This window comes from Helianthus annuus, chromosome 12 (assembly GCF_002127325.2).
Source record: "Helianthus annuus cultivar XRQ/B chromosome 12, HanXRQr2.0-SUNRISE, whole genome shotgun sequence".
Classification (NCBI taxonomy): Eukaryota; Viridiplantae; Streptophyta; class Magnoliopsida; order Asterales; family Asteraceae; genus Helianthus; species Helianthus annuus.
Genome location: NC_035444.2, coordinates 163,502,873 through 163,574,961, shown reverse-complemented (window position 1 = coordinate 163,574,961; position 72,089 = coordinate 163,502,873). Strand labels below are relative to the sequence as shown.

The 72,089-nt window shown below is 40.4% G+C and overlaps 2 long non-coding RNA genes across 4 annotated transcripts; both read left to right on the top strand.

Moving 5' to 3' along the window:
* The first annotated feature begins 26,702 nt into the window (after positions 1-26,702).
* Positions 26,703-39,866, top strand: LOC110897189. Of its 2 annotated transcripts, none has more exons than XR_002568517.2 (3): positions 26,703-27,025; positions 28,210-28,293; positions 39,657-39,866. It is a non-coding gene; the product is annotated as an uncharacterized LOC110897189 (long non-coding RNA). The 2 variants fall into 2 exon arrangements; XR_004874937.1 differs by having other exon boundaries at positions 28,205-28,293.
* A 2,545-nt stretch (positions 39,867-42,411) lies between these two features.
* On the top strand, positions 42,412-45,887 carry LOC110897190. 2 transcript variants are annotated; one of them, XR_002568518.2, is made up of 3 exons: positions 42,412-42,801; positions 43,986-44,069; positions 45,678-45,887. It is a non-coding gene; the product is annotated as an uncharacterized LOC110897190 (long non-coding RNA). The 2 variants fall into 2 exon arrangements; XR_004874936.1 differs by having other exon boundaries at positions 43,981-44,069.
* The last annotated feature ends 26,202 nt before the right edge of the window (positions 45,888-72,089 follow it).

The window sequence follows — 72,089 nt, the reverse complement described above, 5'->3', positions numbered from 1 at the left end:
TATCAAATATATAACGAACGGTTGCCTAACTGTTTCCAATGATGTAAACTATGAAGCTAAGCACGGCCATCCGTCTAATAGAATTAGCACATGTAGGTCGTTGCACAGCACTTGGATATTGGATTGCTTGATTTTGTGACGCGCTCACTGTGAGTTCATGTCCCCCTTTTCTCTTAACTGTTTTCAGTTTTATAAACTGCGGGGGGTGAAAATACATGTTACGATGATTATGGATATGTTATACATGGTATGATTAGCATAAGGAGGGTTATTACTTAGATCATGTGAGTGGGTAGGCAGAAACTTGAGGCCATTAATCCTCGTTGAGGACCGAGGACAGGAGCGGTAGATCTATCTGGGTGTAGCGAGCCCAGCCTCAGGTCCAGCATAACGGACCTCGGGGTGACTTAGTGCCCGACGCATAAATCCGCTAGGTTTTGAGTCATCCCTACTTGCACTTCACACATATCAGTGGACTTGCAACCCATTGGTGATCTCTTTTGTTTCCTTATTTGCTACATACCAGGGTTTTTGATAAAGATAAAGGTTTATTTACTCATTTTCGCAATGAACTCGCTCAACATTATTGTTGATTTTTTCAACTTACATGTATTTCAGGGAATTAAGGATCTGGCACGGTTTAGCAGGATTTCCCGCTGCATTTAGATTCAGAGTCATCCGGGGTTCAAGGCTCATGGCTCTTTCCTGGACAAGCCATGGCCCCTGAACCATGATTATTTTGTTTGCATTATGGTAGTAGTTGTACTGTTTAAGACAAGTAATGGTTGTTGGGTGTTTACCCATTTAGACAATGTTTGACAATTTTATTTTCAATGGATGACTTTGCATGATTTTAAATTCATATAGCTTGTTATGGTTAAGCTATGGTATTAAGAAGTCACACCAAATTAACCACGCTTCCGCAAAGCCAGGGTGTGACAGCTTGGTATCAGAGCTCTGATCATAGCGAACTAGGGTTCATTTTGAGTCTAGACTATGATCACTAGGGCTCTCACGAAAATGTTTTTCTGCATACCACTTAAGTCCAGATCCAAAACTTTTTATAAACAAATGTTGAGCATATTTTATTATTTTAGGCTCAGTCTGGGAGGCTGAGGCTCGGTCTGGGAGGTCGAGGCTCGATCCAATCGATCGAGGTAGTTGTCTAGTGGGACTAGGGAGACAGTCTGGGAGGCTGGGAAATGTTTGTCTAGTGGGACTAGGGAGTCAGTCTGGGAGGCTGAGAAAAGTTGGCTAGTGGGACTAGGAAGAACAGTCTGGGAGGCTGGGAGGCTAGTGGGACTAGGAGGAATATGTGATTATTATGTGGTAACTTGTGTGATTACCTGATTTACTGATATTTGTACATACTTGTGATTGTATTACAGACTCATGGATACCTCAGATACAGGAGATTCGGACACTACTGGACCCCGACCCATGGAGTCAGACGAGAGTATGTCATCAGAGCACGAGGTGCACACCTCGGATTATACCAGTACAGACGACGACGACTTTCAGCCATTCGCACTACCTGACGGCGTCGATGAGCCCATCGTTGGTGGTCCTGCTGCGGATCTTCCTCTCGCTGTGATTCCCGCCCCGATTCCTCTTGCATCCTACCCAGCTTATGAGCTTATGCTTGATGCCGAGGCTGGTGATGATATTGATCTTTTCGATGACGAGCTATACGAGGACGAGGTTCCTGACCCAGCTCTTTTGCCCGCTGGCGGTCTTTTGATGATCGCCGGTGCTCCTGTCGGAGACTCGCCTGTTCATTCTCCAGCTCCAGACTCCTTTGAGTCTGTGGCATCTGCTCCATCACATGTGGCGAGCACGCAGCTTTTCGTTCATGACTCGGATCCTGACCAGGCGTCATCTGCCGCCCCTATGCCGAGCTTTGTTTTTGAGCATGACGATATCGAGGATTCTGACCCTGTATTTCCCCCTGGATTCGATCCAGACCGTGATATTGAGTTCGTTCACATGGACCAGCCTGTAGAGGACCCCGTTGACCCTGCCGACCCTTTTGATCCTATCGATCCGGACTTTGACTTCGATATGGCGTTTGACGATCCCGAGCCTGCAGTAGCTCCAGAGCAGGCCGCTGCTTTCGATCCCGCACATGAGCATGGTTTGGCGCATGCTGATGTTCCTGTTGATCCTATTTTGGCGGGTCAGCCACTTGGCGATGTTCCTGTTGATGATATTCCTTTGTTAGATGCTGACCATGTTGTTGATCCTCTTGTTGACCCTCTGATCGCTGACATTCCAGTTGACCCTCATGTCGATCATATTGATCCTGTTGTTGCTCACGTTGATCCTGTTTTAGCTCCTGTTGATCCCTTGCCTATTGAGCCCGAGCATGCTCTGTTTGCAGAGCACATGGATCCCCCTGACGAGGAGGCTCAGCACGGTTGGATACCGGCTGACGAGGATGTTCCGCCGCTTCCTCCTCACCGCACTGATGCTCACCATCCTGAGTTCTCGTTTCAGATTCCTTCTGTCATACCTCCAGCGGGGCCTGGAGAGGGCTCTTCCGCCCATCCATTTGGCCATGTACCGATGCCATTACCTGTCATGCCTCAGTTAGCATCCATCCCATCTTCTGTTGCACCTATCGATCTTACCAGCGCGCCATTACTTTGGTCCTCTTCCTCACCCATGCCACCCACAGATCCATACCACCCATTTCATTTGGGCCATACTATTGAGGATCTTTTGATGTCATTTGTACACCAGCATGATTCCCATTCTCAGCGTTTGCAGGAGCTCGAGAGAGCTCAGTTGTCTTTTGGTCCATATCTTGGTCCGTCATCCTCATCTGCTCAGCCTTTTCGATCTTTTCCTCCTGACATCGCTGCTCGACTTTCGATCCTAGAGCAGCAGATTGCATCCGTGATCCGCACCCAGCAGGCCTTGGAGGAGGATTGGCTTCTCTTTCGCCGCCTACATTATCCTCCACCACCACCACCATTCTAGAGATCATCGACGTTACCAGGGTAGACACCGGTGAGACAGCCGCGATTGTTATGCACAGCTTTTGAAGACCATTTGACCACACAGATTTTTGTTGATACATGTGATGTATTGTTTGTATGTAACACTGATATGATGTATTTTGTACAGGGGTGATGTAACCCCTATGTGATTGATGGATGTACTAACACACTTACTATGCTTATGGTCTTGATATATATGCAATCGCCGCATTCTCATCATATCTGATTTACTTGATTGATTATTTTTATATTTGGACATGGGATGTTGGACATGGGATGTTGTGTGTGATATATTGATAACATGAGATGTTATATGCTATTACTATTACTATATACGTATGATTTCTATGGCCTAATCGACGTACGCATCTTTAGAAAATGGCACCAAGACGTCAACCGCAGCCGATGCCCACGACTCAAGAAGAACTGCAAGGAATCATTGCTGCCGCGATTGCTCAGTATGCTGCATCGCAGGGAGGACCCAGCTGGAGTAGCTCCAACGGCAATGGCAACCAGAATCCCACTCATGGTAACCCTAAGTCTTTACGACGTACCATGGTCTAATCGGATTCCTGTAACAATTGCTAATACAGTTCCTATGTTGAAACGAATGTGCAGGGTGCACCTTCAAGCAGTTTCTGGACTGTAAGCCCACAAACTTCGACGGCACGGGCGGTGCTGTTGCCTTCGTTCGTTGGGCAGAGAAGACTGATTCCACCATTCGTATGAGCAAATGTGCGATCGACCAGCAGGTCACTTACATTTCAGGGCTGTTTCTAGATGGAGCCCTATCTTGGTGGAACCTTCAAGTGCAAACTCTAGGCGAAGCCGCCGCCTACGCCCTGTCTTGGGCCGAATTGAAAGAGCTTATGCGAAGGAAGTACTGCTCTCGCGCGCAGATTCAAAAGCTTGAAACTGAGTTTTGGCACTTAAAGATGGAAGGGTCGAAGATAGCGGAATATGTTCAGAGATTCCACGATCTGTCTCACGTGGTACCTTATATGGTAACACCCGAGTTTAAAAGAGTTGAGCGCTTCATCTGGGGATTGGCTCCTCAGATAATCAGTATGGTGACTTCTTCCAAACCCGCAACCATCACAGAAGCCATTGATCTCAGTGTGGCTCTTACTGAAGAAGCGATTCGGTTAAACAAGTTCGATGAGATTGAACCCAAGAAAAAGGAGACTCATGTGGAGTCATCTAGTGGTAATAAGCGGAAGTTTTCAAGTTTCAAACAAAGCACCGGGACGGTGGTCAAGAAGGGAGAAGCGAATGCACCAGCTCAAGATTCAGTTGGTGATAAAAAGAAGAGCAGGGGATACATGGGTGCACAGCCCAAGTGCAACTCATGTCAAAAACGTCATTCTGGTCGCTGCAGTCTAAGGGTTTGTGAGTCTTGTGGGAAGACTGGACATACGAGAGATTTCTGTTGGGCTAATGCTGGCCGGGGAGGCCAAGGAGGAAATGGGAATAGAAACAACCGTGGTGGTAATGGGAACCGCCCACAAGGAAATCAAGGAGGAAATGGAAACCGTGCTAACCAAGCAGGCACCGTGAACCGAAACCAGGGAAACCACCAAGCTGGAAACAATGGTGGAAACGGGCAGAGGCCCGGATGTTTTAACTGTGGAGATCAAGGGCACTTCAAGAGGAACTGCCCGGAATTGACCCAAGCTCGTGGAAGAGTTTTCAACATGGAGGCCAGGGAAGCGCGCCAGGATCCCAATGTCGTTACTGGTACGTTCCCTGTAAACCAACGCTATGCGTCTGTTTTGTTTGATACTGGTGCCGATTATAGCTTCGTATCGCTAGAATTTAAGAACACGCTTGGTTTAGCCGCTAGTAAGTTAGATATTCCTTATTCAATCGAGTTAGCTAATGGGAAGTTAGTAGAAGCCAATGAAGTGATTAGAGGTTGCGTAATCGAGTTAGGAGAGCGTGAGTTTGCTCTCGATCTACTACCAGTCCAGTTAGGAAGCTTCGACGTGGTAGTAGGGATGGATTGGTTAGCAAGTAACAAGGCGGAGATTGTTTGTCACGAGAAGATTATCCGTATTTCGACCGACGATGGTGAGACCATTGTTGTTCATGGAGAGAAGCGTGAGACGCCGTTGCGGATTATCAGCTGTCTGAAAGCAAGGAAGTGTCTGAAGAAAGGATGTGTTGCTTTCCTAGCACACATCGTGGATAAAAAGGCTGCTGAGCCGAAGATCGAAGACATCCCTGTCGTAAGGGAATATCCGGAAGTCTTTCCAGAAGACTTGCCTGGCTTGCCGCCTCAGAGGCAAGTGGAATTTCGCATCGACTTAGTTCCAGGCGCCGCGCCTGTGGCTAAGGCACCTTATAGACTTGCCCCGTCTGAGATGCAAGAGCTATCAACGCAACTTCAAGAGTTGTTGGATAAGGGTTTTATTCGACCAAGCTTCTCGCCTTGGGGAGCTCCAGTTTTGTTTGTCAAGAAGAAGGATGGTAGTTTCCGTATGTGCATTGACTACAGAGAATTGAACAAGCTGACGATCAAGAATAGGTATCCTTTGCCAAGGATTGATGATCTGTTCGACCAACTTCAAGGTTCAAGTTTCTACTCCAAGATCGATCTTCGATCTGGATACCATCAACTCCGGATACAGGAAGAAAGTATTCCGAAGACAGCCTTCAGAACTCGTTATGGGCACTACGAGTTCCTTGTCATGCCGTTTGGTTTAACAAACGCACCTGCAGTGTTCATGGATTTGATGAACCGAGTTTGTAAGCCGTACCTGGATAAGTTCGTGATTGTGTTCATCGACGACATCTTGATCTACTCAAAGACGAAGGCAGAACACGAGCAACACCTCAGAGCTATCTTAGAGCTACTGAAGAAGGAGCAGTTGTATGCCAAATTCTCTAAGTGTGAGTTTTGGCTGAGAGACGTGCAATTCCTTGGGCACGTGGTAAATGAAAGTGGAATTCATGTGGATCCAACCAAGATCGAGGCGATCAAGAATTGGGAAGCGCCAAAGACGCCAACCGAGATCCGGCAATTCTTGGGTTTGGCTGGTTATTATCGAAGATTTATTGAGGATTTTTCAAAGATCGCTCAGCCATTGACGCTCCTCACGCAAAAGGATAAAAAGTTTGATTGGGGAATCAAACAGGATGAAGCATTTCAGTTGTTGAAGGATAAGCTTTGCAACGCGCCAATCTTAGCTCTACCGGAAGGTACCGACGATTTTGTGGTATACTGCGACGCTTCGCGTCAAGGATTGGGTTGTGTGTTGATGCAACGTCAAAAGGTTATCGCCTACGCATCACGCCAGCTGAAAGTGCACGAAAAGAACTATACCACGCACGATTTGGAGCTAGGCGCAGTGATTTTTGCTTTGAAGATTTGGAGACACTACCTTTACGGTACGAAGTGTACGATCTTTACAGATCACAAAAGCCTCCAGCATATATTCAACCAGAAGGAGTTGAATATGAGGCAAAGGCGATGGGTTGAGTTGCTGAACGATTACGACTGCGAGATCAAGTATCATCCAGGGAAGGCGAATGTGGTCGCCGATGCCCTAAGTCGCAAGGAGAGAATCAAGCCCATAAGGGTTAGGGCTATGGAAATGATTATCCAAACCGATCTTTCCTCACGCATTCGAGCAGCGCAAAAAGAAGCTCTCAAGGAGGAGAACCTTGAGAAAGAATATCTCCGTGGGATGGAGAAGATATTGGTTCCAAACAGGGAAGGAACGTTATGTTTTGAGAAAAGGATTTGGGTTCCTTTGTTTGGTGATTTAAGAGAAGTTATTTTTGATGAAGCTCACAAGTCACGGTACTCTATCCACCCGGGAGCGGATAAGATGTACCAAGATCTTAAGGATTATTATTGGTGGCCTAGGATGAAAGGCGATGTTGCTATTTATGTGAGCCAATGTTTGACTTGCGCTAAGGTTAAGGCAGAATACCAGAAGCCTTCGGGACTTCTGCAGCAACCGAAAATTCCCCAGTGGAAGTGGGAAGATATATCCATGGATTTTGTTACAAAGTTGCCAAGAACGCCTAAGGGCCATGACACTATCTGGGTGATAGTGGATCGCTTGACGAAATCAGCACATTTCTTGCCTATCCGTGAAAAGGATCATACAAGCAAATTGGCGGAAATTTACATGAGAGAAATTGTCACTCGCCATGGAGTACCTCTCTCGATTATTTCTGATAGAGATGGAAGGTTCGTATCAAGGATATGGCAATCCTTCCAGGAAGCTTTTGGCTCGAAGCTGAATATGAGCACCGCTTTTCACCCGCAGACCGACGGCCAAAGTGAGCGGACGATTCAGACATTGGAAGACATGCTGAGAGCATGTGTGATGGATTTAGGCGGTAGCTGGGATAAGCATTTACCCCTGGTTGAGTTTTCATACAACAACAGCTACCACACCAGTATTGGTGCCGCGCCATTCGAAGCGTTATATGGGCGCAAGTGCAGGTCGCCGCTCTGTTGGTCTGACGCAGGTGATAGACAATTGGTAGGTCCCGATGTAGTTCAGGAAACTACAGATAAGATCGCGCAAATCCGAGATCGCATTAGCGCGGCTCGTGATCGCCAGAAGACCTATGCAGATCTGAAAAGGAAACCTCAAGAGTTTGAGGTTGGGGATATGGTTTTGTTGAAGGTATCACCCTGGAAGGGTGTAGCACGCTTTGGGAAGCGTGGGAAGTTAAATCCACGCTACATTGGTCCTTTTAAGATTTTGGAGAAGATTGGAACAGTAGCATACAAGTTGGATCTACCTGCCGAGCTGAATAACGTTCACGATACATTTCATGTATCCAATCTAAAGAGGAGTCCAACTCAAGTTAACGTTGCCATTCCTACCGAAGAGATTCATATTGATGACACGCTCCACTTCGTTGAAGAACCTGTTGAGGTCACAGATTGGAAGGTTAACAAGACCCGCCGGAGCAGTGTCAAGCTCGTCAAAGTTCGCTGGAATGCTAGACATGGTCCTGAATTCACCTGGGAGCGTGAAGACCGAATGAAAGAGAAATACCCCCACCTGTTTCCTAAGAACCCTGCTTCTTCAAGCAGAACCTAAATTTCGGGACGAAATTTATTTAACGGGGGGAGAATGTGACAACCCTCTCAAAACCAGGTATCCGTACGACTTAATTAATTATTAATTGTTGCCTAATTACTGTGCTTTACTGAGTTTGCTGATAAACTGCTACTTGATTGTTGGTACTTGTACATATCTGCATCATACTTTGATATTCCTGTCACTACACTACTTATTTACTGAACCTTAGTGACAAACATGATGCACAAAAGCACAGTAGCACTAAACGGATACACAGTGAACATGCTGATATAGCCAGCATCAGGCAAACACTGCCTCTAAAGGCCTGAATGAGCCAAAATATTTTTACTACACCCAGAGTGTGTGTAGGAATACAAGGGTTGTATGATTACGTCTCTAGGGATAAGATACAGAGATTTGGATGTGCCTAAAACATACTTTTAGCACGAAACACAGCACTTTTATCAACACACTAGCTTCTAGCTAATTAATAAAGTGCCAAAATATGAGGAATTATTCCCGACACTTTGCAGAATAAATTGTGTCGCTAAAAATATTATTTATGACGCTTAACGGATATCTTAAGCACTTTAACGGATTACTATCCGACCGAACAACCGGACAATACCCGGAACATAAAAATATTGCCAAAATTAATATTGGTACTTTTCTGAGCCAGTTAGGGTCCCTGATTACCCTAACACCCGCTTTTAATGCACTAAAACAACTAACGAGGTTAGTACCTTAAAGTAACGCACTTAACCAAACTAAACCGTAACTGAACGATTGGAAACGAACCGAGCACCTTTACTTCTCAATGGAATCGGCCAACTAGTGGGCCCCGGGGGAGTACACCTTTATTATTTTATATTGGATTGCACGAGGATCGAGACGACTTTCTCTATAAATACCTCACTACCTCTCACACACACAAACACACACTTCACCTCACCACCACTCCCTCTCCCTCTCCCTCCTCTCGGCCGAGATCACCACCACCCCCACATCCGTTTTTCGGTTCAAGTCTTGACATTCCAAGGGTATACAAGTGTCGGTGGTTACGTACAACGGAGCTCGGAACAAACGGAACGCGGAGGACCTCTACCGTTTGCTATTATCCACGCAGTTTTCGACTAGTTTCTTCCCTAGCCCCGAGCTAGAGGTATAACGTTTAAAACTCATTTTTGGTCATGTCTAAAGTGGTTAAAAAGATATTTGTCGGTTGAATGTCGGTAACCCGCTTGATGGAACTTTAAAGTTTGCTAAAACGTGGATATCGTTGGTTAAAAGCTCAAAACGCGTGTAAATGTCGTAGTACTTGAATATGTTGATTAATATGGCCTGATCTACGATGTGGTGGCTCTCATCATCGTTTAACCCGACTTTGTTCGGATCGCGTATCTTGACATACACTTGTTTCTTGTGTACAAGGGTTAAAAGGTGAAACTCCACCACACGGGAAACATGAACTTGTGTAAAAATGTTTTAACATGAAAAATAGTATTTAAAACAAGCCGATCTACGTATGTACAAGTGGTATATTCGTAGGACCGGGTGTCGAGAAAATCATGTTTTAATAAAAATGGATAAAGTGTTAACAAATACGATTTCTATAAACTACAAGTATAGAAACACTTGTAGAATAAAAGATCCGACAAAATAACAATGTTTACAAAAATTGTCGGGAAGTTGTAAGAAGTAAGTTGTTCTAAAAACGAGGTTTTTGCAAGACTAAGTTATGCTATATATAGATCCACTAAAAATAACGAGATCTACACCGTAGTTTTTGTAAAAACTACAAGTTCATGAAACAACGCGGTTTTACATTCTAGTCTTCTATTTGATGTGTTGAAAATTGATTTGGTTGATTTGATAAATTGTTAAGATGATTTGTAAAAGAAAATGATACGCTTGAAAGCGTGGCCACCTCCAGTTACAGGGGAAACTCTGGCGAAATTTTCTAAAAATCTAACACTTAGAATTATTTAACAAGTGTTAGACTACTTTGACATGTTTTCAAAAATATATTTTCGCCACAACTTTATTTATAAATAATCGGAGGTGGGATTTTCACAAAACTAAAAGTGATAAATATTTATTCGGTAAATATATTTTGTCACCTCACTGTTTATGATTATTTTGTGAAAATGTATAAATATTATTTTTAGAGTAAAAATAATATTTACTAACCTTGTCAAGCCCGAAATAATACAAACGCCTTCACGGCAAACATATAAGTTACAACGGTAATTTCTATTACCACCTAATCACCAAAACGTAACTTACGCTTTATTCGGAAGTGTTCATAAGCACGTATATTGTCAATATATTATTTTGGGAAAATGTTATGAGAAAAAGGAAATATATTATTTTTGAGAAAAATAAATATATTTTGGAATAAGAAATAAAATATATTAAGTGGGACTTAATAAAATGATATAAATACACATGTATTTAAATCCCCCATCCTTGGGAAGGAGAATGCGTATCAAATATATACACGGAACGGTTGCCTAACTGTTTCCAATGATGTAAACTATGAAGCTAAAGCACGGCCATCCGTCTAATAGAATTAGCACATGTAGGTCGTTGCACAGCACTTGGATATTGGATTGCTTGATTTTGTGACGCGCTCACTGTGAGTTCATGTCCCCCTTTTCTCTTAACTGTTTTCAGTTTTATAAACTGCGGGGGTGAAATACATGTTACGATGATTATGGATATGTTATACATGGTATGATTAGCATAAGGAGGGTTATTACTTAGATCATGTGAGTGGGTAGGCAGAAACTTGAGGCCATTAATCCTCGTTGAGGACCGAGGGACAGGAGCGGTAGATCTATCTGGGTGTAGCGAGCCCAGCCTCAGGTCCAGCATAACGGACCTCGGGGTGACTTAGTGCCCGACGCATAAATCCGCTAGGTTTGAGTCATCCCTACTTGCACTTCACACATATCAGTGGACTTGCAACCCATTGGTGATCTCTTTTGTTTCCTTATTTGCTACATACCAGGGTTTTTGATAAAGATAAAGGTTTATTTACTCATTTTCGCATGAACTCGCTCAACATTATTGTTGATTTTTCAACTTACATGTATTTCAGGGAATTAAGGATCTGGCACGGTTTAGCAGGATTTCCCGCTGCATTTAGATTCAGAGTCATCCGGGGTTCAAGGCTCATGGCTCTTTCCTGGACAAGCCATGGCCCCTGAACCATGATTATTTTGTTTGCATTATGGTAGTAGTTGTACTGTTTAAGACAAGTAATGGTTGTTGGGTGTTTACCCATTTAGACAATGTTTGACAATTTTATTTTCAATGGATGACTTTGCATGATTTTAAATTCATATAGCTTGTTATGGTTAAGCTATGGTATTAAGAAGTCACACCAAATTAACCACGCTTCCGCAAAGCCAGGGTGTGACACGTTACCCTCAGTGACAACAAGAGGAAATGGGAGGGGGATTCAAGCAAAGCATCAGTTTCAGTTCAGTCCCAGAATCAGCAGCGAAAGACTGACAACTATCAAAGCCCTAACCAGCAGTCGTCAGGTAGCCACAGGCAGGGTGGATATCGCGGAAATCTTCCAAAGTGCAACAACTGCAACAGGCACCACAAAGGCCAGTGTACCAAGGGTCGTTGTCAAAGATGCCTCAAGATGGGTCACGAGGCCAAAGACTGTAGAAGCCTTCGTCCTGCGAACCAAAATCAGCAGCAGCCTCACGCTCAGCCTAACCAACAACAGGGCAATAAGGGATGCTACAATTGTGGTGCTGAAGGCCACATCAAGAGACACTGCCCACAGCTCAACAGGAACCAGAACAACAACAACAACAACAACAACCAGGGCAACGGCAACAACAACAACGGAGGAAATAACAACGGCAATGAAGCTCGGGGTCGCGCTTTTGTGCTAGGTCGAGGTGACACAGTGAACGATCCCAACGTTGTTATGGGTAAGTTTCTCCTCGACAATATTTACGTTACTGTCTTATTTTGATTCGGGTGCGGATACAAGCTATATGTCTGTGAAAATGTGTCAACTGCTAAAACGTGCACCAACACTTTTACCCACCAAGCACGTAGTAGAGTTAGCAAACGGTAAAAGTCTAGAAGCCACGCACGTAGTTCAGGGTTGTAATCTTATCCTAGCTGGTCAAGCTTTCTCTATTGATCTCATTCCCATAGTTTTGGGAAGTTTCGACGTCGTGATTGGGATGGATTGGTTATCCCAACACCAGGCATAAATCTTATGCAGTGAGAAGATCATTCGAATTCCACGTTCTGGTCAAGAACCTCTCGAAGTCCAAGGCGACAAGAGTGGTGCTGTGGTTGGCATCATCTCATTCTTAAAGGCTCAGAAGTGTTTACGTAAAGGTCACACAGCCATTTTGGCCCTTGTTTCAGATGCATCGGCGAAAGAAAAGAAATTGGAGGATATTCCAATTGTACGTGACTTTCCTCAGGTGTTTCCTGAAGACTTACCTGGCTTACCGCCTCATCGTCAGGTTGAATTTCAGATCGAGCTCGCTCCAGGAGCAGCACCCATAGCTCGCGCACCATATCGTCTAGCTCCATCAGAATTGGAAGAATTGTCAAAGCAGCTACAAGAGCTCTTGGAAAAGGGCTTCATTCGTCCAAGCTCTTCGCCTTGGGGAGCTCCAGTGCTTTTCGTGAAAAAGAAAGACGGTACGTTCAGGATGTGCATCGACTACCGTGAACTCAACAAGGTGACGGTGAAGAACCGTTATCCTCTTCCACGCATAGACGACTTATTCGACCAGTTGCAAGGGTCGTGTTACTATTCCAAGATCGACCTACGGTCAGGATATCATCAACTGAGAGTCCGCGAGGAGGACGTCTCCAAGACAACATTCAGAACTCGCTATGGTCACTATGAGTTCTTAGTTATGCCGTTCGGACTTACGAACGCACCTGCTGTATTCATGGATCTTATGAACAGGGTGTGCAAACCCTATCTCGACAAGTTCGTCATTGTTTTCATCGACGACATCCTGATTTACTCCAAGAGTCAGGCGGAGCACGAGCAGCATCTTCGTCTTATTTTGGAACTCCTTCGAAAGGAACAGTTGTACGCCAAGCTTTCAAAATGCGACTTCTGGCTTCGTGAAGTCCACTTCTTAGGCCACGTGGTAAACAAGGATGGGATTCACGTCGATCCATCCAAGGTAGATTCGATCAGGAACTGGCCTGCACCGCGTACACCGACAGAAATACGCCAATTCTTGGGTTTGGCAGGCTACTACAGACGGTTTATTAAAGACTTTTCAAAGATCGCGCAACCACTTACACTACTGACACAGAAGGGTGTCACCTACCGTTGGGGCAACACGCAGGAAACTGCTTTTCAGTATCTAAAGGATAGGCTTTGCAGCGCACCTATTCTTTCATTGCCAGAGGGCACAGAAGACTTCGTAGTATATTGTGATGCATCCATCCAGGGTCTTGGATGTGTGTTGATGCAACGTGATAAAGTGATAGCCTACGCCTCTCGTCAACTCAAGGTTCACGAACGAAACTACACGACGCACGATCTAGAGCTGGGAGCTGTTGTTTTCGCGCTTAAGATATGGCGACACTATCTGTACGGTACCAGGTGCACGATTTACACCGATCACAGGAGTCTCGAGCATATCCTTAAGCAGAAGGATTTGAACATGCGTCAACGACGATGGGTCGAGTTACTTAACGACTACGAATGCGCCATCAAGTACCATCCAGGCAAAGCCAATGTTGTGGCTGACGCTCTAAGTCGAAAGGACACCTTACCGAAGCGCGTGCGAGCGCTACAGCTTACGATTCAGTCTAACCTTCCAGCACAGATACGAAATGCTCAGGTAGAAGCATTGAAGCCCCAAAACGTCAAGGCTGAAGCCTTACGCGGCTCACGACAACAAATGGAACAAAAGGAAGACGGCGCCTACTATGTAACGGGCCGGATTTGGGTCCCTCTCTATGGCGGTTTACGCGAACTTGTGATGGATGAAGCTCACAAGTCTCGCTACTCGGTACATCCAGGGTCAGATAAAATGTACCACGACATCAGCACTACTTATTGGTGGCCTAGCATGAAGGCCCACATCGCTACGTACGTTGGAAAATGTTTGACCTGTGCGAGAGTCAAGGTTGAATATCAGAAGCCAGCTGGTCTACTTCAACAGCCTAAGATACCTCAATGGAAATGGGAAGAAATTTCCATGGATTTTGTTACATGCTTACCTAGATCTCAGCGTGGGAACGATACAATATGGGTCATAGTTGATCGACTCACCAAGTCTGCACACTTCCTGCCGATTAAGGAAACAGACAAGTTCTCCACTCTCGCAGACGTCTATCTTAAAGAAGTTGTTTCGAGGCACGGAGTGCCCACCTCCATTATTTCGGATCGCGATGCACGATTCACGTCAGAGCTATGGCAAGCAATGCATAAATCTTTCGGCTCACGATTAGACATGAGCACAGCATATCATCCTCAGACGGATGGGCAGTCTGAACGAACGATTCAAACACTTGAAGACATGCTTAGGGCATGCGTTATCGATTTCGGCAACGGCTGGGAAAAACACCTCCCATTGGTGGAGTTTTCATACAATAACAGTTACCATACCAGCATTCAAGCCGCTCCATTCGAGGCATTATACGGACGTAAATGCCGGTCACCTCTCTGTTGGGCAGAGGTGGGGGATAGTCAGATTACGGGTCCAGAGATTGTAGTGGACGCCACAGAAAAGATAGCACAGATACGACAACGCATGGCGGCAGCACGCGACCGTCAGAAAGCCTACGCGGACAAGCGTAGAAAGCCTTTGGAATTTCAGGTCGGAGACCGGGTTTTACTAAAAGTTTCACCCTGGAAGGGTGTGGTGCGTTTTGGCAAACGGGGCAAACTGAATCCGCGATACGTCGGACCATTCGAAATCTTAGAAAATATTGGCAAGGTAGCCTACAAGTTGAACCTACCAGCTGAACTCGGAGCAGTTCACAATGTCTTTCATGTGTCGAACCTAAAGAAGTGCTTATCAGATGAAACCCTCATCATTCCTTTTAAGGAACTCACTATCGACGAGCGGTTGCAGTTCGTCGAGGAACCAGTAGAAATCACGGACCGGGATGTGAAGGTCCTCAAAAGCAAGAGAATCCCTCTTGTTCGAGTTCGTTGGAACTCCAAACGTGGCCCAGAGTACACCTGGGAACGCGAAGACAGGATGACAGAAAAGTACCCCCAGTTATTCGAAACCAATGCTACCACTACTGAGGCTGAAGCTACTACTTCGGAATTTCGGGACGAAATTCCAGATCAACGGGGGGAGGATGTGACACCCCAGGAAAACCAGTGAACGCTATAACTTACCTAGCTTCCTCAGTGAGTGCATACCAAATTTCGGGACGAAATTTCCAATTAGTTGGGGATAATGTGACAACTCGTACTTTACCGTCTCGTACATTACGTGTAACCATTGAACTAGTGTGATTACGTGATTATATTGATTTATTGAATGTTACATGTTACGTGATTTATTGGGATTGCATATGTTACTACTTGGGCCGATTAGTAAATCACTACAAAAACAACCCACTCGGTCAACATGGTGGACTCGAGACCCATGTGGGGTTTCGGCCCACACCTACTCTACGTATATATACACATACACATCTTAGGGTTTTAGTTTTTACAATCTTTGCAACCACAAAGCAACACACACACAAGCTCTCTTGTTTTCTCTCGTTTTACTTGGAACCCGACGGCACAAGACCATCCGATCCTCCTCTTGTTCGGATCACCCTTCTTCACTCGTAATCGGTTAGTATGTTTGCTTGGTTGATGTATGATTCATGTGAAATTTCTCATGTCCATCGGCTTGTTTTTGATGATTGTATACCGATTGATACTAGTCGATTTGTTTGGTTATTATGATTGAATGATGTATGTTTTGCATGATCGTATGATGTGATACTAATTGATAGTACTCATGATAGCCGGCCATGTGTGTTGACTTAATCGGATCATAGTCGGTTCATGTGCTAAGTAAATCGGATTAATTGATGATCTCGGCTATATGATTATATGAATTGTTATGGTTTTGCTCATATGTTAGAATGTATTCATGAATGCTTCGGTTAGGGTTCTTGATAAGAACATGTGAATCATGCTTGTTTGATCGGATATTGAATAAGATAGAAACTGTTAATTGATATGGTCAAACTTGGAAACTGATAATGTTAATTGATTTGCATCAATGCGTGTAACCGAAACTGATTGCATGAAACATGGAAACCAGTTACACACACACGGTTGCGACTCGGTATCACCAGTTGCGAGTCGAAACCTCACACCATCAAGCAGCACAAGCCGAGACCATGGTTGCGAGTCCCGTTACGACTCGTAACCGGACCATGATGAACCGAAATCACCATTACGACTCGCAACCTCCTGTTGCGACTCGTAATCAGCTGTTGTGACTCGTAATCCCGGTTGCGACTCGAGATCGCCGGTTGCGACTCGAGACTAGCTGCACGTACACTGTTTTGGGCCTACACTGTCACGGGCCCAATCTTATGACTGTTATGTTATTGGACTGCTTAACTGTTTGGGCCTACACTGTCACGGGCCCAATCTATTGGGCCAGATGAATGAACTTATGACTGTTACGTGATTGGACTTATGTACTGGACTGCTATTCGAACTGTATACGTGATTCTTGCCATGATTATATGTGTATGCATACGTGTAGCTTATACGTGTAATAGTTGAGTACGAACCTAACGTGCATAAGTAACCATGATAGGACGTGGTTGATCTCTTACTGTATACTTGAGCATTTTATTGTCTGCCGAGCAAACCCAAGTGAGTTCACACTCCTACTAAGGCATGGGATTCCCGGGTCGTGGGAATGGGATAAAGGTTACCATTGACTAAGAACGTACATATGCTTTTCCTAGACTATCACCTACCATGATCCTCGGATGTCAGGACGGTTCCGTAGGTTAGGATAACACCTACGTGGTCATATGCCAATTACTGCCTCGGATGTCAGGCACGCACGTAAAACCTACGTGTACGCATTACTTACTTCTATCCTCGGTACAAAGGATACGTACGTGAAACCCACGTACACCCCCGCGTCTCCTATCCTCGGTTGTGAAGGATACGTGCGTAAAACCTACGTACACCCCATACGCGCTACTGTTCTCGGAAGAAGAACATGGATGATACGAGTAGATGATACGAATAGTCTAGTGGTCACATAACATGGGAAGCCCCCACCTATACAACTTACTATCGGCCCAGTAGAGCCACCCGTTATTTACTGTTACGCACTTACTTACTGTGAACTCGCTCAACTAGTTTGTTGATCATTCTGTTACATGCCTTGCAGATCGTTAGGTACATGGAGCTTGCACAAAGAGGAGCCAGTCGTTGTGGACAAGGATCGTATTACTATGTTAGACACTTATGACATTTCAGTATTTTTAGCTTGGGTTTACAACAATGCTTCCGCTACTCAAACAATGCTTGGTTTTGAAACATCGATCATGTCATGATGAACTATTTTAATGACTTTTATTATTATTAAATGCTATGTTTGATATGATTGATGGCTTGATCCTGGTCATGTCACGCTCCCAAGCGGTGGTACTCCGCGTGTGGATTTTGGGGGTGTGACAGCCCCTCTTTTGAAGGCGACGTTACCCTCAACTCAGTAGTTTGAGTCAGCAAGGATACAATCCTAAAGGGTCGGATTATTGAAAGATAATTAATTAAGTTATTAATGCAAATTATGGTAGGCCCCTCTTTTGGAGGTGACATTACCCTCGACTAAGTAGTCTGAGTCAGCAGGGATACAGTCCTAAATAGCCGGGTTATAGTACTAATAGTAGTTAACTTATGAGGGGATCAAAGAGTTTGGACCCCCGCCATCCAATACCTTTGGGTATTGAAGGAGGTCCTATTAAATTTGACCCAGGTCCCTTGCAAGACCTCTAAACGCTGAACAAGGGCAAGACTCTTACCAAACCGTTCCCTTAACCCTCGACCAGGTAGCCAACATACCTCCATATAGACCGTGGAGATATGAATGGTGAAAATATTTTATTTTATATAGACAGTAAAATAATGCCAAGACACCACGGACAAACGATAAGGAAGAATCACCTTCAACATAAGCAACTAGTTATTAAAGTCATTAATACAAAACCAATTAAGAAGTGCAAAAGATTAAAAATAAAAAGTATTATACTAAACACTTGTCTTCACCAAGTGATGTAAGAGACTTAGGCAAACATGGCTTTGATTGTCAAGAAATCTTACGATTAATCTTGGATCCCGAGACGACTCACACACACTATGATGGACAATGGATGATGGTGGTGGATGATGGTGTTGTGATGGTGGTGGGTGGTGGATGAAGTGTGAGAGAGGTGGTGTGCCAAGGGATGAGTTGAAATGGCTCCAAGCACTCCTATTAATAGGCTGAACAGAAGCCTGGGCACGGCCCCGTGCCCGCTGGGCACGGCCCTGGGTCCACCTAACACACTCTCTCTTCATTAATTGTAATTCGCAATTACAATAAATGCGCCTGCAGCAACCTGACCACGGCCCCGTGTCCGCTGGGCACGGCCCGTGGTGGGCAATAGAAGCTTCTACCACTTTGTCTTTTGTGCCAGGGCTGACCATCCTGGACACGGCCCCGTGTTGAGCTGGACACGCCCCGTGTTGAGCTGGACACACCCCGTGTTCAGCTGGGCACAGCCCCATGCTCAGCTTTCTTCTGGTTTTTGCTTTGGGAGATGCTGTCGAGGAGTCGGGCATGCCACGTTTCTTCCTTTTCTTTGTATTTATGTTGGATTTGGCTGCGTTTTTGCTTCTTTTGTTCATTTAAGCTCTTTTAACCCTGAAAATACAAAAGGAAGACAAAAGCACACTTTTTCCAACATTAGTACTTAAAAGGGTTAGTTTTATGCCTCATTTGATGTAATTTATATGTTGCATTTTACACACATCAAATATCCCCACACTTGAATCTTTGCTTGTCCTCAAGCAAAACTCTTTAATATGTGGTTTACACTCCCAAATGGAATGGGTAGAAGAGAAGGTTTTGGGCATGTCTTGAGTGTCGGGAATCCAAGATCTTTATTGGGTTTTATTTTTATACTATTTACAATCCTATTCGTTATGATTTATTTAGAACGTTTCATAGGATAAATTACTTATTAGGGCATAACATGCCTTTTTTAAAATTCCATTTATATACAAGTTCACATACCTCACGGGGGATCACTCAACACTCGGCCGAAGGTGTATTTTTAGTGAATCACTCGAGAGCAGCATGGAACTTACTCCTACCATAGGCTTGCCAAGCAATCAATCCTCCTCCTTTTTAACTATATACCTTTGTAAATATCAAGAGGACTTTTTGAGTGAAGGGTTAGGCTTGGGCTAAAGGTGGGTGGTTGGGTTAGTGGTTAGTAAATGGGCGAAAAGTGTAAAAAGCGTCGGTTTTCGTAAGACCTTTTTTTTTTTGACTTTTTATTTTAATGAATCAATTTTTCAAACAAAGTTCTTTTTGATAACCTTGTTTGTTTATTTCTATTGGCTTCATTATTATCATCATTTTTCTCTTTTTTTTATAAGGAAGTCATAAGAAAAAAATTGCGCTTTGTTACTAAAATAAAGGGTTTAAAATGAAAAAGGGGTTTTGGTTGGAAAAAGGGTGTTTGTTTTGGGTTAAGAAATGAAAAGGTTTAGGCTCAAAGGGGTTAACTAGGGAGATTTTGGGTAGGTGGTAAAAAAAAGAAAAATAACGGTATAGAAATAAAAAGGGGTTAGTCCTAATGCCTCCATCATTTACTTACTCAAGTTTAAGTTGGTAAGGACCAGGAATGTATCGTCATGGCAAGTTCTAGAGTCGTAAGAAACCAAGCGGCTATTCACACAAGAAACAAAAAATGAGCATTTAGTTTAAAGATATGTATTTGTATGCTCAATAAAGGCTCAAAACTCACTTTTTGTGGGAATGGATTTTTATGTGATCAAGTATATATAATCAAATTTTAACTAGATTTGTCATGCCATTTCATAATTTTCTTATGTTGGTTCATTTTATCACGACGCTATCGGTTGTAAATTTGTAAAAATATAACCTTTTTAGAACTTGTTATTCCCAAATTAAACCAAGACAAGTAATAAAAAAATGAAAAGTTTTTGAAAAAAATTGGGGTGTTTAGCGGTTCCAATCGAGTTTTGTGTAAGGCTTGTAATTAGGACTTGCAAAATTCAAGGTTTTAGCATCCCCCCACACTTAAATTACACATTGTCCTCAATGTGTACCAAAAATAAGTTTTTTGGTTGATTAAAATGTGTAAAAGTGGGTTAAAAACAAGATTTTATGGTACTGGGTAGCTGAACACGGGGTGGTGTTGGCTGAGCACGGCCCCATGTCCAGACTGCCAGTACCAAAAGTAAACAGAAGGCTGGGCACGGGGGCGTGTTCAGTGAGCACAGCCCCGTGTCCAGTTACCTAGTTACCTGAACTGGCATTTCTCCAAATTTTCGGGCACGGGGGCGTGTTGGGTTGAGCACGGCCCCGTACTGAACTTGCTGTAATGAATAAAAATTGTCGAGAGGCTCTGTTTTTGTGCATGGGGTGTTGGTTCAAGCTTCCCTTAATATCCTTCACCATCCCGAGTGTGTTTTATTTCTGAAAATTAAAACTAGACTAAAAAACATAAAAGTTAATCTAAATTAAAACTAAGGTTAGTTCCACGGAATGCCTCCGTGGTGCGCCACGTTTATAAGGGTCTTTGGATAGACCCTCCTTATCGGATGGTTCTGGCTCATCTTCAATTAGGGGTCATTATTGCCAAAAGGATATTTCATTGAGCGCTCAAGATCTATGCTCCTTTTGAATGCCCCTAGTTGAAGAGGTAGATTGTTGAACTTCCGGTTTTTCATAGCTTCATGAGTTTTTTCAAAAGGTCGTCCCAACACTAGAGGAGCGTCATCAAGGATGACAAAGTCGGTTGTGATTACCATTTGATTTGTTTGAACCAAGACATCCTCAACTACACCGATTGATTTTATCACTTTCTGATTAGATAGAAAAATGGGTATTTGAAGTGGAGAAAAATCACTAATACTTAATTTTTCGGAAATGTAATTAGGCATTATGTTAACACAAAGATCTTTATCAATGGTGACATTACAATGAATTTTGAAAAAAACATGGAACCGGTGTAATGTTAATTTAAAAAGGATCTTCTTTTATTAGTGAAGTTTGATCATTAGTTAACTTAACACTTACCATTTCTTCAATTTTAGTGTTAGTGTTTAACTCTTTTAAAAACTTAGCATGAGTGGTTACTAAACAATGATTTTCAAAAGAAGGTGACAAGAGATTAATTTCTTCAAAATTAGACTCTTCTTGAATTTTAACGTTATCTGCCTCACCTTTTTCGTTGTTTAGCTCATGTGTCGGTTTTTCACTTATTTGTTCTTCCACTTTTAATTCCTCAATTATCGTTTCTTTATTTAATTCTTCTCTTGTGCGGGACTCCTCTTCCCTTGCGCGAGATTCTTTTATGCATCTTTCAATAAATTTGAGTTTTTCTATTATCCTATCGGCTATTTCGGTGATAGAGTAGGGATCGGGATCCTCAAAGCTTGAATCCGGTTGTTCAATCCTTGGTTCCTCATAGTACCCATATGAAGTAGATGGTTCACACCATTGTTCTTCATGGTAAGTATATGATGGATAAGGGTCGAAATTTTGTTCTTCATAACACTCATATGAGGTGGACTGTTCACACCATGGTTCCTCATAATAAGTATATGAAGGTGGTGGCTCATATTTTGACTCTTCAATGTATGAGTATGAAGGTTCATACCTTGGTTCATCAAAATATGAGTATGAGGGGATAGGTTCATACCTTTGGTCTTCATAGGATGTGTATGAAGTTGATGGATCGTACCTGGGCTCCTCATAATAGTTGTATGAATTGGATGGTTGAAATAAGTTACAATATTGTACCGAGTGCGGGTTACCACAATTAGTGCAATAGTCTCTCATATAATCATCCTCCTCATAGGTGTAGTTGTAGCCTCCTGAGTATTGATCCATAAGAATCACTCAACAGACCACAACTGAGTCTCGGGACCAGAAAACAAAAACAAAGACGGAAACAGAAGCTGGACACGGCCCCGTGTTCAGTGGACACGGCCCCGTGTTCAGGGTCTGTATCTGGGCGTTTTAATTAAAGTTACTGGCCTCGTTGAGCACGGGGGCGTGTTCGGTGAGCACGGCCCTGTGTTCAGACTCTGTATAGGGTATCTAACTAAAAAATGTGCAGCACGGGGGCGTGTTCGGTGAGCACGGCCCCGTGTTCAGGCTACTGTAAATGCAAACTAAACTAAAATGCAGAAAAATGTGCATGCGTTTTAAAAAGGTTTTGAAAAACTGATTAGGCCGTCGATTTAAACTTTCTTAAATTCCTTGTGTCCCCGGCAACGGCGCCAAAAACTTGATGCGTGTGTAGTGTAATATATTTTAGATATATATTTTAAGCCCTTTTTACACTTTTTAGCCAAGTTTTAAATTTATAAAACACGATATTTACTAACACTAAACACACATATGGGCAAGTGCACCCATCGTGGACGTAGTATAGTGTTGGTAAGATACCGAGGTCGTCCAAGGACACAAGAGCTTTTAGTACCGGTTTATCCTCAACGTCTAATCAAATCAAAATGTTAGAAAAAGATTTTTAAACTAAGAAAATAAAACTAACTAAATGCTGAAAAATAAAATAAAAACAGATAGACAAGATGAATCAATTGGATCCGACTCGTGTGTTAGTATAACCTTTGATTATTTTCGCACTTTTGCACTTGTTTAAGAGATTATCTTAGTTATTGTAGTAGGCCCCTCTTTTGAAGGCGACGTTACCCTTAACTCAGTAGTTTGAGTCAGCAAGGATACAATCCTAAAGGGTCGGATTATTAAAAGATAATTAATTAAGTTATTAATGCAAATTATGGTAGGCCCCTCTTTTGGAGGTGACATTACCCTCGACTAAGTAGTCTGAGTCAGCAGGGATACAGTCCTAAATAGCCGGGTTATAGTATTAATAGTAGTTAACTTATGAGGGGATCAAAGAGTTTGGACCCCCGCCATCCAATACCTTTGGGTATTGAAGGAGGTCCTATTAAATTTGACCCAGGTCCCTTGCAAGACCTCTAAACGCTGAACAAGGGCAAGACTCTTACCAAACCGTTCCCTTAACCCTCGACCAGGTAGCCAACATACCTCCATATAGACCGTGGAGATATGAATGGTGAAAATCTTTTATTTTATATAGACAGTAAAATAATGCCAAGACACCATGGACAAACGATAAGGAAGAATCACCTTCAACATAAGCAACTAGTTATTAAAGTCATTAATACAAAACCAATTAAGAAGTGCAAAAGATTAAAAATAAAAAGTATTATACTAAACACTTGTCTTCACCAAGTGATGTAAGAGACTTAGGCAAACATGGCCTTGATTGTCAAGAACTCTTACGATCAATCTTGGATCCCGAGACGACTCACACACTCTATGATGGACAATGGATGATGGTGGTGGATGATGGTGTTGTGATGGTGGTGGGTGGTGGATGAAGTATGAGAGAGGTGGTGTGCCAAGGGATGAGTTGAAATGGCTCCAAGCACTCCTATTTATAGGTTGAACAGAAGCCTGGGCACGGCCCCGTGTCCATCTGACACTCTCTCTCTTCATTAATTGTAATTCGCAATTACAATAATGCGCCTGCAGCAACCTGACCACGGCCCCGTGTCCGCTGGGCACGGCCCCGTGGTGGGCAATAGAAGCTTCTTCCACTTTGTCTTTTGTGCCAGGGCTGACCATCCTGGACATGGCCCCGTGTTGAGCTGGACACACCTCGTGTTCTGCTGGGCACAGCCCCATGCTCAGCTGGGCACAGCCTCATGCTGAGCTTTCTTCTTGTTTTTGCTTTGGGAGATGCTGTCGAGGAGTCGGGCATGCCACGTTTCTTCCTTTTCTTTGTATTTATGTTGGATTTGGCTGCATTTTTGCTTCTTTTGTTCATTTAAGCTCTTTTAACCCTGAAAATACAAAAGGAAGACAAAAGCACACTTTTTCCAACATTAGTACTTAAAAGGGTTAGTTTTATGCCTCATTTGATGTAATTTATATGTTGCATTTTACACAAATCAAATACCCCCACACTTGAATCTTTGCTTGTCCTCAAGCAAAACTCTTTAATATGTGGTTTACATTCTTAAATGGAATGGGTAGAAGAGAAGGTTTTGGGCTTGTCTTGAGTGTCGGGAATCCAAGATCTTTATTGGGTTTTATTTTTATACTATTTACAATCCTATTCGTTATGATTTATTTAGAACGTTTCATAGGATAATTTACTTATTAGGACATAACATGCCTTTTTTAAAATTCCATTTATATACAAGTTCACATACTTCCTCACGGGGGATCACTCAACACTCGGCCGAAGGTGTATTTTTAGTGAATCACTCGAGAGCAGCATGGAACTTACTCCTACCATAGGCTTGCCAAGCAATCAATCCTCCTCCTTTTTAACTATATACCTTTGTAAATATCAAGAGGACTTTTTGAGTGAAGGGTTAGGCTTGGGCTAAAGGTGGGTGGTTGGGTTAGTGGTTAGTAAATGGGCGAAAAGCGTAAAAAGCGTCGGTTTTTGTAAGACCTTTTTTTTTACTTTTTTTGACTTTTTATTTTAATGAAGCAATTTTTCAAACAAAGTTCTTTTTGATAACCTTGTTTGTTTATTTCTTTTGGCTTCATTATTATCATCATTTTTCTCTTTTTTTTATAAGGAAGTCATAAGAAAAACCGCGCTTTGTTACTAAAATAAAGGGTTTAAAATGAAAAAGGGGTTTTGGTTGGAAAAAGGGTGTTTGTTTTGGGTTAAGAAATGAAAAGGTTTAGGCTCAAAGGAGTTAACTAGGGGGATTTTGGGTAGGTGGTAAAAAAAAGAAAAATAATGGTGTAGAAATAAAAAGGGGTTAGTCCTAATGCCTCCATCATTTACTTACTCGGGTTTAAGTTGGTAAGGACCGGGAATGTATCGTCATGGCAAGTTCTAGAGTCGTAAGAAACCAAGCGGCTATTCACACAAGAAACGAAAAAATGAGCATTTAGTTTAAAGATATGTATTTGTATGCTCAATAAAGGCTCAAAACTCACTTTTTGTGGGAATGGATTTTTATGTGATCAAGTATATATAATTATATTTTAACTAGATTTGTCATGCCGTTTCATAATTTTCTTATGTTGGTTCTTTTTATCACGACGCTATCGGTTGTAAATTTGTAAAAATATAACTGTTTTGGTCAAAAATTATCGAAGCAATTAAGTGATCAAATTAGTTAAGTGAGGTAGTGTGCTAAAAAGTGTGTTGAAAACATGCTAGTTAAGTTGTTTGGAAAAACAGTATTCAGGATACGGCTCAGGATATTGAGTTGTATCTACGATCAAACAATGAGCAAAAAGTAAAGGGGGTGACACGAGTTGTACGAGGAAAGCCCTTGATCAATCTAGATCGCCGGCATAAAACCTTAGGAGCTGACAATCGCAGCTGCCTTGTTCTTCTTATTGCTTTCAACTTCAGGATACAGTGCAGGATATTGACCAGATCGCTAAGTGTTACAATGCTTTTATGTGAAAGTAGAAGTTGCGAGAGAACAAAGTGTAGTGAGTGTTGTTGTGATGTCCTATTCGATCTGGTATACCCATCTATTTATAGTAACGAAATGTAAACTAAAATTCCTATAATCATGGGATGCTCCGAATATTCCAAAGTGAACGTTATAGGCCGAGTAATGCGGCTTCAACGGCTTCTTGTGAACGACTTGGACTGAGTCTTAAGTAGAAAAGGTCTTCATGAACGTTGCTAGCTTCTAATCCACGTACCTGCACATAATCCGTTAGTGATCCTGAGGATACCATTCAGGATGTTACCAATATCCTGAATCAGCATCTCGGATGTGAACAAATATCATATAACCAAGATATAATTCAAGATAATTCTCAGGATATAGGATATGGGCTCAGAATTTCACCCATAACAATTGTCCCCAAAAAATGTTACCGTTAAGTATCCTGGTACTAACAGTTATATTTTTTCCGGAGAACGAGGCAATTAAGTGATAAGACCCATGATGTGATCGCTTGTAATCGTTCAGTCTATATTTACTCATTGCTCCCTATATCTTCTCATGCTTATCTTCTTTTAACCATCACTGAAGAGAAAAAAGGTAAATATTTCCTCTCTCAACTCCATCTTCCTTTTTCATCCTCCTCAATATTCCGGCAACAATATGACAAGGCAAACGAGATCCAGCTCCGGCGATTCCGCACCCACATTTATCCACCAGAATATTCTCCAAGATCCGGAGAAAGAAATATGCACATTTGATAGTGCACACTTGTCAGCCCTAAAAACCTCCGATATCTTCCCAAAAGGGACTGTGTTCCGGCCATTTGATCGGGAAATCCGATCGGATATGGTTTCCGACGAGTGGTTGTGTAACACCCCAAAACCCGAATGTTTATATTCGTTAAATGTTATGATCGGGTACATCAAGAAATAAATAACTAGGTTATTCGTCCTAGTTAAAAGTATGGTAGAAACAAATAAGGAATGAAAGTTGTGTCAATTCTAATTAGTGAGAAAACTTGAGGGACCAAAACGGTTAGGATGGAAAGATGGGTTTTATTTATGAAAATCAACACACACAAACACACACATTCGTGTGTTCTAGAAAGGAGCAGGAGCTCTCATGAGAGCTCAAGAAACCCTAAACGTGAAGAATCATCAAATCGAAGGGCAAATCAAGGTCTAAATTCATGAATGAACACGGATTAATGATCACCTTCACAAGGGGATTGTAAGGTATGTCTTAAAAGTTAGATTGGTGATCTTTCACGAAGTGGGTTATGATGTAAATTGCGAATTTGTATGAAATTGTGAATGGGTGTGTGTTAGAATCATCATATTGAACATGGGTTATGCATGATTTAGGTTAATTTGATGTTTAGAGGTGAAACCCATTTGTTTTGGTAAGGATGATGACTTGAATGATCACCCAAGTCCAATCCTTGTTCACATCTTGTTGTGTTATGGTGTATGTAATGCGTTCTTGTTAGGTAGATTGAATGTGATATGAATTTGTTGATGTTTTTGTGTTAATTGATGAATGAAAGCATGAAGTAGGAAGTAAAGCATGAAACACTTGTACATTATGCATAAATTGTGGCATGCACACCAAGTGTTTGATGAAATGCCTAGGTGGGATTAATAGATGAAATGGTATGCAAGTAATGGATGAAATCGTATAATATGGGGATATGATGTATTTGATGATAAATAAACATGAGAAATCTATTTTTATATGGAATTCATGTAGGATTTGGTTGGCCATGTTATTTAGTAAAAGTATGCATTAGAATATTGTACTCTATGTTGGAGTGGTATGATGTTTACTACATGTTTGAATAATTGCTTAATCAAAATTGATAAGTAAAAGTACACTAAATGTGAAGCATATGAGATCATTAGAATAGGATGAAGTTAGAATGATGTTGGGTTGTTAAGCATAGGTCATGGTGTTAGTTGTAGAATTATGTTACTAGAATGAACGGAATTAAATATGTTTGGTATGTGCATATAACTAGATGATCATGTGGTTGTATGCTTATTGCATCGTGAGTATGAAATGTATATAGTGTCATTAGTATAGTCTACTATAATGACATGGATGTATGAGGTTAAGTCGAAAGTTCATATGATAAATTGTTGACTTTTTGAAAGTCAACTGTGCATAAGTAGCAATGTTGGACTTTTGTCACAATTGTGATATTATAGAAAGTCATATGATGCGTGTTATATCCATACGTGTTATATGTGATGACACGATGAATTGTATGAGTTTGAAAGATTAACTTGTGGAAATATGCCTTATGCTTGTTAGAATTGACTAATGAAAGTCAAATGTGAAACATGAATTTGATATGATTGTTAATATGTACAATCATGTATGCTAACAAGAATGTGAATGCGATGACATGAAAGTATAGGGATCATGTCAAGATGGATGGAAGCATGGAAGGTTAACGGGTCAAAAAGAGGCGAGGAAACGGATGCGAATACGAACACTAAAGGTAAGTGATTTCCGTAATCACTTCGTAGTACAAGTAAGTAATAAAGTGTTGTAATGAATTAAATATGATGTTTGAGGTCAAATATGTGTTAAGGTCTTTCGTCGTAAATGATGGGTTTAAGGTTGACCAAAATGCCCATGATGGGTATTTTGGGGTAAACGAACTTAAAAGTGGTTTAGAAGCAAGTTATTCGATTAGAGTAATGTTTTGGGCAGGTATGGAAGTGGGGATTGTCACACCCCGACCACGTGGAACAACAAAACGTGGCGGAAACGTCGGGGAGTGTTGGGACAGAATCATTGTTTCATAACACATGGAAATTTAAATATTGTTTTATTGATTAAATGAACTCGTTGTTCTATTACAATCACATAAGTACAACTATGATCTTCCAAGTTTTAAAGTTGCTAAGGCACGAGTCCATCCTAAATGTAGCATGCATCAACAATCATCTCAAGACAGCACCTGAAACATGTGTAAAAATAGGTACGTCAGCATAAAAATGCCTGTGAGATACATAGGTTTTGTGAAAACGGAGTTCATGACTTGAGTTTGAGAAAATGTTTAGTCATGAACCTCGTATTTTTGCTTTGTCTTGTAAATCATTTGAAAAACGATAGGATCAGATGATATGTATAAATAAAAGAATAATGTATGGTTAACTGAATAACCATGTAAAATGAGTTTGTATAAGTTAAGTTTGTTTAAAAAAACAATGTTTTAATAAAACGTTTATGGTATATATAAAATATACCTTGGTTTTAAGAAAGTTGAATAAGTAATATATTAAAATATATTTCAGTTCCAATATTGTTAACCCAAGTGTACTAAATAACGCCACGGTATGTAATGCAATGAAAACACTTATATATAAGAAGTACCAGCGGCGTATCTACCATGTTTTCATCACATTACACTCGTTCTGTTATCTAAACACTAACCAAAACCAAATCGTTTGATAGATAGTATATTAAATATACTTTAGTTGTTCAAAATAATAGTTTTCAGTAGTATACTACAGGTATACCTTGGATTTATAAATAACACATTAAACTATGCTTTAGTTTTGTAAGTAACATATCAGAATATGCTTTGGATGTGATAAATAACATATTAAACTATGTCTTGGTTTGTAAATAACATATCAAAATATGCTTTGGATGATTACAAAATATATGTTGGTTCTGTACAATACCACACATGTGAGTATATCAAACTATACTTTTTGGGAGTATATCAAAATATACTTTAAAGGTGCGATTTAAGAATTCATTCAGACCTGGTGCATCAAACTACACCTTTGAGACTATAAGGATACCACAAAGGAAATCCCTATTTGGATGGAGAAACAAATTGGTTTCAGACATTCCATGACAACAGGAATGGGGTGTCTAGTCCTATAGCGCTATATCATACTACCAATCGGTCTGGTGAACAAAATAAGTACTATTCAAACAATTACTTTTGTATCTTTGAGAAATCAGTGTTTAAACCATAGATAGTCATTTTGTTTGTCAAAAGATAAATACTAATATGCATAATCAATTATACTTTGAAATCATGAAAATAACAGATAGGTACACATGCTTCACCCCAAAACAGTTGAAACAGTAAAAGAGGGGAACTATGTACTCACCTGAGATTGCTTTGGATTCCTTGTATAATAACCGGATAATGCTAAAGATCACGGAATATCAACGGCACCTAATAGGTAGCTTATGTTAATATACCGGACCAAATCGGAAGGATCGGACAGTACGCGGGTTCGTAAACCAAACGAGTATGGAGACTCGTGTAATATGGCTTAGCAAAGCCTACATACTAAAATGAAACCTAATCTAAGTGCTTACGGTCCATTACGACCCGTTTAGGTAGCTTATGCTACCCTAACGCGTCGTTCGCGTAGAACGCGTTCGGAACGCCTAACATTGCGACCACACGGTATAACCTCGGAAGGTTATAGCTATGGTCACCTAATGTGTTTGGTCGGGTCCTAATGACCGACCAAATGGGTCGGGTTCGAAAGTATAAGCGATGGTTTAAATCGCTTACCTTACGACCCTATATAAGCACTAAACTAAAAGTGACGAGCTAAGCATGTTAGAACATGCTTAACTAAGTTTAGAAACAGGTTTGGCATCAAAACAAACGGCTTTGATGCCCACGAGTAGTTTGGTTACAAAATACGCAAGAATGCGCATTTTGGCCGAAACTACGACTCGTCACTGAGCCTAGATAACGGGGTAATCAGTAGGTATGGTCACTACGGACCATAACCATCGTGATCACGCTCACGTTATGAAGTTCCATGAACTTCACATTGACCAAAAGTTGGTCAATGCAGAAAGTCAACAAAACGTTGACTTTCGGACTCGAAAAGCGAATAAAAGAATGAAAGAAGACTTACGGAGGGTCCCCGAGTGCTAATCAAGATCAAATAGCTCAGGTATGAAACAATGGTTTCAACTTAGAGCTCAAAGATCTGATTTTGTGGGTTTTTACACAAAAGGGGGGGGGGTATTTATAGGAAAAGTGGAACCGTTAGGATCATTTTATCGAATATCGTGCCGCGATCTCGTGCGTACACGTGTCCCATGCTAGATTCAGTGAATTTGCCCCTTGGCCTTTCATTTGGGTGAAAAGGCCTTCGACCCTTTCGCGATCCGAAGAGCCAACTGCATTAAATGCATACATTGAATCTGTCTGATAGTCCCACGCGCCCCGTGTAAGGATTTGGACAATCCTTACGCGCCCCGCCTAAGGTCCACAGATCAGAAATTTCATTTTTGGTCCCTGCACTTAAGAAACACGTAATTTGGCCCATTTTTGGCACGTTTAAGCCCCGTTAACCTCATTTCAAGGCTCTAGGATGAAGTTAAAGTGTAGGGGACTTGAAATATGCTCAAAAATATTCCGGATGTCGGTTCGTTTGGTCGTACGATCGCGATGTTCGCTTAATTACGACGGAATGCGCATAAGCGCGAAAGACGATCCAAATGACGCGACGAATGGATTTTTCTCATGCCAAACACTAAGGCATAATATTAGGATGCTTACATAAATTTTTGGATGTCCGGATGTATTCAGAACGTGAGTTATGCGCGAAAGTGCAAACTTATGCACTTTTTGACACTTTCAGTCCCTGAATGATCCAAAAGTTTGTTTTAGCATACCAAAACCCCTCAAAGCCTATTTCTAAGCTATGTAAAGGATATTTATGGTATGTTTAACTTATGGACATGTTCCGGAATGTTCGTTACAGTTCAAATTGGCATACTTTCGCAGTTTGTCAAGTTTAGTCCCTGTAAGCGAATTAACTTGTTTTTGCCATACCAAAGCCTTCAAAACTTATTTCTAAGTTATGTAAAGGTTATTTAAGGTATGTTAAGTGTATGATGGTCTCCCGGAGTATTTGTCTCATTAAACTGAGTACGTTTATGCACCCGTTTGCGTATAATTCTCCAGAAAGCGTTGTAGAGTATGAAATTGAACAAGAATTGATATGTGCAAAGCATACACATATTTATACAAATCCCAAGTATGAAATACAATATTTCCTTGGTTTGGCATTTGTTTGATGGTTGGAGTGACACAGGTATCACAGTCTCCCCTACTTTAGGAAATTTCGTCCCGAAATTTAATTCTAGAGGAAACTCGTGAGGACAGCTGTGAAGGTTTCGCCTTATAATAGATCCATTGAACCCTTAGGTAAAACCCTGGGCCATGTTAGGATTCTTAGCGAATTTGTTAACCCTCAGAGTGAATTCCTTGAAATAGTAAAACATGAAATTTTGAACTACTGATTGACGAATGTTTCTTATGAAGGCTTATCATAGGAAAACTTGGTGTGTGATTGAGATCAGAATTGGGGGAGTGTGAGAATAAATGACATTGGTCGAGGTCCGAGACTTCTCCCGTATCATTATTCTTGTCACTAGGTCTTAACACATGATGAAACTTCCTGTGGTTCCTGTGCACTGAATTCCATAATTATGTAGGCCTCCATAATTACGTAATTCCTTGCACAGTCCGCACAGTCCATTTCATAGTCCGTAGGAAAAATTTCTTGAATAAATATGAAGCGATTTGACTAGACCACCAAAGGATCCTTTTAATTCGATCAACGAACGATCTTTTTAACTAGATCAACACATGATCTTCTTAACTAGACCGTCGTACGATCTCTTTAAATAGACCGCTTAAGGGATCATTTTTATATCATCACATGATATTTCTAATCAGATTTTCAAAATCAATCTGTTTAAGCAGACCTTTCAAGAGGTCCAATTATAGAACAATACTTTATAACCCGAGTGACTTAACTACACTGTTGAAATCCATTGAGGGTTTAAGATAGTATCTTTGGATATCCCATTATGAATCTCTCGTATGAAGATATGAAAGATTCTATGAGGATTTGGATGGATCACATACAACCTCAAAACATGTAAGAAAATACATAAGCACAAATTTAGTTAACTTGATTCTTTATTTTGTTATCCTTAGGTATGGATATTAAGGCACACTAGGAATCCAACCTATGGATTTCATTTGGCACTTTAACGATTTATGAAGATCTATCTATAAAGATAGAGGGATTCTCAATAAGTGTTTGACTTTGTTTCTTAAAAGAAACGAGAGTTTAAGGTTCTTGGGGAGATCACAAGTGATCATAATATGACAGAACCATACGAGTAGTTTGTTTTTGGGTTGACATCATAAAGTTGCATCAAGCATTCACACAAACGCATAAATTTTGCATAAATAAAAACAACAAATCTTTATTTATGTAGCAACGGATTTGTCTTGAAGTGTCAAAAGATAGCAACTAAGGAAATACAAAACACTAATTGTTCACTGCTGCCTCATTGTTCATGTTTGCCTCATTGATGTTGAACACTCGTCCACGCGCTGGAGGTATGTTAACAAGCCTTGGGCAATTGTTTCTGTAGTGGGTAAGGTCACCACAGTTATAACATGACCCTGGAGGGAACCGTGCTTGAACAGCAGCAGGGTTTGCAGCACTTTGATTTGCATAACGACAAACATTGATCAAATGTCCCAACCGCCCACAGTGGGTACATTTGTGACACTGCTCTTGCTCTAGATGATGACGGTTGCATTTGTTGCACAACGGTGCAGTACCAACATAGTTTTGTCTTTTACGAGGTTGTGTTGGCTGGTTTGGTGCAACTTGTTTGTCTTGAGCAGTTACAGCGTAGCTTTGAGAGGCTTTGCGCTTTTCCTTCTTGGACACCTCAGCACTTTCTTCCTTTGGTTCCACATGAGCAGTCTTGTCAGATGGTCTTAAGTCGCCCTTCCGAAACAGCTTGCGCTTCCTGATTTGGGATTCAGTCAGAGTGGCAGCCAATTCAATGGCTTGTCTGACAGTAGTAGGGTTGCTGCCAGTAACGATGTCCTGAACCACGTCAGGAAGCCCATCAATGTATTTCTCAATCGCCTTATCCAGAGGCGTAACCATAGTAGGGCATAACAAGCTCAATTCCTCATAGCGATCAGTATAGGCTCGATGTTCCCCACTGTCTTGCTTTAAATCGTCAAATTCCCTTTCTAGAGCCCTAAGCTCATGACGAGGACAGAACTCCTTCATCATAAGAGCCCTAAGCTCGGCCCAAGTCTGTGCTAATGCAACCTCTGCACCGCGGTCTCTCATAACCCCATTCCACCATGTAAGAGCCCTCTTCTGAAACACACTCGAAGAAAACTCGACCTTGCGATTTTCAGGACACTGAACGTGACGGAAAGTGTTCTCAATGCTCTCGAACCATTGAAGAAGACCAGTTGCTCCCTCAGAACCATTGAACTTGAGCGGTTTAGCTGAGTTAAAAATCTTGAAATTGCATGGAGCATTGTTGTTGTTGATGGCTTGAGTTATTTGAGCATAAAGAATTGGGAAGGCAGCAGCCATTTGTTGCGCGATGATTTCCGCCAGTTCGGCATTCGCCATCTGATTGTCGCGTCGAGGAGGCATTCTAAAAGAGGAAACATGAGAGGAAACGAGTGAGAGAATTAGACGAAAAGAATGAGATGGAACAAATCTGATGAAAGCAAGGATAGTGGCCGTCTGTCTGTTACTACAAAGCAACACACGACCTGGTGATTAATCAAAGCAAATAGGTCAAAAATAATGTATCGCGAAGACATGCTCGCCTATAAGTGGACACTCACCCCAAGAGTTCCCAGGTAAGAGTGACTGGTCCGATTATGTGGATTTGTACGAACACTCTAGCCTTAGACAGAAAACTCAGGGTACAGGCACCCACCCTTCCAGTTTGCATGTGTTCACAATATTTAGACCAACTTTGACGAGAGTTTTGAAAATTCAAAGGGGTTCAAAACCTTATAACAGAGGGTTCAAAACCTAGTAATCAAACATCCTAGAACGGATGATTAGTTTTCAAAGCGGTTTTGAAATTTATGTTCTTGTTGCGGTCGTCGCCTAAGGATAGGTGACGGTGTTGTTTTATGACTAAACGCAAGTAAACTCGCGTTAGGGTCCTAGGAAGGTTATAGACTAGGTCAAAGCATTACTAATAACCTAATTCCCTATAACCATGAGCTCTGATACCAACTTTTCTGTCACACCCCGACCACGTGGAACAACAAAACGTGGCGGAAACGTCGGGGAGTGTTGGGACAGAATCATTGTTTCATAACACATGGAAATTTAAATATTGTTTTATTGATTAAATGAACTCGTTGTTCTATTACAATCACATAAGTACAACTATGATCTTCCAAGTTTTAAAGTTGCTAAGGCACGAGTCCATCCTAAATGTAGCATGCATCAACAATCATCTCAAGACAGCACCTGAAACATGTGTAAAAATAGGTACGTCAGCATAAAAATGCCTGTGAGATACATAGGTTTTGTGAAAACGGAGTTCATGACTTGAGTTTGAGAAAATGTTTAGTCATGAACCTCGTATTTTTGCTTTGTCTTGTAAATCATTTGAAAAACGATAGGATCAGATGATATGTATAAATAAAAGAATAATGTATGGTTAACTGAATAACCATGTAAAATGAGTTTGTATAAGTTAAGTTTGTTTAAAAAAACAATGTTTTAATAAAACGTTTATGGTATATATAAAATATACCTTGGTTTTAAGAAAGTTGAATAAGTAATATATTAAAATATATTTCAGTTCCAATATTGTTAACCCAAGTGTACTAAATAACGCCACGGTATGTAATGCAATGAAAACACTTATATATAAGAAGTACCAGCGGCGTATCTACCATGTTTTCATCACATTACACTCGTTCTGTTATCTAAACACTAACCAAAACCAAATCGTTTGATAGATAGTATATTAAATATACTTTAGTTGTTCAAAATAATAGTTTTCAGTAGTATACTACAGGTATACCTTGGATTTATAAATAACACATTAAACTATGCTTTAGTTTTGTAAGTAACATATCAGAATATGCTTTGGATGTGATAAATAACATATTAAACTATGTCTTGGTTTGTAAATAACATATCAAAATATGCTTTGGATGATTACAAAATATATGTTGGTTCTGTACAATACCACACATGTGAGTATATCAAACTATACTTTTTGGGAGTATATCAAAATATACTTTAAAGGTGCGATTTAAGAATTCATTCAGACCTGGTGCATCAAACTACACCTTTGAGACTATAAGGATACCACAAAGGAAATCCCTATTTGGATGGAGAAACAAATTGGTTTCAGACATTCCATGACAACAGGAATGGGGTGTCTAGTCCTATAGCGCTATATCATACTACCAATCGGTCTGGTGAACAAAATAAGTACTATTCAAACAATTACTTTTGTATCTTTGAGAAATCAGTGTTTAAACCATAGATAGTCATTTTGTTTGTCAAAAGATAAATACTAATATGCATAATCAATTATACTTTGAAATCATGAAAATAACAGATAGGTACACATGCTTCACCCCAAAACAGTTGAAACAGTAAAAGAGGGGAACTATGTACTCACCTGAGATTGCTTTGGATTCCTTGTATAATAACCGGATAATGCTAAAGATCACGGAATATCAACGGCACCTAATAGGTAGCTTATGTTAATATACCGGACCAAATCGGAAGGATCGGACAGTACGCGGGTTCGTAAACCAAACGAGTATGGAGACTCGTGTAATATGGCTTAGCAAAGCCTACATACTAAAATGAAACCTAATCTAAGTGCTTACGGTCCATTACGACCCGTTTAGGTAGCTTATGCTACCCTAACGCGTCGTTCGCGTAGAACGCGTTCGGAACGCCTAACATTGCGACCACACGGTATAACCTCGGAAGGTTATAGCTATGGTCACCTAATGTGTTTGGTCGGGTCCTAATGACCGACCAAATGGGTCGGGTTCGAAAGTATAAGCGATGGTTTAAATCGCTTACCTTACGACCCTATATAAGCACTAAACTAAAAGTGACGAGCTAAGCATGTTAGAACATGCTTAACTAAGTTTAGAAACAGGTTTGGCATCAAAACAAACGGCTTTGATGCCCACGAGTAGTTTGGTTAGAAAATACGCAAGAATGCGCATTTTGGCCGAAACTACGACTCGTCACTGAGCCTAGATAACGGGGTAATCAGTAGGTATGGTCACTACGGACCATAACCATCGTGATCACGCTCACGTTATGAAGTTCCATGAACTTCACATTGACCAAAAGTTGGTCAATGCAGAAAGTCAACAAAACGTTGACTTTCGGACTCGAAAAGCGAATAAAAGAATGAAAGAAGACTTACGGAGGGTCCCCGAGTGCTAATCAAGATCAAATAGCTCAGGTATGAAACAATGGTTTCAACTTAGAGCTCAAAGATCTGATTTTGTGGGTTTTTACACAAAAGGGGGGGGGTATTTATAGGAAAAGTGGAACCGTTAGGATCATTTTATCGAATATCGTGCCGCGATCTCGTGCGTACACGTGTCCCATGCTAGATTCAGTGAATTTGCCCCTTGGCCTTTCATTTGGGTGAAAAGGCCTTCGACCCTTTCGCGATCCGAAGAGCCAACTGCATTAAATGCATACATTGAATCTGTCTGATAGTCCCACGCGCCCCGCGTAAGGATTTGGACAATCCTTACGCGCCCCGCCTAAGGTCCACAGATCAGAAATTTCATTTTTGGTCCCTGCACTTAAGAAACACGTAATTTGGCCCATTTTTGGCACGTTTAAGCCCCGTTAACCTCATTTCAAGGCTCTAGGATGAAGTTAAAGTGTAGGGGACTTGAAATATGCTCAAAAATATTCCGGATGTCGGTTCGTTTGGTCGTACGATCGCGATGTTCGCTTAATTACGACGGAATGCGCATAAGCGCGAAAGACGATCCAAATGACGCGACGAATGGATTTTTCTCATGCCAAACACTAAGGCATAATATTAGGATGCTTACATAAATTTTTGGATGTCCGGATGTATTCAGAACGTGAGTTATGCGCGAAAGTGCAAACTTATGCACTTTTTGACACTTTCAGTCCCTGAATGATCCAAAAGTTTGTTTTAGCATACCAAAACCCCTCAAAGCCTATTTCTAAGCTATGTAAAGGATATTTATGGTATGTTTAACTTATGGACATGTTCCGGAATGTTCGTTACAGTTCAAATTGGCATACTTTCGCAGTTTGTCAAGTTTAGTCCCTGTAAGCGAATTAACTTGTTTTTGCCATACCAAAGCCTTCAAAACTTATTTCTAAGTTATGTAAAGGTTATTTAAGGTATGTTAAGTGTATGATGGTCTCCCGGAGTATTTGTCTCATTAAACTGAGTACGTTTATGCACCCGTTTGCGTATAATTCTCCAGAAAGCGTTGTAGAGTATGAAATTGAACAAGAATTGATATGTGCAAAGCATACACATATTTATACAAATCCCAAGTATGAAATACAATATTTCCTTGGTTTGGCATTTGTTTGATGGTTGGAGTGACACAGGTATCACAGGGATGATGGTTTGGTCAGTCATAGACCAATTAATGCGCGAATACCCTTAACGGGTCAAATAGTTAGAAAATAGTTAAGTCGAATGTATGTAAGTTAAGGATTTCCGTAATCCGGAGGTAAGATTTTATGTTCATATGATAGAATGTGAATTTACAAGCATGTAGGAAGAAACGGGAGGTCAAACGGGTAAACGGTTCAAAAGTTACGTGCGTTTTAGTGCGTACGGACGACGAAACGAACCTGCAGAAAACTGCAAAAAAACTAGAGGGCGTCGCCGACGGGTAGGGGTACCCAAAGGTGGGATCCTAAAGAATATGTAGTAATATGGTACCCAAAGGTGGGATCCTAAAGAATATGTAGTAATATGGTACCCAAAGGTGGGATCCTAAAGAATAAGTAGTAATATGGTACCCAAAGGTGGGATCCTAAAGAATATGTAGTAATATGGTACCCAAAGGTGGGATCCTAAAGAATAAGTAGTAATATGGTACCCAAAGGTGGGATCCTAAAGAATATGTAGTAATATGGTACCCAAAGGTGGGATCCTAAAGAATAAGTAGTAATATGGTACCCAAAGGTGGGATCCTAAAGAATATGTAGTAATATGGTACCCAAAGGTGGGATCCTAAAGAATATGTAGTAATATGGTACCCAAAGGTGGGATCCTAAAGAATATGTAGTAATATGGTACCCAAAGGTGGGATCCTAAAGAATAAGTAGTAATATGGTACCCAAAGGTGGGATCCTAAAGAATATGTAGTAATATGGTACCCAAAGGTGGGATCCTAAAGAATAAGTAGTAATATGGTACCCAAAGGTGGGATCCTAAAGAATATGTAGTAATATGGTACCTAATTGTGGGATTCTAAGTTAAGAATTTCCTTTACGTATATAGATGTGTATGTATGTATAAAGGTATGTATGAGTGTATGCATGTATGTAAAGATGTAAGAAAGGTATGTACGTATGTAGATGTGAACGTACGTATGTATAAAGATATGTATGAGTGTATGCATGAATGTAGAGATGTAGGAAAGGTATGTATGTATGTATGTATGTATGTATGTAATTGTGTATGTATGTATGTGTAAAGACATGTATGAGTGTATGCATGTATGTAAAGTTGGAGGAAAGATATGTATGTATGTAGATGTGAATGTATGTTTGTATGTAAGTATGTATATAAGCATGATTTAGACACGTTGAGTGTTAACGTTTTAATGGTGTACCTTGAGAATGAAAGGTAATGCAGGTACATTACTGAAGCCTCACCAGGGAATGGATACGCAGATGTAATGCTTAAAGTTTGAAAAATGACGAACAGTGAAGTGTTTGTGAATGAATCTTGTTTATATAATGTGTGCTAATGTATGAATGAATGTGGTGAGTGCAGGTTGTACGAGTCACGAGGATCTTCAAGGATTAGAGATCGAGGATCGAGTCACAAGACAGATTGTACGGAAACGTTGGTGTTGAAATTTAGAAAACCCATGTCATGCATTTAATTGTAAATGAGTCAATTGATGACTTCATGTGAAAAGGTTGTATTAAAATGAAGTTTTAAGTAAGTCAAGGTAATTATAAGGAAAGAAAGTTTATGGCTTGAACTTCCGCTGCGACTTTTAGTCAAATACGCATTAGGGTCTTTCAAGTTGGTATCAGAGCCCTGGTTTGAGGGAATCAAGTACGAGAAGGTAAGTACTTGAACTCAAACTTGTGTGCTCTTGAGATAAGAAATCCGTACAATCCAAGACTCGATCAAGATCCAAAGGTAAAGGGTTGATGAAAGTATGCATTTATGTATACGTATAACAAAACTGACGGTTTTGTATGTGCAAGGTAAGCATAAGTGTTGGAAGAGGATGATCCGTGAATGCAGCCTAGAATGAATACTAAGGTAGGCAAAGAGGTAATGAGACAAGTAGGCAAATGAGCCCAGGTATGTGAATTTAATGTAAGGATGTAAGCAATGGTAAAGTCCATTAAAGGAAGGAAAAGTTTTAAATGAAAGACAAGGATTGTATGTAATGAGGTACTGAAAGTGATACACGCGCCGAAACCTAAGTCTACGGACATAAGGTGACAATTACATGAAGGCACGAAACTACTATGTGGATTGTGTACCTGGCCAGTACACGAGAAACGTATGACGTTCGTGAGATTATGATAATTGTTACAGGTATGTCCGGTAGAGTTGAGTAGCAGGCGGGCGTGTGGGGGGAAATGGGAATTAAGACTCTCGGGAAGTTGAGAGTACTATGTAGGAATGAAAAGTATGAGTGATAAAAAAAAATGAAGAATGTTGAATCCGTAAGAAGGTACGGATCAACAAGATATGAATGATATGTATGAATGAAATGTTTGAATCCACGAGATGGATTCAAGGAATGCAATGTATGAATGAAATGATTTGAATCCATGAGACGGATTCAAGGAAAGAAAGATATGAATAATATGTCTGAATCCGGGAGATGGATTCAGGGAATGAAAGTTATGAATGCAATGTTTGAATCCGTGAGACGGATTCAAGGATGAAAGGCATGAATGATATGTTTGAATCCGTGAGACGGATTCAAGGTATGAAATGCATGAAGAGAATGTTCGAAACCGCTAGACGGATTCAAAACATAGAAATAATGAAAGGTATGGATGCTATGATTGCGTCCGAAGGACGGATTTAAAATATAAAAAGGGATGAAATTAATCCACATCACAATGTGTCGACAGTTTGACCATGGTTGTGTCAAACGAGTCATACGGATAAATGTAAAGTAATAAACAAAAGAATGATCGTAATGGGCATGCAAACCTAAATTTTAAAGCGAAAGAAAGAAGTTCGAACAAGTTATGTGTTAAATATGTTAGTAATGGACTCTTAGGAGTCATAATGAATGACGGGCTACGACCCGGACAATAATTTAAGTATGAATGAGAAGGGTGAGTTTTGTTAAGAATACCAAAATGATGTAATGGATGTCCTTGTAGGTAAACATGAAGGGAAAGACGTACGAATGTGTACCTCTTTACATCTACGGTAAGTAAGAAATGTCAGTTTGACCTTGAAACGTCAAACTGCAAAGGTCGACAAAATAAGTAACCAAAATAAAGAATTGCATGTAAGGAATGAAGTGTGGAAAATGTTATAGCATGTGCGTAGGAAATTGTAAAGAATTATAGGTGAGTAATCACCTAGTTTAATGAATGCTTGAATGAAATGTGCTAACCGCTAAAATTGTAGATGATAATGTTAGAAACTCTTGATGTGATGAAACCAACCGAATTGGTGGAAGGATGTGCACGGGCGAAAGCGCATTACGCGGATGAATGAAATCTAGCCTGGTATGGCTAGTACTCGTGAAGAATGCGGATCGATCTGGGTTACGGATCGTCGATTGATGATATGAGATGAGGTCAGTAAAAAGTTTAACTTATGTTAGATAAGTATGAATTGGTTAATTGGGTACGACCTACGAAATGAATGATGGAATGGGTATGGTATAGTATGGGAAGTTTGATTTTTTTTTCAGTTGACATAAGAAGAAAACTATGTCATCAAGAAGCGAATCTCAAAGGTTTTGAGTGAAAAGTTCGAGTATTGGTTAAAATCTCATGAAATGAATTGCACGACACGTATGCTTATGCAAAATAAGTAAGGCACGAAATGAGAGGTATAGTAATGTAGAACGAATGAGGCAAGTTGAAGGTAACGTAAGGATATGTAAGGTACGAATGACTATAGAAAAGTAGAATGATGCTAACTATGGAGTTAAGCATGTAGGTGTAACTATGAAGTAGTAGTTTTGTTGTGATAACAAAACAAGAGTTGAATGTTATAGAATGTGTGTATGAAATGTAATCTTAAAAGACAAGATGAAAGTATTAGATCCGTTATAAACAAATCCTACGAATGAACGTATTATCACAAGCTTGAAGAAGTATGTATATTGACCTATTAAAAACGGGTCAAGGGAAATGAAAATGTTATGTGAAGGTATGGTGTGAAAAATATGGACTTACTATAAAAAAAGTCAATAGTATGAATAAATATGAACTGAGATAGGATGATTACATATAATTATGATATGACTATGAAGTCAAACATAGATGTGTGTGTGTAAGAGGAAATGAGAAAGGTTTCGGGGACGAAACCTTATTTAAGGGGGGTAGACTTGTAACACCCCAAAACCCGAATGTTTATATTCGTTAAATGTTATGATCGGGTACATCAAGAAATAAATAACTAGGTTATTCGTCCTAGTTAAAAGTATGGTAGAAACAAATAAGGAATGAAAGTTGTGTCAATTCTAATTAGTGAGAAAACTTGAGGGACCAAAACGGTTAGGATGGAAAGATGGGTTTTATTTATGAAAATCAACACACACAAACACACACATTCGTGTGTTCTAGAAAGGAGCAGGAGCTCTCATGAGAGCTCAAGAAACCCTAAACGTGAAGAATCATCAAATCGAAGGGCAAATCAAGGTCTAAATTCATGAATGAACACGGATTAATGATCACCTTCACAAGGGGATTGTAAGGTATGTCTTAAAAGTTAGATTGGTGATCTTTCACGAAGTGGGTTATGATGTAAATTGCGAATTTGTATGAAATTGTGAATGGGTGTGTGTTAGAATCATCATATTGAACATGGGTTATGCATGATTTAGGTTAATTTGATGTTTAGAGGTGAAACCCATTTGTTTTGGTAAGGATGATGACTTGAATGATCACCCAAGTCCAATCCTTGTTCACATCTTGTTGTGTTATGGTGTATGTAATGCGTTCTTGTTAGGTAGATTGAATGTGATATGAATTTGTTGATGTTTTTGTGTTAATTGATGAATGAAAGCATGAAGTAGGAAGTAAAGCATGAAACACTTGTACATTATGCATAAATTGTGGCATGCACACCAAGTGTTTGATGAAATGCCTAGGTGGGATTAATAGATGAAATGGTATGCAAGTAATGGATGAAATCGTATAATATGGGGATATGATGTATTTGATGATAAATAAACATGAGAAATCTATTTTTATATGGAATTCATGTAGGATTTGGTTGGCCATGTTATTTAGTAAAAGTATGCATTAGAATATTGTACTCTATGTTGGAGTGGTATGATGTTTACTACATGTTTGAATAATTGCTTAATCAAAATTGATAAGTAAAAGTACACTAAATGTGAAGCATATGAGATCATTAGAATAGGATGAAGTTAGAATGATGTTGGGTTGTTAAGCATAGGTCATGGTGTTAGTTGTAGAATTATGTTACTAGAATGAACGGAATTAAATATGTTTGGTATGTGCATATAACTAGATGATCATGTGGTTGTATGCTTATTGCATCGTGAGTATGAAATGTATATAGTGTCATTAGTATAGTCTACTATAATGACATGGATGTATGAGGTTAAGTCGAAAGTTCATATGATAAATTGTTGACTTTTTGAAAGTCAACTGTGCATAAGTAGCAATGTTGGACTTTTGTCACAATTGTGATATTATAGAAAGTCATATGATGCGTGTTATATCCATACGTGTTATATGTGATGACACGATGAATTGTATGAGTTTGAAAGATTAACTTGTGGAAATATGCCTTATGCTTGTTAGAATTGACTAATGAAAGTCAAATGTGAAACATGAATTTGATATGATTGTTAATATGTACAATCATGTATGCTAACAAGAATGTGAATGCGATGACATGAAAGTATAGGGATCATGTCAAGATGGATGGAAGCATGGAAGGTTAACGGGTCAAAAAGAGGCGAGGAAACGGATGCGAATACGAACACTAAAGGTAAGTGATTTCCGTAATCACTTCGTAGTACAAGTAAGTAATAAAGTGTTGTAATGAATTAAATATGATGTTTGAGGTCAAATATGTGTTAAGGTCTTTCGTCGTAAATGATGGGTTTAAGGTTGACCAAAATGCCCATGATGGGTATTTTGGGGTAAACGAACTTAAAAGTGGTTTAGAAGCAAGTTATTCGATTAGAGTAATGTTTTGGGCAGGTATGGAAGTGGGGATGATGGTTTGGTCAGTCATAGACCAATTAATGCGCGAATACCCTTAACGGGTCAAATAGTTAGAAAATAGTTAAGTCGAATGTATGTAAGTTAAGGATTTCCGTAATCCGGAGGTAAGATTTTATGTTCATATGATAGAATGTGAATTTACAAGCATGTAGGAAGAAACGGGAGGTCAAACGGGTAAACGGTTCAAAAGTTACGTGCGTTTTAGTGCGTACGGACGACGAAACGAACCTGCAGAAAACTGCAAAAAAACTAGAGGGCGTCGCCGACGGGTAGGGGTACCCAAAGGTGGGATCCTAAAGAATATGTAGTAATATGGTACCCAAAGGTGGGATCCTAAAGAATATGTAGTAATATGGTACCCAAAGGTGGGATCCTAAAGAATAAGTAGTAATATGGTACCCAAAGGTGGGATCCTAAAGAATATGTAGTAATATGGTACCCAAAGGTGGGATCCTAAAGAATAAGTAGTAATATGGTACCCAAAGGTGGGATCCTAAAGAATATGTAGTAATATGGTACCCAAAGGTGGGATCCTAAAGAATAAGTAGTAATATGGTACCCAAAGGTGGGATCCTAAAGAATATGTAGTAATATGGTACCCAAAGGTGGGATCCTAAAGAATATGTAGTAATATGGTACCCAAAGGTGGGATCCTAAAGAATATGTAGTAATATGGTACCCAAAGGTGGGATCCTAAAGAATAAGTAGTAATATGGTACCCAAAGGTGGGATCCTAAAGAATATGTAGTAATATGGTACCCAAAGGTGGGATCCTAAAGAATAAGTAGTAATATGGTACCCAAAGGTGGGATCCTAAAGAATATGTAGTAATATGGTACCTAATTGTGGGATTCTAAGTTAAGAATTTCCTTTACGTATATAGATGTGTATGTATGTATAAAGGTATGTATGAGTGTATGCATGTATGTAAAGATGTAAGAAAGGTATGTACGTATGTAGATGTGAACGTACGTATGTATAAAGATATGTATGAGTGTATGCATGAATGTAGAGATGTAGGAAAGGTATGTATGTATGTATGTAATTGTGTATGTATGTATGTGTAAAGACATGTATGAGTGTATGCATGTATGTAAAGTTGGAGGAAAGATATGTATGTATGTAGATGTGAATGTATGTTTGTATGTAAGTATGTATATAAGCATGATTTAGACACGTTGAGTGTTAACGTTTTAATGGTGTACCTTGAGAATGAAAGGTAATGCAGGTACATTACTGAAGCCTCACCAGGGAATGGATACGCAGATGTAATGCTTAAAGTTTGAAAAATGACGAACAGTGAAGTGTTTGTGAATGAATCTTGTTTATATAATGTGTGCTAATGTATGAATGAATGTGGTGAGTGCAGGTTGTACGAGTCACGAGGATCTTCAAGGATTAGAGATCGAGGATCGAGTCACAAGACAGATTGTACGGAAACGTTGGTGTTGAAATTTAGAAAACCCATGTCATGCATTTAATTGTAAATGAGTCAATTGATGACTTCATGTGAAAAGGTTGTATTAAAATGAAGTTTTAAGTAAGTCAAGGTAATTATAAGGAAAGAAAGTTTATGGCTTGAACTTCCGCTGCGACTTTTAGTCAAATACGCATTAGGGTCTTTCAGGTTGTGCTTCAATGCCTTTCCTTTTACTTTAGGGCTACAATTTCCTTTTTCTGAGTTTATCACCGAGTTTTTCAATCTCACCAAGATTTCTTTTAGTCAAACAATGCAAATGCTTTGGCGGGTCTTGTCTGTTCTTGATCAAATCAAGAATAACCATATCCCTGATCTTTCTGTTCACGACCTTCCTTTAGCATACCGGCTTAGATGTCATGGCTCTTGTCGATTTTTGTTCTACTCCACTTCCAGTGACCCACTGATTCTCCGAGCCACCAGGAATGAAGAGGAATGGAAATCCAAGTTCTTTTTTGTAAAAAGAGATTCAATCCCTGGTGGGGCGGATTATCCGGTGAAATGGTTGAAAAAGGGTAGGACCTAGGGTTTTAGGTGTGACAACTCGAGTTTCCGAGATTCCACCTTCGCATTTATTGCACCTTAACTGTTTGTCTAGTTGCTTACTTACACAATTTGTTGCTTTGTAACTGTAAACGTTTTGATTTGATAAAGTGTATTGTGATCGTTGCAATGGTTATGTGTTATTTTACGAATGATTTGACAAATACATGAACTTGGTGATGAAACTGTAAATTGTATGTCTTGTGCATGTATTATGTAATAGATAATACTTAAGGGTGTTTAGTGTTAATAGTGAAAATAAAACAAAACCCCTTAACCCTAATCATTCTCACTAATTTTCATCATACGACATTTCAAATCATCCTCTCATCATTCTTGGCTGTCATTCTTGGCTACACAAGTTCTCTTGCATCACTTTCGATCTCTCTTCATCTAGAATCAATCTAAGGTAAACGTTTAATGATTACGTGTTGTTAATCCTTGATTATGTGACTCATGCAAAACCCTAGTTCTACATATAATGATTCTGTGTTTATTGGTCAATTCTGATTATCGTGAAATGATTATGATTAGTTGTGTAATCACTTGCCTGACAATGAGATGCATGATATGTTAGGACTGTTGATTGTTAATTGGATTACAGCACTGGCCAATGTATGAAATTAGGGTTTCTTGATCGTAAAATGTAACTGTTCCATTGATTCTGTGAAATGGTTTTGGAATTCACGTATGTTGATAACTCGGAGTTAAGGGTCAGAGTTTATGGAAAGCACATAGTCTGAGTTTTGATTTGTAACATGTGGTCCGAATTTCTTGTAACACACATGAAGGGTCCGAGTTTTAGTAATATGTAACACTTAGTCCGAATTTTGAGATGATACTAGTCCGACTTTTGAATGAATTATATGAGGTCCGAACTATGTGAATGCTTGTTGGTCCGACTTTTAAGAAGGTATTGTTTGGTCCGACTTTTATTAATAAGAAACATAGTCCGGATGTTATAAAAGGGGGTCCGAATTTTGTGCCATTGGGTGGTGTCCAAATTTTTAGAAAGGGAATGATTTGGTCCGAATTTTGTAGAAAGGACACTAGGTCCGACTTTTATAGGGGAATGTATAATCCGAGTTTCTGTTAATTCAGTTAAGCATGTCAACTCTGTTAAGTTAAGTTGATTAATTCTGTTAATTGATTAACTCTGTTAACCCTATTTATTTAGTTAGCTTATTTGTTCTGTTAGATGCTAACTCTGTTAAGTGTGTTGTTGGATGATTATATTGGAATAAACTGCCATAGACAACGATGTGGTACATGAATGGCATGAAATTGATTAACTGCTTATGCGGTACATGAGGTTAACTGCCAAGCACGTTGGGACATAGTTTGTATGTGAAATTTGACCAACATGAACTGACTGTGTGTAAATGCATTACCTTAGGCCCTGATTGATATTGATTACTTTCGAGCACATAGTTAGCATACCGAGCAAACCAAGGTGAGTTCACACTCTTACCAAGGCATGGGATTCCCGGGGTTTGGGAATGGGATTGAAGGAATGAGATTGAATAGGTACTTGTACTTACACTGTTACTAGACTACCTAAAATCGTCCTCGGATGCGCAGGATACATACGTAAAACCTACGTATACTTGTACTCATCACTGTCCTCAGGTTGCGAAGGACACTTACGTAAAACCTACGTAAACTTATACTCACTACTGCCTCGGATTGTGACAGGCACTTACGTAAAACCTACGTAAACCCCCGCGTACCACTGTCCTTGGTTTGTGAAGGACACTTACGTAAAACCTACGTAAACCTTGTACGTACTACTGTTCTCGGGATTAAGAAGAACACTTATGGTTACAAATAGTCTAGTGTATATGCAACTATGGGAAGCCCCCACTAATAGAACATAATATCGGCCTAGTAGAGCCACACATTACAAAACATACTTACTATTACGAACTTACTTACTGTGAACTCGCTCAACTAGTTGTTGACTCTCTGTTACATGCCTTGCAGGTCGTTAGGTATACGTGGAGCTTGCACAGGGAGGCGCGGTCGTTGTGGACAAGGATCGTGAATGGTTTGATTAAACATTTGACATTTCATACTTTACTTATGATTGGGCTTTTACCCATTTGCTTCCGCTAAACGTTGAATTTATACTTATGCTTTGAACACCATTCATATGGATTGGTTCGGTTTAATGACATTTACTTTTACTATTTACGTTGTTCTATATGATTGGTGGCTTGATCCTGGTCAGTCACGCCTCCAAGCGGTGATACTCCGCGTGTGGATTTTGGGGGTGTGACAGATTGGTATCAGAGCCATTGGTTATAGAGAACTCGGTTTTAATAACGGAAAAAACGTTTTTATTAAAACCAGACTATAACCAGTACAGTGCTCGACGATCCACAACGACGCCTCGCTCCACGTGCAAGACTCAACATCCTAGGTAATATGGTTTATGTTTATTGCCTACATGCTAGAATTGCATAGAACTTTGCTCGTGTTATGCTTAGATTACTTGCCTACTATTCGTTATTGCTTGAGAACATTGGTGTGCTTACTCTCTTCTGTCATCGCATTATTCGCGAACCTCTCTCACTTATGTTACATTTGCTATGAAGATCATGGCTGGACGTATTAACTTGACTCAAGCCCAGTTGACGGCTCTTATCAACGAACAAGTTGCTGCGGCACTTGATGTCTGTCGTTATGGACATGCAAAAACCTATTTAAACTATTAGTATAGAATAAGCAGGGTATCGAACCAAGGGAGGACTGTGGAAAGTGTCGTAATGAAAAGAATTGATTAACTATTACTGAATAAGAAAATCGGTTTGTTTGATTGTGAGAGATAACTAAATTAACGAATAGAAAATGTGTTTTAAATCAATGAGAGAAAAGATGGTTCCTCCAGATTTCAAGTTTTGCAGTTAACTTCAATTGTGTGTTTAATCGTTACCTACATAGACATAGGTGTTAATTTCGATTAATTAATTGTGATAACCAACGACTAAGTACTCCGGTCAATACATAACGGGAGGTTATCGAATGATTATCAATTACAATTTACAAACCCTAACCCCATGTCAAATATATCCCAATTACTAGAACTCTCGGGAACTGAATGCTTAGAAATTAAGGTTTAAATAAACGTAACTGTTTGCAATCAAGAAATCAAATCAATGGTGAAAAGCATCGAATGCTTAGATCACCAAGTAAAACGATTATATCAAACACATAATATTCATTAACTTACAAAACCCTCCATCCGGAGGAAACCATAAAACGACTAGCCGCTCATGTGGGTTGACTGATCTTCCAAAGCTTGAATAATAATTAAAATCACCATCCTTATTATAATTTAATAAAGATAGTAATAGTAATAATAACTTTGCTAAACCTCCAAATCCACGTGAATCCTTATTGTTGTGATGATGTTAGATGATGTCAAAGGATGTTGGATGACGATGGGATGTGATTGACTTTGTTGCCTTGTGCCACTCTCAAAAGTCTTCTGTGCCTCCCGAAAACCCCCAAGTCAGCCGCCACTATGATGATGATTTTTTTTTTATGTTCAGATGATTTTTTTTGTATATCTTTTACCAAAAACCCTTCTCTCACATGACTCTCTTCAGATGTCGGCCCCACTCCTTTTTATGATTTGACATCTCAATTCCTAAAACCAAACACGTGACATGCGTCCTTTTTTTACTTCCCGGGTCGTAGGCTACGTAAGAAAACCATATCCTACGAATTCAAAATTCTGTTCAAACATTAATCATGAAACCATAAGCTACGAAAAGTGGTTCGTAGGCTACGGTCGACCTCTGGTGGCTCTCCTTTGCTGAAATATGTAACTCGTAAGCTACTAGTTAAAACTCGTAGCTTACGGAATGAAAATTCTGATCCAATTCAACAAATAACTCCAAAGACTCGTAAGCTACGAGTACCCATTCGTAAGCTACGGTCGAGACCCTTCTCCTCCTCTCTTCTTCGAGCGTAACTTTCAACAATTAACATTTAAGCCCCTGTACTTTTAGTCTTCTTTGACTCTTGCACATATAAGATCCACATAACTTTCATAAATTACCGAATTATTCCCTGAACTTTGCTTTTTTCACATTTCTTTCACTCGTGAGCCTTTGTATCACCCGAACAAACTTCGTCATTCATTCTTGAACTGCAACCTCCCATCCAATGCTCACAATTTCATCTTTAATCCTCGTAAATGCACCGAATTACGTACTTTACCTGCAAAACATCAAATTCTCATAGTCACTTCATTCCAAGCAAATAAACACATCAAATACACATAAATCATTATATTTAGACACTCTAAAGCTCGGGTTTCACCCTCTCCATCAGCACTTGCAGCCGCACAAGCAGGAGGTATACCCTGCAGTTGTAATTCACACTAGGATCTTTAGATCCTACATTCCTGAACCAACTCTAGTGTTTAACCTTGTCCGGTTCTTATATACACAACAGGTCAACACGCTCAGCCACCTATTTGCACTTTCAAGAATTTCATGGATTGTCGTCCAAGCACGTTCAGTGGCACGGAGGGAGTAGTGGGACTCCTCCATTGGTTTGAAAAGCTCGAGTCTGTGTTTGAAATGTGTGAATGCCCTGAGGCTCGCAGGGTGAAGTACGCCACTGGCACACTAGAAGGAATCGCGCTGACTTGGTGGAATGCGCAAGTCCAACTTTTAGGATTGGCAGCTGCTAATGCCACTCCTTGGAATGATTTCAAGGAGCTGATTAAACGGGAATACTGCACACGCGACGACATGCACAAGTTAGAAGAGGAGTTCTTTCATTTGAAGATGACTGGGTCGGAAATTGAGGCATATACTAAAAGGTCAAATGAGCTGGCCGTTCTGTGTCCAACTATGGTGGACCCTCCTATTAGACGTATTGAGTTGTATCTCAAAGGGTTGGCACCAGAAATTCAGAGCCATGTGACATCGGCTAATCTTGACAATATCCAGGCTATTCAACGCCTTGCTCATCGCCTCACGGATCAGGCAGTGGAACAGAACAAGCTGCCTAAACGTATCAACGCTACTGCCACCATTACCACTTCTGCTACTCCCAGTTACAACAAGAGAAAATGGGAGGGGGATTCTAGCAAGGGATCAGCTTCAGTTCAGTCTCAGGTTCAGCAGCGAAAGACTGACAATTATCAGAGCCCTGGTCAGCAATCTTCGAGAAGTCACAGGCAGGGTGGATATCGAGGGAACCTCCCAAGATGTAACAATTGTAACAGACACCACAGTGGCCAGTGCAACAAGGGTCGTTGCCAGAGGTGTCTCAAGATGGGTCATGAGGCCAAGGATTGTAGGAGCCCGCGGCCTGCGAATCAGAATCAGCAGCAACAGCAAACACCACAGAATCAGCAACAGGGCAACAAGGGATGTTTTCATTGTGGAGCTAAAGGTCACTTCAAAAGACACTACCCTCAGCTAAACCGAAACCAGAACAACAACAACAACAACAATAACCAAGGCAACGGAAACAACAACGGTGGGAACAACAACGGCAACGAAGCTAGGGGACGTGCATTTGTGCTGGGGCAGGGTGATGCCAGGAATGATCCCAACGTAGTTATGGGTAAGTTTCTTCTTGACGACTTTTATGTTACTGTATTGTTTGATTCGGGTGCGGATACCAGTTATATGTCTCTAAAAGTTAGCCAAATGTTAAAACGTGCACCAACTCCCCTAAACACCAAACATGTCGTAGAGTTAGCTAATGGCAAGAGTCTGGAGGCCACACACATAGTTCAGGGTTGTGATCTTATCCTCGCTGGTCAGACGTTCTCCATCGACCTCATTCCTATAGTTCTGGGTAGTTTTGACATCGTCATTGGTATGGATTGGTTATCCAAGCAGCAAGCAGAGATCCTATGTAAGGAGAAGATCATCCGTATTCCTCGTCCTGGTAAAGAACCTCTCGAAGTTCAAGGCGACAAGAGTGGTGCTGTGGTTGGCATCATCTCCTTCCTGAAGGCTCAAAAATGTTTGAGAAAGGGTCACACTGCCATTTTGGCACTAGTTACTGATGCATCAACGAAAGAGAAAAGAATAGAGGATATCCCGGTTGTACGCGATTTTCCTCAAGTGTTTCCTGAAGATTTACCTGGGCTACCGCCTCATCGCCAGGTCGAGTTTCAAGTCGAGCTAGCTCCAGGAGCAGCACCTATAGCTCGCGCACCGTATCGATTAGCTCCAACTGAACTGGAAGAACTGTCAAAGCAACTACAGGAGCTCTTGGATAAGGGCTTTATTCGTACTAGCTCTTCGCCTTGGGGAGCTCCAGTTTTATTTGTGAAAAAGAAGGACGGTACTTTCAGGATGTGCATTGATTACCGCGAATTGAACAAGGTCACCGTGAAGAACCGCTACCCTCTGCCGCGTATTGATGACTTATTCGACCAGTTGCAAGGGTCGAGCTACTACTCCAAGATTGACCTGAGGTCAGGTTACCATCAGCTGAGAGTCCGGGATGAGGACGTCTCTAAGACAGCATTCAGAACTCGCTATGGCCACTACGAGTTTCTAGTCATGCCATTCGGGTTAACAAACGCACCGGCAGTCTTCATGGATCTTATGAACAGAGTGTGCAAGCCTTACCTAGACAAGTTTGTGATTGTTTTCATCGACGGCATCCTGATCTACTCCAAGAGTCAGGAGGAGCACGAGTAGCATCTACGTCTTATCTTGGAACTTCTTCGAAAGGAACAACTGTACGCTAAGTTTTCAAAATGCGACTTCTGGCTTCGTGAAGTTCACTTTTTGGGCCATGTGGTAAACAAGGATGGGATTCATGTTAATCCATCTAAGGTAGATTCGATCAGAAACTGGCCTGCACCGCGTACACCAATGAAAATACGCCAATTCTTGGGTTTGGTGGGTTATTACAGACGGTTCATCAAAGACTTCTCCAAGATCGCACAGCCGCTTACACTACTGACACAGAAGGGTGTCACCTATCGCTGGGGTAATCCCCAGGAAACCGCTTTTCAGCACTTAAAGGATAGGTTCTGTAGTGCACCTATTCTCTCATTGCCAGAGGGCACGGATGACTTTGTGGTCTATTGTGACGCATCGATACAGGGGCTTGGTTGTGTATTGATGCAAAGAGATAAAGTCATTGCCTATGCTTCACGGCAACTTAAAGTTTATGAACGGAACTACACGACGCACGATTTAGAGCTGGGAGCTGTTGTTTTCGCGCTTAAGATATGGCGACACTACCTGTACGGTACCATGTGCACCATCTACACCGATCACAGGAGTCTCGAGCATATTTTCAAGCAGAAGGAATTGAACATGCGGCAACGTCGATGGGTTGAATTACTGAACGATTATGAATGTGCCATCAAGTACCATCCAGGCAAGGCCAATGTTGTGGCTGATGCCCTCAGTCGAAAAGATACTACACCTAGGCGTGTACGAGCCTTGCAACTCACAATTCAGTCTAGTCTTCCTGCACAGATACGAGATGCTCAGGTTGAAGCATTGAAACCAGAAAACGTTAGGGCTGAAGCCCTATGCGGCTCAAGGCAACAATTAGAACAAAAGGAAGACGGCGCCTACTATGTAACAGGACGCATTTGGGTTCCACATTATGGCAATTTACGCGAGCTGGTAATGGATGAAGCTCACAAGTCTCGCTACTCGGTACATCCAGGTTCGGGCAAAATGTACCACGATCTTAAAACTACGTACTGGCGGCCTAGCATGAAGGCCCACATAGCAACTTACGTCGGCAAGTGTTTGACCTGTGCGAGAGTCAAGACGGAGTACCAGAAACCCTCAGGCCTACTTCAGCAACCCAAGATACCATAGTGGAAATGGGAAGAAATTTCCATGGATTTTGTTACTGGCCTGCCTAGATCCCAGCGTGGGAATGATACTATTTGGGTGATCGTGGATCGACTCACTAAGTCTGCTCACTTCTTGGCTATCAAAGAAACGGATAAGTTCTCTACCTTGGCAGACGTCTACTTGAAAGAAGTTGTTTCAAGGCACGGAGTGCCAACCTCCATTATTTCGGATCGGGATGCATGATTTACTTCAGAACTATGGCAAGAAATGCACAAATCTTTTGGCTCTCATTTAGACATGAGCACAGCTTATCACCCTCAGACGGAGGGGCAGTCTGAGCGCACTATTCAAACTCTTGAAGACATGCTTCAGGCATGTGTTATCGATTTCGGCAACAGCTGGGAAAAACATCTTCCGTTAGTAGAGTTCTCGTACAATAACAGTTACCACACCAGCATACAAGCCACTCCATTCGAGGCATTGTACGGACGTAAATGCAGGTCACCTCTCTGTTGGGCAGAGGTGGGGGATAGTCAAATCACAGGTCCAGAAATGGTAGTTGATGCTACTGAACAGATTTCACAGATACGACAACGCATGGCGGCAGCTCGTGACCGTCAGAAAAGTTACGCTGATAAGCGCAGGAAGCCACTCGAGTTTCAAGTTGGGGATCGAGTGCTACTCAAAGTCTCACCCTGTGTTGGGATTGAACCCTACTAGAGGAACAGATAATGTAAAGCCAAAACCGGATCACATCAATGGACTAACAATAAGCAGCAGTTTACTCTTTGCTTCCCCCTTGACAGTGGTTACCTATCTGCTGATACACTCTAAACACTGCTCAGAAGAACAACTGATGAACCAAACACTGATGAAACAACTAAAGACTGCTTATAGGTAAACGTTGAGCTCTATCTACTGCTGTCTCTTAAGTACTGCTGAAGATCCAAGCACTGCTCATTCAAAGACTGATCACCTTTAGAAGAAAGCACTGATGTTCAAGTAATCAGTGCTTAGGCTACAACAGTGGAACGTGAACAATGTTAGACTTATTTTGTATTGTATTATCAATCAGTTGTTAGACATCAGTTGTTTTGTATAGATCAGTGTTTATAGGTTGTTAGGCTGTTAGATGTCACTATCATGGTGACGTCAGCTGAGGTACATCAGTGGTTTGGTTTGCCTATAAATGGAACAGTACTCTGTACTGTTACATTTGATTGACTGAGTGGATTCTTCTTCTTTAGTCCAATCCTTTCATCTTGTGCAACCAACCTTGGGGTATCTGGCTGAGGGGGAGCATAGTATTGTAAGCATGCTTGTAATCTTTTGATTTTCATTGTAATCATTCAACTCAAAGTAAAACAAGTGTTTAAACATACTATTCTCTTCTATGTTTGTGTTCACAAAGTTTGTATCAATTTCCGCTGCACTTTTCACTATTTAATATCCTCTGAATGATCAATATATACAAACAAACACAATCATGAAAGCCTCCGATCCTAACAATTGGTATCAGAGCATGGACAGTCAAATTCGATCTAACAATCAATTCGACATAATAGTTCGGCTCAAAATTCATTGATACTAAGGTTGGTTGTATTCAGTTGAAAAACAGAGTAACGAGTGAATCATGATCAAAATGGTTATTCAGAAACTCTGTAAATCAACCAAGATGTCATATGACACACAAATTTCAAGCAACAAGTGTTATCATGCACAAGTAACTCATAGTTTTCAGATCTGTAAAATATCTGATAAATTATGGGATCGTTCAATATTTTCTAAATTGATTTCAATTGTTGCTTTGATATTTGTGATGTTTTCACTAAATGCGAAAGTATGAACCTCAGATCAGCAAAACCTATGTTCATCTAAACACTAGTGTTATGCTGACATGGAAAGAGGGAAATACAGCTTTAGTCAAAATTTCTTATGTGCTCAAAGGCAAGTTGAGAATCCTCAAAAGGACAAAACCAACTTTGTCAAAACACATTAAGAAAATAAGATATCAGAACAGTCCAAATCATACGTAATGTGAGATCTGGTAATAAAACATACATAAATGTGGCTAGATCTCTCAAAACATTACCTCAAAATGATTCTGGACTAAACTTCTTCAAAATAACATCTCCCAGTGAGTATTTCTGTACCTGTGAATGGGAAGGGTAAAAAGGGTAAAAAAAAATGAACAAATCTCAAAGTGTGGTTATCTCAAAACTTTTGAATCCAAAAGAAAAAGAGTATAAACATAAAACACTCTTGAGGTTACAGTTGGGTAAAACAATGAAGTCATGCAACTGTGTGCATTCATCAATACAGGAATTGTTCAGGTAACAATGGCATCTCCAGTGATTGTTCTCAAAAGAAGAATTTACAATCAATTGTCAAGAAATTGACCCCAAACAATGGTCAAACTAACTTGAGAAAGATATGATCATGAACTTATTTGAAAAGCTGTCAGATCTTTGATATTTATCAAAACTTCCTTTAATTTTTTTAAGGTGTTTTTCTCTAAATAAAAATAGATATATATTACTTTTTATAAAATATATTATGTACTTTTACTCATTTTTGATAGTAAAAGTTCTTCTCTGGTCAGGATGCAATTTCCTTATTTTTGTGTGAAACTACTATCCTAAATCTGATCAAAAGGAAATAGCACACATATCAAGGTCAGGTTAAGCTCAAGTTTGGTTATCACAGATCATAAATTGATTGCAAATTGATTTTGAACTACTGAGATACTCATGTTCTAGTTCAAGTAATTAGACACAAAATGAGTAGCTCTAGTAGCAATGTCTTCATCATATGGGATACTAAACCACTGTCTGGAATAATGGACTTTTGGGAAAAACCTTGAACAAAATTTCTGTAGATAACTGCTGGCAATTTAATCTTGATAATATACATCTAAAATGTATTTTGTTAAGAATAGCATCTCTGGTGATTAACAGATGTTAGATAAGATATTGTGATTTCACAAGACAAAATCAATTTCTACATCTGAACAAGCAGATGCTAACATTATTTGTCAAAAATTAAAACACTGCTGCACTATCAGTTGTTGCACTAGAAGTCTTCATTTTATGTTTTACCACTGTTGTACTTAAAATGTTGTTGTAACCATTGGGTGTCAGCCCAATGGCCACCAGCCCGCATTCTAACTCGGAGGTGGCGGGTTCGAGTCTTGCTCGTTCCCAATGCCCCTACGGTAGCGGATTTACCCCCAGACTCAGGCTTGCTGGGTGGCGGTCTGCGAGGTGGGATCACCTCGGCGGTTGGGAGGACCGTGGAATATCCCCCCCCCCCCTACTTAAAATGTTGTTGTGCCTCAACATCTTCTCTCTAAATATCTGTCCACTGCTGAAAGTCAACCCCTGCTCCTTGAGAACCTTCAAAAACACTGATGTTTAAAATCATTGTTCTATCCACTGATACACCCACTGCTTCATTTCATTACCGTTGTAACTACTGATGCTTGATCCATCAGTGGTTGTCAAAACAACTGTCCTCCATTATTTACCATTCCATCAGGGGTTGGCACGTGGTCAGTTTTTAGCCGTCAGATTATCATAACCGCTGCCACATCACCATTTCACCTTTTCCCTAAAATAAAACCCTGATTAAACCCAAACAGGGTTTTACTATCGAATTGAATTCTTAAAAATTCTCTTCTCAATGCAGTTTTTCACTTCATCTTCCACAAATTTCTTCAATCATTCTCTTCAAAAATGACAAAATCGAAGTTATCCGCAAAACCCACATCTAAATCATCATCGAAAACAGCCTCTGAAAAGGCAATCTCCACTGAAATCCCTCATAAATCATCTCACAATCTCCTGGGTCTTCTCACAAAACCCGGAACCACCGATGTTTTCGATTCCATCATTAACACCATGGCAAAATCAAAGTACAAAACTTTGTTCACCACCGATGCATTAATCTATTTGGAGACCCAAAGGGAGTTCTGGAAGAATGCAACCCTTGAAAAACAAGGAGACACTGCAACTACCATACACTCTTCTATAAAGGGTAAAGATGTCCAAATCACGCCACAATCCATTTCAGAGGTCTTTCAACTCGATGATCAGTAAGGTAAAACTTCTTTCACTAAAAACGAGTTACAATCTGACTTCATTGAAAGAGGGTATGAAGCCACAATGATGAAGAAACTTACCTTACAAAAAGGTTACTTTCCTCCTGCAACAAGATTTTTATTTCATACCCTCCTACTATGTGTTTCAAACAAAACCACTTCTTTCAATGAAATCCCTTTAAAGATTCAAAATCTGGGATATGCCATTCTTCAAGAAGAAAATTTTAATTACTCTCGGGAAATCTTTAAAGATTTGGTTAATAATGTTGAAACGAAATCATTCTTACTGTTTCCAAGGTTTTTAAGTTACTATTTTGAAAAGAAATTCAGTAAGAATGATTTAGCTGAAATAAATCAAGGTGAGTCTACTCAAATAAACAGTTTAACAACTGAAACTTTTTCAAGAATGTTAGCACCTTGCAAAACACAAGCAGAGGTGCCTGAGCAAAATTTAGCAGCTACCACTGCTCCTCAGGTATCTGCTGCTGAGCCCACTACTCAAGGTGATCAAGGCAGCCAAACAACTGTCTTGAAACCCACACCTAAAATCACCAAAAAGCCACAGAAAAAGAAAATTCAAAAACCCCCCAAACCCATCAAAAAGGCAACTCTGGAGGATGAGATACCAGAGCAACTGCCTGTGATTGCACAAAAATCACAACAAACCACTGCTGCTACTTCCTCACAGCAGTTGGTAGAAATATCTCAACCTACACCTGAAACTCCTCCTGTCTCTTCACAAAAAGAAGAGGTTGTACACACAGGGTCACCACATCATGAGGCTCTGGAAGCACTCGTTTCCATCCTCCACAGCCCAATACCCGGAGCAATTCCGCTTTCTAAACCAACCTTCACATCTCTAATTCCACCAAACACCAAACTGCTGTTGGATGCAATTGATTTGAACCTAGCACAAACCAGTCATTCTCAATCACCTGTGTCACACCCCGACCACGTAGAACATACAAAACGTGGCAGAAACGTCAGGGAGTGTTGTAACAGAATCAATTGTTTCAAATCCATGGCAAATGAAGTTTCGTCTTATAAATCAAACATGAAAGTTTACATTGTCTAAACAAGAATCAAAGTGTACATAACATAAATTAACTAGTTCTTGTCTCGTTTTAAGTCACTAAGGCACGGGTCCGCCTAAGTATGTCTTGATAAGTCCTATGCATCATCTCCTGAAAACATATGTGAAAATAGGTACGTCAGCATAAAAATGCCTGTGAGATACATTGGTTTTGTGAAAACGGAATTCATGACTTATGTTTGAGAAAATGTTTAGTCATGAACCTCGTATTTTGCTTTGTCTTGTAAATCATTTGAAAAACGGTAAGATCAAATGATATGTATAAATAAGAAGACACTGTATGGTTAAACGGATAACCATGAAAAAATGCATTTGTATAAGATAAGTCGTTTGTAAAGCAATGTCTTGTGAAAAGTGTGTTATTTGTATAAAATGTCATATGTCTCAAATTGAAATGATTCAAATAACACTACGATATGTTAATACCATACAAACACTTATATATAGGAAGTACCAGCGGCGTATCCACCATGCTTGTATCATATTACACACGCCTCGTTACTTAATCACTTACTCAAACCAAACCATCAGAATGAAATGTTTGACAACGGTAGAAATGTTCATGTATAGTTAAATGTCTATTGTCAAATGTAATTCATGTCAACGGATACAACTGGTTTACACGGTTCAATGGTTACAGATGGTTCATGAAATCAAAAGGGGTAAGACGGTTCACATAGTCAAATGGTTACAATGGTTCAAAATGTAGGGTAATGTGTTCATATGCTGGATGAGCATATGCAACAGAAATGCAATGTGAAACAATGTACTACGTATGCACACAATGGGCGTACGTAGCATGAAATGTATTGTAGAGTACAACGGTTCAAAATGTAGAATAATGTGTTCATATGCTGGATGAGCATATGCAACAGATATGCAATGTGAAACAATGTACTACGTATGCACACAATGGGCGTACGTAGCATGAAATGTATTGTAGAGTACAACGGTTCAAAATGTAGAATAATGTGTTCATATGCTGGATGAGCATATGCAACAGATATGCAATGTGAAATAATGTACTAAGTACGCACACAATGGGCATACATAGCATAAACACAATGAAATCATGTACTATATATGTACTATCGAACATAGCAGTATATGATGTGAAAACCGGAAAGCATGAAAGTAGCAAGTAGGCACATGTGTTTCACCCCAAAACAGTTTGAAAAACAGTAAAAGAGGGGTTCAATGTACTCACCTGAGACTGCTTTAAAGTTCTTGTATAATAACCAGATAATGCTAAAGATCACGGGATATCAAACGGCACCTAATAGGTAGCTATGTTAATATACCGGACCAAATCGGAAGGATCGGATAGTACGCGGGTTCGTAAACCAAACGAGTATGGAGACTCGTGTAATATGGTTTAACAAAGCCTACATACTAAAATGAAACTTAACCTAAGTGCTTACGGTCCGTCACGACCCGTTTAGGTAGCTTATGCTACCCTAACGCGTCGTTCGCGTAGAACGCGTTCGGAACGCCTAACATCGTGACTACAAGGTATAACCTCGGAAGGTTATAGCTATGGTCACCTAATGTGTTTGGTCGGATCCTAATGATCGACCAAATGGGTCGGGTTCGAAAGTATAAGCGATGGTTTAGATCGCTTACCTTACGACCCTATATAAGCACTAAACTAAAAGTGACGAGCTAAGCATGTTAGAACATGCTTAACTAAGTTTAGAAAACAGGTTTGGCATCAAAACAAACGGCTTTGATGCTCACGAGTAGTTTGGTTACAAAATACGCAAGAATGCGCATTTTGGCCGAAACTACGACTCGTCACTGAGCCTAGATCACGTGGTGATCAGTAGGTATAGTCACTACGGACTATAACCATCGTGATCACGCTCATGTTATGAAGTTCCATGAACTTCGCATCGACCATAAGCTGGTCAATGCAGAAAGTCAACAAAACGTTGACTTTCGGACTCGAAAAGCGAATAAAAGAACGAAAGAAGACTTACGGAGGGTCCCCGAATGCTAATCTAGATCAAAATAGCTCAGGTATGAAACAATGGTTCCAACTTAGAGCTTTTAGATCAGATTGTGTGGGTTTTGCATCAAAGGGGGGGGGGTATTTATAGAAAAAGTGGAACCGTTAGGATCGTTTATCGAATATCGTGCCGCGATCTCGTGCGTACACTTGTCGAAATGTTGTGGTAAGTCAGAAAATGCCCCTTGGCTCTTGATTGGGTGAAAGGGCATCGCCCCTTGATCGAACGAAAGGCCAACTGCATTAAATGCATACATTGAATCTGTCTGACAGTCCCTCGCGCCCCGCGTCAACATTTAGGCAAAACTCACGCGGGCCGCCTGAAGCTTCTGATCTGCACATACTTTCAAAAATGGCAGTTTTGGTCCCTGTTGCGTATTTAAGCCATTTCTGACACTTCTAAGGCCCGTAAAGCCAACTTTAAGGCCCTAAAATGATGCCTAAGCATTGTGGACATGAAACATGCTCAAAAATGTTCCGGATGTTGGTTCGTTTGGTCATACGAACGCGATGTTCGCTTAATTACGACGGAATGCGCATAAGCGCGAAAAACGATCCAAATGACGCGACGAATGGATTTTTCTCATGCCAAACACTAAGGCATAATATAAGGATGCTTACATAAATTTTTGGATGTCCGGATGTATTCAGAACGTAAGTTATGCGCGAAAGTGCAAACTTGTGCACTTTTTGACACTTTTAGTCCCTGAATGATCCAAAAGTTTGTTTTAGCATACCAAACACCTCAAAGCCTATTTCTAAGCTATGTAAAGGATATTTAGGGTATGTTTAACTTATGGACATGTTCCGGAATGTTCGTTACAGTTCAAATTGGCATACTTTCGCAGTTTGTCAAGTTTAGTCCCTGTAAGCGAATTAACTTGTTTTTGCTATACCAAAGCCTTCAAAACTTATTTCTAAGTTATGTAAAGGTTATTTAAGGTATGTTGAGTATATGTTGATGTTCCGGAGTATTTGTCGCATTAAACTGAGTACGTTTACGCACCAGTTTGCGTGTAATGCTCTAGAAAGCAATGTAGAGTTTGAAATTGAACAATAATTGATATGTGCAAAACATACACATATTTATACAAGATCCCAAGTATGAAATACAATATTTCATCGGCTTGGTATTTGTTTGATGGTCGCGGTGACACAGGTGTCACAGTCTCCCCTACTTTAGGAAATTTCGTCCCGAAATTTATTCGTAGGAGTCTATTTGTGACTTTGCCAAATAACCACCAGCGATATGCAAGGCAATATCCTGTCATTTCCTTAATGGTCATTCCTCAGAAACGAATATGAACAGACGGAGTCATTTTCCTCAACGAGTATTTTTCAGAAATGGAAATGACGAAATAAGCAAACGGATGTTCATTTCCTCAATGGACAAATCGTCAGAAACGAAAATGAACTAACGGAGTCATCTTCAACGGTTGCTTCCTCAGAGATGGAAATGAAGGATTTCACAACGGATATTCATTTCCCCAACGGATAAATCGTCAGAAACGAAAATGAACTAACGGAGTCATTTTCAACGGTTACTTCATCAGAATTGGAAATGAATAGGGTTAACTCTAGACACATGACAGAACTTGCTGTGATTTCTGTGCACTAAATTCCATAATTATGTATGCATCCATAATTACGTATTCTCTTGCACAGTCCGCACAGTTTGTTTTGTAATGTTTTGGGGGAAGGATATCAAACTTGTGATGAGGGTGACTAGACTTCCATCGGTTCCTTTTAATTAGATCGACAGGCGATCTTCTTAGTTAGGCCACCAAGGAGTCCTTTCAGCTATATCATCACATGATATCCCTAGCCAGATTTTTTTTGGATCAATCTGTTTATCTAGACCACTCAAGGGGTCTAATTATGAAGTAGTACTTTATAATCCAAAGGACTTAACTATGACATAGAAGTCCATTGAGGATTTCAAGTAATACCTTTGGGTATCCTACTATGAATCTCTTGTACAAGGATATGTAAGATTCTACGAGGATTTGGATAACATAATTTGGATCAAACAACAACACATAAGGAAACACATAAGCACATAGTCACATAATTGTTTAACTTGATTATAATTTGTTATTAACTTGTTATTGATTGAATACGGATATGGAAACCAATCAACGGGTCTCAATGTTCACTGGAATCTATCTGAGAAGATAGAAAGATCTCCCAAAATTCGATTTTTGATTACAAGGAATCACCACATTCGAATTAAGGTATACAACAATTAAGGACTTACGAGAAATCCTTAGGTACCCTATTAAGGATTTATAGTGGTACCTTGGGTATTCGTCTCATGTTGTAACTTGCGCTTTGTACTTCGTTTCCTTAGAATAAACGGGTTCTTAGGAATTTTGTGGAAGACGCAAGAGGTCATAGAATGGGAGAATTTTGGGGGTAGTTTGTTCTTTAAGGAATACGGTTCCTTGATTGTCGGTATTGTAAGGGGATATGTTGTTTATACATGCAACCACAGATAATACATTGCAATGTAAATAAAAGATTTATTTATAAACAATGATAACAACTGTTTCTTGGATCTTGACAACAAAAGAAAATAATACATAAGACGTGATTATTTCTAAACGATGTTGTCTTCTAGTCAGTCAGGTGCTTATCCCTGTGCTGGATTTGCATTAGCAAGCTTTGGGCAATTTCTTCGGAAATGACCCATCTCGCCACAATTGAAACAAGAGCCTGGTAGAAAACGACCTTGAGTAGGATTGTTGCCAGCTTGGTTTGGTGCAGCTGCAGTTGGGCAGACTCTTGCTGTGTGGCCTATAAGTCCACAAGTTTGGCATTTGCGGCACTCTACATTGGCGTGATGATGGAGGCTACATTGGTTGCACAAGGGTGCAGTTCCATTGTATGGTTTTCTAGCAGGGGGTTGAGCTAGTTGGTTGGGGACGGCTTGACCATTGTGAGCGACCATGGCGAAGTTCTGAGAAGCCTTTCGCTTCTTTGACTTCTTAGGAGATTCAGTCTGTTCATCCATGGTCTTTGATTCCTCGATTGGTTTCTTGTCACCCTTTCGAAAAAGTTTATGCTTTCTGATCTGCGATTCAGTCAAGGTTGTAGATAGCTCAATGGCCTGACGGAGTGTGGTAGGGTTGCTACCAGTGACAATGTCTTGTACAGAGTCAGGCAGGCCGTCGATGTACCTTTCGATAGGCTTGTTGAGTGGGGCGACCATAGTCGGGCAAAGTAGACTCAACTCCTCAAACCTATCAGTATATGCCCTGTGTTCGCCACTATCTTGTTTCAAATCATCAAACTCCTTCTCCAACGCTCGTTGTTCATGACGATGACAAAACTCTCTCATCATAAGAGCTCTCAGTTCAGCCCATGTTTGTGCTAGAGCAACATCTGCACCACGGTCTCTCATTACCCCATTCCACCATGTAAGAGCCCTCTTCTGAAACACACTCGAAGAAAACTCGACCTTGCGATTTTCCGGACACTGCACGTGGCGAAAGGAATTCTCGATGCTCTCGAACCATTGGAGAAGCCCAGTTGCTCCCTCAGAACCACTAAACTTGAGTGGTTTAGCCGAGTTAAAGCTCTTGAAATTGCATGTACCATTGTTGTTGTTGTTGGCTTGGTTCCATTGAGCAAAGAGATTTGGGAATTGAGCAGCCATCTGCTGCGCAATAATTTCTGCCAGCTCGGCAGTTGCTATCTGGTGTTCGCGTCGAGGAGGCATTCTAAAAGAGGAAAACATGAAAGGAAACAAATGAAATGGTATTGGGTAAGAATAGGATGTTACAATCACTGACCATAATCACGGTTGATGGTCATTTGTTTGAATCATGAAGCAAACAAACAACACCAAGGCTGAATTAAAGCAAATAGATCCTCATAGTGTATCGCGAAGACATGCTCGCCTATAAGTGTACACTCACCCCAAGAGTTCCCAGGTAAGAGTGACTGGTCCGATTATGTGGATTTGTATGAACACTCTAACCTTAGACAGAAAACCCAGGGTACAGACATTCACTCTTCCAGTTCGCACGTGTTCACACTATTTAGGACCCAAAACTTTGACGGGAGTTTTGAAAATTCAAAGGGGTTCAAAGCCTTATAACAGAGGGTTCAAAACCTAGTAATCAATCATCCTAGGACAGATGATTGGTTTTCAAAGTTGTTTTGAAATTTATGTTCTTGTTGTGGTCGTCGCCTAAGGATAGGTGACGGTATTGTTTTATGACTAAACGCAAGTGAACTCGCGTTAGGGTCCTAGGAAGGTTATAGACTAGGTCAAAGCATTACTAATAACCTAATTCCCTATAACCATTGGCTCTGATACCATCTTTTCTGTCACACCCCGACCACGTAGAACATACAAAACGTGGCGGAAATGTCGAGGAGTGTTGTAACAGAATCAATTGTTTCAAATCCATGGCAAATGAAGTTTCGTCTTATAAATCAAACATGAAAGTTTACATTGTCTAAACAAGAATCAAAGTGTACATAACATAAATTAACTAGTTCTTGTCTCGTTTTAAGTCACTAAGGCACTGGTCTGCCTAAGTATGTCTTGATAAGTCCTATGCATCATCTCCTGAAAACACATGTGAAAATAGGTACGTCAGCATAAAAATGCCTGTGAGATACATTGGTTTTGTGAAAACGGAATTCATGACTTATGTTTGAGAAAATGTTTAGTCATGAACCTCGTATTTTGCTTTGTCTTGTAAATCATTTGAAAACGGTAAGATCAAATGATATGTATAAATAAGAAGACACTGTATGGTTAAACGGATAACCATGAAAAAATGCATTTGTATAAGATGAGTCGTTTGTAAAGCAATGTCTCATGAAAAGTGTGTTATTTGTATAAAATGTCATATGTCTCAAATTGAAATGATTCAAATAACGCTACGATATGTTAATACCATACAAACACTTATATATAGGAAGTACCAGCGGCGTATCCACCATGCTTGTATCATATTACACACGCCTCGTTACTTAATCACTTACTCAAACCAAACCATCAGAATGAAATGTTTGACAACGGTAGAAATGTTCATGTATAGTTAAATGTCTATTGTCAAATGTAATTCATGTCAACGGATACAACTGGTTTACACGGTTCAATGGTTACAGACGGTTCATGAAATCAAAAGGGGTAAGACGGTTCACATAGTCAAATGGTTACAACGGTTCAAAATGTAGGGTAATGTGTTCATATGCTGGATGAGCATATGCAACAGAAATGCAATGTGAAACAATGTACTACGTATGCACACAATGGGCGTACGTAGCATGAAATGTATTGTAGAGTACAACGGTTCAAAATGTAGAATAATGTGTTCATATGCTGGATGAGCATATGCAACAGATATGCAATGTGAAACAATGTACTACGTATGCACACAATGGGCGTACGTAGCATGAAATGTATTGTAGAGTACAACGGTTCAAAATGTAGAATAATGTGTTCATATGCTGGATGAGCATATGCAACAGATATGCAATGTGAAATAATGTACTAAGTACGCACACAATGGGCATACATAGCATAAACACAATGAAATCATGTACTATATATGTACTATCGAACATAGCAGTATATGATGTGAAAACCGGAAAACATGAAAGTAGCAAGTAGGCACATGTGTTTCACCCCAAAACAGTTTGGAAAACAGTAAAAGAGGGGTTCAATGTACTCACCTGAGATTGCTTTGATGTTCTTGTATAATAACCAGATAATGCTAAAGATCACGGGATATCAAACGGCACCTAATAGGTAGCTATGTTAATATACCGGACCAAATCGGAAGGATCGGATAGTACGCGGGTTCGTAAACCAAACGAGTATGGAGACTCGTGTAATATGGTTTAACAAAGCCTACATACTAAAATGAAACTTAACCTAAGTGCTTACGGTCCGTCACGACCCGTTTAGGTAGCTTATGCTACCCTAACGCGTCGTTCGCGTAGAACGCGTTCGGAACGCCTAACATCGTGACTACAAGGTATAACCTCGGAAGGTTATAGCTATGGTCACCTAATGTGTTTGGTCGGATCCTAATGATCGACCAAATGGGTCGGGTTCGAAAGTATAAGCGATGGTTTAGATCGCTTACCTTACGACCCTATATAAGCACTAAACTAAAAGTGACGAGCTAAGCATGTTAGAACATGCTTAACTAAGTTTAGAAAACAGGTTTGGCATCAAAACAAACGGCTTTGATGCTCACGAGTAGTTTGGTTACAAAATACGCAAGAATGCGCATTTTGGCCGAAACTACGACTCGTCACTGAGCCTAGATAACGTGGTGATCAGTAGGTATAGTCACTACGGACTATAACCTTCGTGATCACGCTCACGTTATGAAGTTCCATGAACTTCGCATCAACAAAACGTTGACTTTCGGACTCGAAAAGCGAATAAAAGAACGAAAGAAGACTTACGGAGGGTCCCCGAATGCTAATCTAGATCAAAATAGCTCAGGTATGAAACAATGGTTCCAACTTAGAGCTTTTAGATCAGATTGTGTGGGTTTTGCATCAAAGAGGGGGGGGGGTATTTATAGAAAAAGTGGAACCGTTAGGATCGTTTATCGAATATCGTGCCGCGATCTCGTGCGTACACTTGTCGAAATGTTGTGGTAAGTCAGAAAATGCCCCTTGGCTCTTGATTGGGTGAAAGGGCATCGCCCCTTGATCGAACGAAAGGCCAACTGCATTAAATGCATACATTGAATCTGTCTGACAGTCCCTCGCGCCCCGCGTCAACTTTTAGGCAAAACTCACGCGGGCCGCCTGAAGCTTCTGATCTGCACATACTTTCAAAAATGGCAGTTTTGGTCCCTGTTGCGTATTTAAGCCATTTCTGACACTTCTAAGGCCCGTAAAGCCAACTTTAAGGCCCTAAAATGATGCCTAAGCATTGTGGACATGAAACATGCTCAAAAATGTTCCGGATGTTGGTTCGTTTGGTCATACGAACGCGATGTTCGCTTAATTACGACGGAATGCGCATAAGCGCGAAAAACGATCCAAATGACGCGACGAATGGATTTTTCTCATGCCAAACACTAAGGCATAATATAAGGATGCTTACATAAATTTTTGGATGTCCGGATGTATTCAGAACGTAAGTTATGCGCGAAAGTGCAAACTTGTGCACTTTTTGACACTTTTAGTCCCTGAATGATCCAAAAGTTTGTTTTAGCATACCAAACACCTCAAAGTCTATTTCTAAGCTATGTAAAGGATATTTAGGGTATGTTTAACTTATGGACATGTTCCAGAATGTTCGTTACAGTTCAAATTGGCATACTTTCGCAGTTTGTCAAGTTTAGTCCCTGTAAGCGAATTAACTTGTTTTTGCTATACCAAAGCCTTCAAAACTTATTTCTAAGTTATGTAAAGGTTATTTAAGGTATGTTGATGTTCCGGAGTATTTGTCGCATTAAACTGAGTACGTTTACGCACCAGTTTGCGTATAATGCTCTAGAAAGCAATGTAGAGTTTGAAATTGAACAATAATTGATATGTGCAAAACATACACATATTTATACAAGATCCCAAGTATGAAATACAATATTTCATCGGCTTGGTATTTGTTTGATGGTCGCGGTGACACAGGTGTCACAACCTGTTCATGAGAAAATACCTCAACAAGAGACTGGGCTTGATGTATCAATCTTTGCTAACCCACTAACACAACCTGAGGAGGTTACACCCCTTGAGTTACATGTAACTCTTGGTGGTATTCCAAGTGAAGCAGCCACTACAAGTGTTGAACCTACAGGTTTACACTTGGACAGTGGTTACATCAATAAGACTTCCTTGGAGGCAATTCCTTCTATAACACCTCTGTTATCTGCCAGTGAGTTTGTACTAACCACTGGTAACATCAAAAGATTATCAAGTGTTGAAGGAAGAAGACCCCAGTACCAAGAAAAAGGGGCATCAGTTGTTGATGTTTGTAGTACACTCCCAACCACAACTTCTGATAAAACCACTGCTAGTGGGAAATCAGATGATCCCATTAAATTGGGTGATGGTTTAAAGTACCAAGAATTGACGGCACGTGTTGAAAAATTGGACACGTCTGTTGCAGAAATTAAAGAAATACTGCAACAGTTGTTAACAATTCAAAAGGTACCATCCACTGCTGTTCCATCTCAAACACCTGCTCCACCACCAGCAGATGTTACAAATGAGCTCTGGAACCTCTTTCAACCTTTTCTCCATCAACAATTTCAGTTGGCCGAGCAACAACATGAAAAACATGTTCAAGAGCTCAAAAAGGCAATGGAGTCTAGGTTCCCGGATACAAATGATGACATCAAGGCTCTTAAGGCCCAATTGCTGCAAACCACTGGCACTGCTCCTCAAACTGTGCTTTTTATTGATGACCTCCCTGCAGATAATGCCAAAAAGGGGGAGAAAATTAAGGAGTGGGTAAAGAAGGGGATTGATAAGGGGCTATATCTTGATACAGAAACAGGTGCAATGCTCAGAGATATTCCTTTGCCAGATGGTAGTAAAAAGGTTGATGTTACCCAGAATGCACTTGATGATGCTATCATAAGTGTAAAAAGGGATAAAGCGGCAAAGGCCTTGTCAAGGTGGAATGAGGAGAAGAAAGCTTTCATGAAGCTGAATGCACAGGGTTGTTCTGGTGAAAAGGATGATCAAAATCCAATTCCAAAAGGAAAGCTTACTAGAAAAGTAAGGAAACCCAAATCCACACCATCCAGCCCTTCAAAGCACTCTCCAAAAACACCGCCCAAAAGCCACCTACATCAAACCTCCACCCAAACAGTTGTTACAACAACTGCTCCCATTCAAACACACACCACTTCAACACACACCACCACCACTGCCTTATTACCATCACCAATAAAAACAAAATCACCTCCTGCCAAAAGGCAGAAGACAGCAGCTGTTACAACATCTGCTGTAAAGACAACAGTGGTTGGAACACCAGTTGTTTCAACAACTGTTAGTCTATCACAAATCACTGCCACTACATCCACCACCACTGTTCCATTCACAACATCATCAGCCCCTCCTCAAATAAAGAGGAGAAGGCTAATTCTCAAAGATGATGACACTTCACCATCTCAAACATCTTCAAAATCTTTAGCTCTTGTCACAATACCAAATCTAGTCTCTCTCTCTTCAGTTCGAATGCACAAGCCCTTACCTCTAGCAGGTGCTCAATTTCCTCTTGAACTAGAGGCTGTTAGAGAAGAAATAAAATCTTTTTACTATGAGGATGACCCTGCCAAAAGGAGTTTGCCATCAATAAAAGGATATCCCTGGCCTAAAAATGTTGATGAGTATTTGAAGATCAAGGCCAAGCAAGCAGAGGATATTTCAAAAAAAAGGCACACAAGGGAAATCTGACAAAGAAATTTCTAGACACTATCAATATCTGCTCACACAAGTCAGTTCCCTAGAACAATTTGCAAAAAATGTCAGTCAACAAATTTCAGAAAGAGCAGCTGAAACTTTGAAGAAAGACTACATTGAAAGCATTATGGCTCACAAGAGGTACAAAGGAGAGAGATACATGTACAAAGAGTGGACTGTTCCTGAGCTTGAAAGTGAAGCAGCAAGAATTCAAGACATGATAAAAAGGAAAGTCACTCACACTCCTCCTGATTGGGCAAAGTTTAAAAAGAACGTACCTGACAAACAGGTAGAACTGCAAAGAATGAGAGAAGAACTGGTTGCTGCTGAATATGGAAACAAAAGACAAATTGCTAGATGGGAAGAAGATGTGGTCAGGATAACCTACAAAAGGTTGGAGGAATTAAGAAAAAAAGATCCAAAAGTTCCTCAAAAGCCTTACTATCCTGAAGCAGAGGTTTCAAAAAGACCATCAAAGCTGCAAAACAGGAGAGCCACTGCTCCAACTGGTACTGCCATCTATAAAAGAAGGACATACAAACAGTTGGGAGGTGAAACGATCCAAGAGATGATAAGAGGAGATGACCTTGTGAAAGAGGGCATAAAGAAAATGATCATAGAATCTCTTGGTTTGGATCAAACTGCAAATACTGCACAGCAAGTTATGAACAGGCCAGCCTCACCAAATACCTCTGCAAATAAACATCTCCTAAGAAACCCACCAGGCTAAAAAATACAAAAGTGGGAAACTGACAAACAGACCTGCATATTGACTTTGCTCAGGTCTGGTGGAGAAGTGGAGAAAATATCAAGGGAACAAGCTCTTGGCCTGAGTCTTGAAGATTTGCAGGATCTCCTTGATCTTCCACTTAGTAGGGATGATGAAGACACAGATGCCCTTAACTTTGAACTACAGTTTAAAGGTCAAATAAGGGAACTGTTGATGAGGCAATAAATGTCCACAATAATGAAGAGTTTTGGCATTATCTGTTCCAGGGGGAGATTGTTGGGATTGAACCCTACCAGAGGAACAGATAATGTAAAGCCAAAACCGGATCACATCAGTGGACTAACAATAAGCAGCAGTTTACTCTTTGCTTCCCCCTTGACAGTGGTTACCTATCCGCTGATACACTCTAAACACTGCTCAGAAGAACAACTGATGAACCAAACACTGATGAAACAACTAAAGACTGCTTAAAGGTAAACATTGAGCTCTATCTACTGCTGTCTTTTAAGTACTGCTGAAGATCCAAGCACTGCTCATTCAAAGACTGATCACCTTTTGAAGAAAGCACTGATGTTCAAGTAATCAGTGCTTAGGCTACAACAGTGGAACGTGAACAGTGTTAGACTT